Source organism: Schistocerca gregaria, chromosome 1, assembly GCF_023897955.1.
Source record: "Schistocerca gregaria isolate iqSchGreg1 chromosome 1, iqSchGreg1.2, whole genome shotgun sequence".
Classification (NCBI taxonomy): Eukaryota; Metazoa; Arthropoda; class Insecta; order Orthoptera; family Acrididae; genus Schistocerca; species Schistocerca gregaria.
In genome coordinates, this window is record NC_064920.1 from 374552440 (window position 1) to 374617575 (window position 65136).

Genomic DNA, 65136 nt, shown 5'->3' on the forward strand with positions numbered 1-65136 from the left:
CTAACTGTGCCTATCAGTAGTTAGTGCCTTCCGTAGTTTGAATCTTTTATTTAGCTGGCAGTAGTAGCGCTCGCTGTACTGCACTAGTTCGAGTAACAAAGATTTTTGGTGAGGTAAGTGATTTGTGAAAGGTATAGGTTAATGTTAGTCAGGGCCATTCTTTCGTAGGGATTTTTAAAAGTCAGATTGCGTTGCGCTAATAACTATTGTGTGTCAGTTTAAGCACAGTCGTGTATAAATTTTATAAAGGGGACGTTTCACAGTATCAATTTTATGCAAATCCTATAACTGTTTAATTAAATCATCGAGATGAGATTGCTAGAAATAACTGGCACAATGACAGATAACTATCTTGAAGTAAGTCGATATTGTGTTGGACACTTGCTAGAGGCTCGTGACAAACAACGGTCTCTTGACTCACCACTGTGAAGAGAGTAGGGCCCAGCTGCAGGATACAGTCCAGCACGTCATGGGGACGCTCTGCCAATACACTAACACTGCCATCGACGACCTGGTTCCAGATTTGTAACTCATGTACCCTGAAGCTCAAGAGAAATTGGTATACGCATGCGTATTAAAATGCAGAGATTTGTAAACAGGTAGAACACGGCGCTGGGTTCGGCAACGCCTATACAAAAAGGTACGGCCAAACTTTCAGGAAACATTCCTCACACACAAATAAAGAAAAGATGTAGGTGGACATGTGTCCCGAAACGCTTAATTTCCATGTTAGAGCTCATTTTAGTTTCGTCACTATGTACTGTACTTTCTCGATTCACCTCCAGTTGGCCCAATTGAAGGAAGGTAATGTTGACTTCGGTGCTTGTGTTGACTCATTGCTCCACAATACTAGCATCAAGCACATCAGTACGTAGCATCAACAGGTTAGTGTTCATCACGAACGTGGTTTTGCAGTCAGTGCAATGTTTACAATTGCGGAGTTGGCAGATGCCCATTTGATGTATTGATTAGCACTGGGCAATAGCCGTAGTGCGGTGCATTTATATCGAGACAGATTTCCAGAACGAAGGTGTCCCGACAGGAAGACGTTCGAAGCAATTGATCAGCGTCTCAGGGAGCACGGAACATTCCAGCCTATGACTAGCGACTGGGGAAGACCTAGAACGACGAGGACACCTGCAATGGACGATGCAATTCTGAGTGCAGTTGACGATAACCCTAATGTCAGCGTCAGAGAAGTTGCTGCTGTACAAGGTAACGTTGACCACGTCACTGTATGGAGAGTGCTACGGGAGAACCAGTTGTTTCCGTACCGTGTACAACGTGTGCAGGCACTATCAGCAGCTGATTAGCCTCCACGGGTATACTTCTGCGAATGGTTCATCCAACAATATGTCAAACCTCATTTCAGTGCAAATGTTCTCTTTACGGATGAGGCTTCATTCCAATGTGATCAAATTGTAAATTTTCACAATCAACATGTGTAGGCTGACGAGAATCCGCACGCAATTGTGCAATCACGTCATCAACACAGATTTTCTGAGAACGTTTGGGCAGGCATTGTTGGTGATGTCTTGATTGGGCACCATGTTCTTCCACCTACGCTCAATGGAGCACGTTATCATGATTTCATACAGGATACTCGACCTGTGCTGCTAGAACATGTGCCTTTACAAGTACGACACAACATGTGGTTCATGCACGATGGAGCTTCTGCACATTTCAGTCGAAGTGCTCGTACGCTTCTCAACAACAGATTCACTGACCAATGGATTGGTAGAGGCGGACCAATTCCATGGCCTCCACGCTCTCCTGACCTCAACCCTCTTGACTTTCATTTATGGGGGCATTTGAAAGCTCTTGTTTACGTAACCCCGCTACCAAATGTAGTGACTCTACGTGCTCGTATTCTGTACGGCTGTGATACAATACGCCATTCTCCAGGGCTGCATCAGCGCATCAGGGATTCCATGCGACAGAGGGTGGATGCATGTATCCTCGCTAACGGAGGACATTTTGAACATTTCCTGTAACAAAGTGTTTGAAGTCACGCTGGTACGTTCTGTTGCTGTGTGTTTCCATTCCATGATTAATGTGATTTGAAGAGAAGTAATAAAATTAGCTCTAACATGGAAAGTAAGCGTTTCCGGACACATGTCCACATAACATTTTCTTTCTTTGTGTGTGAGAAATGTTTCCTGAAAGTTTGGTCGTACCTTTTTGTAACACCCTGTATAAGACAAGTGTCTGGTGCAGTTTCAAATTTTCAGATCGGTTACTGTTGCTACATTGGCACGTTATCAAGATTTAAGTGAGTTCGAAAGTGGTATTATAGTCGCTGCACGAGTGATGGGACACAGCATCTCCGAGGTAGCGATGAAGTACGGATTATCCCATGTAAGGAGTGTGTTAGAACTCTCCTTTACATCGGAAACAATATAACCAATTAAACGTTGTTCCTTGTATTGTGTAAGATTGGAAATAAATAAGCATTCGATATCGATAGTAACAATCTGAGGGCGAAACATGGGAGCGTGATTAGAAGCATTGTTAGAAAGTGACGTAATTCCTCCAGCTGTATTAAGGTGTTGGTTTTGTTGGCCAAGAAAACCAACACCTTAATACAGTTGGAGGAATTACGTCATATATTATACCAGCTGAAGTCCCAAGTCATCCGTTTTAATTATGGATATGCGAAGATTAGAAGCATTGTTGTGAGACTAGTAACCATTTGAGGGCAAAACATGGGAGAGCGATTCTAAGAAGTGTCGGTCGACAGAAGACGTGTCGTGCTGCCCTCACGTCGGTGATGGCAGATCTTACCACACTCAAAGCCTGATTTCATTTATATAGCTAGGAAAGATTTAGATGACTTAACTATGCTTGAAGATGGGATTCAAGATAAAATCAATTGTAGGGTTAGGCTCGTGACTGTTAGTCCGAGTTTGCAATAACCCCATGTTTTGCTTGTCAGTTAAAGAAGCCTCCATATCCTCCAAACAATAATTATTATTCTCCTCGTCCCATTCATAAATATGCTGTGGTTGTTGTTGTTGTTGTTGTTGTTGTTGTTGTTGTTGTTGTGATCTTCAGTCCTGAGACTGGTTTGATGCAGCTCTCCATGCTACTCTATCCTGTGCAAGCTTCTTCATCTCCCAGTACCTACTACAGCCTACATCCTTCTGAATCTGCTTAGTGTATTCATCTCTTGGTCTCCCTCTACGATTTTTACCCTCCACGCTGCCCTCCAATACTAAATTGGTGATCCCTTGATGTCTCAAAACATGTCCTACCAACCGATCCCTTCTTCTCGTCAAGTTGTGCCACAAACTTCTCTTCTCCCCAATCCTATTCAATACTTCCTCATTAGTTATGTGATCTACCACCTAATCTTCAACATTCTTCTGTAGCACCACATTTCGAAAGCTCCTATTCTCTTATTGTCCAAACAATTTATCGTCCACGTTTCACTTCCATACATGGCGACACTCCATACAAATACTTTCAGAAATGACTTCCTGACACTTAAATCTATACTCGATGTTAACAAATTTCTCTTCTTCAGAAACGCTTTCCTTGCCATTGCCAGTCTACATTTTACATCCTCTCTACTTCAACCATCATCAGTTATTCTGCTCCCCAAATAGCAAACCTCCTTTACTACTTTAAGTGTCTCATTTCCTAATCTAATTCCAACAGCATCACCCGACGTAATTCGACTACATTCCATTATCCTCGTTTTGCTTTTGTTGATGTTCATCTTCTATCCTCCTTTCAAGACACTGTCCATTCCATTCAACTGCTCTTCTAAGTCCTTTGCTGTCTCAATGTCATCGGCGAACCTCAAAGTTATTTATTTCTTCTCCCTGGATTTTAATACCTACTCCAAATTTTTCTTTTGTTTCCTTTACTGCTTGCTCAACATACGGATTGAATAACATCGGGGAGAGACTGCAACCCTGTCTCACTCCCTTATAACTGCCATCTGGTTTCTGTGCAAATTGTAAATAGCCTTTCGCTCCCTGTATTTTGCCCCTGCCACCTTTAGAATTTGAAAGAGAGTATTCCAGTCAACATTGTCAAAAGCTTTCTCTATGTCTACAAATGCTAGAAACGTAGGTTTGTCCTTCCTTAATCTTTCTTCTAAGATAAGTCGTAAGGTCAGTATTGCCTCACGTGTTCCAGTATTTCTACGGAATCCAAACTGATCTTCCCCGAGATCGGCTTCTACTAGTTTTTCCGTTCGTCTGTAAAGAATTCGTGTTAGTATTTTGCAGCTGTGACTTATTAAACTGATTGTTCGTTAATTTTCACAGCTGTCAACACCTGCTTGGGATTAGAATTATTATATTCTTCTTGAAGTCTGAGGGTATTTCGCCTGTTTCATACATCTCGCTCTCCAGATGGTAGAGTTTTGTCAGGACTGGCTCTCCCAAGGCCGTCAGTAGTTCCAATGGAATGTTGTCTACTCTGGGGTCCTTGTTTCGGCTCAGGTCTTTCAGTGCTCTGTCAAACTCTTCACGCAGTGTCGTATCTCCCATTTCATCTTCATCCACATCCTCCTCCATTTCAATAATATTATCCTCAAGTACATCGCCCTTGTATAGACCCTCTATATACTCCTTCCACCTTTCTACTTTCCCTTCTTTGTTTAGAACTGGGTTTCCATCTGAGCTCTTGATGTTCATACAAGTGGTTCTCTTATCTCCAAAGGTCTCTTCAATTTTCCTGTAGGCAGTATCTATCTTACCCCTAGTGAGATAAGCCTCTACATCGTTACATTTGTCCTCTAGCCATCCCTGCTTAGTCATTTTGCACTTCCTGTCGATCTCATTTTTGAGACATTTGTATTCCTTTTTGCCTGCTTCATTTACTGCATTTTTATATTTTCTCCTTTCATTAATTAAATTTAATATTTCTTCTGTTACCCAAGAGTTTCTACTAGCCCTCGTTTTTTTTACCTATTTGATCCTCTGCTGCCTTCACTACTTCATCCCTCAAAGCTACCCATTCTTCTTCTACTCTATGTCTTTCCCCCATTCCAGTCAGTTGTTCCCTTATGCTCTTCCTGAAACACTGAACAACCTCTGGTTCTTTCAGTTTATCCAGGTCCCATCTCCTTAAATTCTCACCTTTTTGCAGTTTCTTCAGTTTTAATCTACAGTTCATAACCAAGAGATTGTGGCCAGAGGCCACATCTGCCCCTGGAAATGTCCTACAGTTTAAAACCTGGTTCCTAAATCTCTGTCTTACCATTATATAATCTATCTGATACCTTTTAGTATCTCCAGGGTTCTTCTATGTATACAAACTTCTTTCATGATTCTTAAACCTAGTGTTAGCTATGATTAGGTTGTGCTCTGTGCAAAATTCTACCAGGCGGCTTCCTCTTTCATTTCTCTCCCCCAATCCATATTCACCTACTACGTTTCCTTCTCTCCCTTTTCCCTCACTCGAATTCCAGTCACCCATCAATATTAAATTTTCGTTTCCCTTCACAATCTGAATAATTCCTTTTATTTCGTCATACATTTCTTCAATTTCTTCGTCATCTGCAGAGCTAGTTGGCATATAAACTTGTACTACTGTAGTAGGTGTAGGGATTCGTATCTATCTTGGATAGATAGATGCTGTGGTTATTAAATGTTAACGTAACTTTGAAATTGAAATCATTCTTTAATCTGACACTCAGCCAGGGAAAGCAAGTGCTCATCAACATGAAAGTAAAAGATAAATTAAATTCTTTAGAACGAAAAACTCTTAACGTGAAAATATACCAGCTCCTACTGGAGCGCAAACAGATTGTGAAATTACGCAACAGTCGGATTGCATCAGAGGTCTGTTACCCGTCGGCCATAAAGGCGACAATATTAGACAGCCTCATTCAGAACGCATTTGCACTAGTGTCCATCAACCTGAATATTGCGATAGGCAACAACCAGACCAATCGATGAGATACCATCCCCACAATTTTGAAGGAGGAAGGGGCGACAGGATCGATTACAAACACTTCCTTCAGGTACGAAAATGTAAAACATTTCGTATTGCTAGTAGAGAAATACACGCAAGGGCCTGGCTTGATCAGTTCCATTAGTCTTTGCCCCCTGAATAGCCGATTGCATACAAGTTGGAATTCATGTGCTCTTATTTGGAAAATGAGCCGGCTTGTAGAATGCGTACAATAGCGCAACAACGCCGATCATTTGCAGAATTTCAGTACGCCTTCTTGACTGCATACTGGTCGCTCACAAAGCAGGCGCGCGTAAAAAGCAACATATTAAACCAGAAACCGTGGAATGGTCGGAATTTACTACCCAAACATTGTACCTTGAGGACATGGTGCGTAGAAACCACTATTTAGACAATGTACACAGTCCAGCAAAACTTCTCTGTATTTGCATAACCAAAGTTCCCACTTACATGAAACATGTCACTGTAGCTACCAGATGCAAAGACGATATTGATGAGTTCATAGGTCTTTTGCAAATAACGGGAAGATAATGACGACAATCACCTCAATAGACAGGGATCTAATAATTACAAAAGTAGAAATAATGGGCAAATGCAAGCTTTTGTGAACCAGTACGGTAATAATGGCCACTCAAATGACCATTATAATTACGAAAATCATGCATACCAACGTGACTACTCGCAACACTTCGCAAAGAACCTACAGTTTGCACAGAACAATCAGCCTGTGCAAGGTTTTAACAGTAGCCCTAACAACTGCAACAATTACAACCAACAAAACCATCAGTAAACGCATTATGATTAAGGTAGTGTGCATAATCAACAATTCAATGGCAGCTCTGGTAATTTCCTAAGAAACAGAAACAATGGAAATTTAGAGAATGAACACTTTAATGGTAAGAAAAATTTTAAAAACAAGGATAACAGAAGAAACAATTATTATAAGAGTGACAGTTTACAGGGAAATAATACTCCCCAGAATATGCATTATAATATTGCAAATCAGTATATTTTTGACAATGGTGGTAACCATTCACCAGATAGCTACAACAATAAATGTGATTTGCCTTCAAATAGTCATAGCAATGCAAATCAAGGGTGAGCAATATCTACTCAGAGTAATAGTCATAATTCTCCTTCCAATTTTCGAAACAGACAACTGCAACCGTCAGCTTCTGACTGGCAACCCAAGATGATATAAAGTAGCAAAATTAGGGTGAATCTGTTGAAACAAGGTCACCAGATCTTCAAAACAATTTCCGTGAAACAGCACTGAGAGTAGCACAACCAGTAGCAAAAGCACTTTGTAGTAGAAGCGACAATGAGACTACAACACTAAATTTTGTACACTTAGAAGATCCAAGGGATTTTCTATTGGAGGAAAAGGAAGATGAGAGGAACACTATTGTTCAACCCTTTATATCAATTTCAATCCGAGATACCAAGTTTTCAGCAGTTTTAGTTGTCAATCCTCGAGGTTGGAATAAGCTTTTGAGAGACAGCGAAGCGAGAGTGAGGAATTTTATTTTATTTTACTTTTCCTTTTAGCTTGACGCAGCTGGCCACAAGGTAGGTCAAGGGTATTAGCGGGAGTTTGTTGCCCACCTTAGGACACTGTTTCTATTGCACTTTTTTGTGTAGCTCCTGTGGATGGGTCATGTAAATACATCACAGCCCTCGCTGAAGCGTTCCTTTTAAGAGAGAAACAGACTTACAATCTTGTGAAAGGAAGTGGTCGCCATTGCTCCCACAGAAACTCAAATAATTCCTCTGCCCTTCCTCTTTTGTATAATAAAAGATACCTATTGTTGTTTCATTAGCTTAATAAAAGAATACTGGGTTTACTAAGTGATGAAATTATTATTTCTCATAGATTACGACGAGACACGTTATGTATAGAAACTTCCACTTGCTAAAGTACAATGTTAGTTTTCAGAACACTCCAGAAGTTGATAATAACACTTATCAACTGTATGAGCTGCCCGTAAGAACAGATGCGGAAAGCATAATTGAAACAAGATGACAGCACTCCCAGAAAATGATTAGTGATAAATAATATAAGAGAATTCAAAGGAATTCTTCCAAATTAAAGTAAGTAAACGAAGGTAAGGTGCCTTGAGGATCCATTGTAGACGCCTCCAATACTAAATATTTTATAATAAGGTTATTAATAAATCGTCATTGTTACCATTATTCTAGGATAAGGAAACTTTTCTAAGGAGTCAAAGGAGTCTCACAGAAACACAGGTTAGGGCATAGCTTGAAAAAAAGAGGCAGAAGTACTAACAATGCAAATTATGGAGAAAGGTAAAACTAGAAACGTGGAACAAGGTGTCACTCAGGTACGTCTCGTATAGTTTTTCACTGTCACAAGTAAACATAGAGAAATACAGCGCTGTAGAATTTATTATGCATAAATGTAAGCCACTAATGAAATCTTTGTAGATTATCATGGAAATCAAATAAGGAAGGAAAGGACCAAAGATGGACATATATCATAATAAAATAGAAGCAAGCGAACCACAAAAGGTTAATTAAAAACATAAAAATATTTCCTGTACTAATAATCTTTTGCGGGTGTCAGAGGAAACTAAACTTGGCAGCCACTCCATAAAGAAGAAAACGTATTACTTGTTAGCTTAAACACTAACGAATTTCTTCGTTTAGAAACCAGAATGACGACAATGTGCGATAGTTATCGCACTTGTGAGCTCTTGCTATCTTCGGAACTGTGTGGATGATGTTTTTCTCAAAGTCTGGTGGTATATGACCAGTCTCATATATTCTACAATCCAACGAGAATTTTACTTTTGTTGCCACTTCACTTGATGATTTTAGAAATTGCAATGGAAACTTATCTATCCCTTTTGCCTTGTTTGATTTTAAATCTTCCAAAGCGCTATCACATTCTGATTCTAATACTTAGTCCCATATCTCTTTCCTATCGAGTCCCGTTCCTTCTTCTGTCACTTTATCAGACAGGTTCTCCCCCCTCAATGAGGTCTTCAGTGCTCTTTTTCCATCTATCTGCTCTCCCCTCCGCATTTAACAGTGGAATTGTCATCGCACTCTTTATGTTACCGCCCTTGCTCTTAATTTCACAGAAGTTTGCTTTGATTTGTCTAGAAGCTGAGTCAATCCTTCCGACAATCATTTCTTTTTCGATTTTTTCACGTATTGCATGGAACCATTTCACCTTAGCTTCCCTGTACTACCTATTTATTTAATAGCATTTATTCCTGTATTACTGAATCTTCCTATTTTTGTACTTCATTCTTTCATCGATCAACTGAATTATTTCTTCTGTTACCTTCCTTGTACCTAAGTTTTTCTTGGCAACTTTTGTGATGGTACTTTCTTGACATGTCTATTTCTTTTCAACTGGGCTGCGTACTGAGCTATTCTTTATCGCAGCAACTATAGCCTCAGAGAACTTTAAAAGTATCTCTTAATTCCTTAGTATTTCCCTATCCAACTTCTTTGCGAACTAATTCTGTCTGACTAGTCTCTTAAACTTCTGATTACTCCTCAACATTACTAAATTACGATCTGAGTTTAAATCTGCTCCTGAGTACGCCTTACAACCCACTATCTGATTTCTGAACTTCTGCCTGACCATGATGTAATCTAACTGAAGTATTCCCCGGCCTTTTCCAAGTATGTCTTTTCCTCTTGTGGTTTTTGAACAGATTATTCGCTACTCCTAACTGATATTTACTGCAGAACTCAGTCAGTCTTTCTCCACTCTCGTTCCTACTACCAAGGCCACATTTTCCTGTAGCCCTTTCTTCCAGCCCCTCAGTATAGCTGCGTTCCAGTACCTCATGACTATATTAAATTTTCATCTCCCTTTAGGTGCCGAATTACCTGTTCAATATCCTCACATAATTTCTCTATCTCTTCATCGTCTGATCGCGATGTTGCGCGGTTGTTTTGCTGTCGCCTCTGGTGAGAACAAACCTATCACTGACCTGTTCAGAGCAACATACTCTCTGCCCTACCTTCTTATTCATGTTATTGTTGTTGTGGTCTTCAGTCCTGAGACTGGTTTGTTGCAGCTCTCCATGCCACTCTATCCTGTGCAAACTTCTTCATCTCCCAGTACCTGCTGCAACCTACATCCTTCTGAATCTGCTTAGTGTTTTCATCTCTTGGTCTCCCTCTACGATTTTTACTCTCTACACTGCCCTCCAATACTAAATTGGTGATCCCTTGATGTCTCAAAACATGTCCTACCAACCGATCCCTTCTTCTCGTCAAGTTGTGCCACAAACTTCTCCCCAATTCTGTTCAATACCTCCTCGTTAGTTATGTGGTCTACCCATCTAATCTTCAGCATTCTTCTGTAGCACCACATTTCGAAAGCTTCTATTCTCTTCTTGATCAACTTATTGAAACGTCCCCTTAGAAAAATTATACAAGACTGTGCTTAAACTGACACACAATAGTTTTTAGCGCAACACAATCTGACTAACATTAACCTATATCTTTCACAAAGCACTTACCTCACAAAAATCTTCGTTACTTAAGCTACTGCAATACAGCGAGTGCCACTACTGCCAGCTAAATAAAAGATTCAAACTACTAGAGGCACTAACTACTGATAGGCATAGTTAGCAAATGAAAGATTTTAATACAGAACAAACAATGTATTTACCTTAATAGTCATTATATATATATATATATATATATATATATATATATATATATATATATATATATATATATATATCAGTTTGTGACACCAATTCTTACAAATTTCAAAACTCCGCCATCTCTCTCCCCACGTCCACCACTGCTGGCAGCTCACCTCCAACTGCCCAACGCTATGCGCTGTTAGCATCCAGCTGCCGCTGCCCAACACTACAATGGCAGACAACAATGCAAACCAGCCACAGACTGCACATAGCACAGCCAGTGATTTTCTTATAGAGCGCTATGTGGCGTTGGCGTTACCAATAAAAAAACCTAAACATCCTACTTACATAGCCCCCATGCTCCCCACAAAAAAAATTACAAATTGTTTTGGGCAGTGGCCAATACAGATTTGAAAATTTTTTTCATAATTACAATAACAAAGAAATGAAATGCACACACTTATCGATACAATGTTGGTCAAAAGCTAAAATTTTCTCACAGTCCATAAAGACAGTCCTGATCATTCATCAAAGTAAAATTGCAGTGTTTTTCTCAAAGTCTGAGTAGTAAAAGAAAATGCACACAGAAGTAGTGGATTTCCATGCAGTCTTGAAGAAGTATTGTTGTCCTTCCAGCGGAAAGACAGTGCTGACTCTTGACATGCAGACAGGTAATGGGCCACAACAGAGCAAACCCACAGCAGAGTCAGTCGAAGTTTTGAAGAATATTGGTAGGTAGGTCAACACAGAGTAGACCCCTTGTAGTCCTGGTAGAGATTACGGTATTGGTGGACCACCAGAGATGCAGACCCACTGTAGACCTTGTAGAAATAATGGTATTGGTGGGTCATCAAAGGTGTAGACCCATTGTAGTCCTTGTAGAGATGGCCAGCAGCCATCTGTTTGACTGTGCAGGCGCACAGTCACCATTGAAGAGTCTTGCGGATAATATAGCAAGTCCCTAACCACCACTTGTGCACTCACAAAAATTGTTTTTGAAATGTCCTTAGAACCAGCAATGCTGTTATCCAGTGCCTTGGTGAATTATTAACACACGTGCAAACACTATCAGTCCCTACTTCTCACATATTGCCCATATACTATGACCAACAGAAACGTGTGCAGTGAAATGTAATTTACAAGTTACTTAATTGGTGTCAATTACAATTTTATAACATAAGAATACAATAACAAAGGTACAAAATACATCTTTAAAGAACATAACAATACAGATAACATTTGCAGTAGTACAGGCTTTACAAAAGAATTGAAATAGCAAATACATCAGTGTTACAAAAATTACAAGTACATACATAAAAGATCAGAATAACTTTTGAAACATCAACTTCACACATGAGCATTAGAACAAAACAGAGTAAATAATGTGAAAACATCTTTATAAAATAAATAACATGTTATTAATGCAAATTATATATGAGGATAACAGTATTCCTCATCATAGTGAATGTACCTTAGTATTAGAAAAATTCTGCAATATAAGTCTTATCAGATAAACATATAAAGACCGGTAGAACATAAATACACAAGGGTACACAAACACATAGTGGGATAACAGAAGGAAAGGACAGAGTTTGTTTTCAGTGTCACATTTGGTACTTTAGTCCAACCCAAAACTTCATTCTGTAGATCTTTCATCATATCTCAACATTTGTTTCCACCAAAAATATCCTAACCAAGCATGCTTTCTGTATTTTGTTCACATCCTCTTTCAAAAGTAGTTTTTATCCACTGTACACTACTTTTTTTTGGCCAAACCATTTTCTTATAGCTTCTCAATGCTTTTCTTCCAATTCATCATAGTTAGTTTCTTATATAGTCTACCCCCTCTTAAGCTAACTTAAACCTACTGAGCTCAGATGCTAAACTAAGGGGCGACGCAATGCAGCAGCACAAAACAAATTAACACAAACAGGAATGACCCAAAAAAATGCAGATTTGCAAAGCAAGCAGCAGTAAATGAAATAACTTATATCTAAACATGACAAACTTACAAGCAGAAAAAATAGTATACTAAAGACAACAATGCAGATAAGGGAAAGTTATAATCACATCTTAATGTCTATGTAATTAAAGTGGTGCACCACAAAAACTTATTGTAAAAAAAATATTACCATGTACTTGAAAAGAAAATTATATATACAGTTACTGTTATTAGTCGCTTTTTATTGCTCTTTCCATTCCAAGAGCTCCTTTTTCGAAGAATGTGGATCATAAAATAATTATTTAATAGATCTGTTGACAGAAAGTGTTCACATTAGCAAATGCATTTACTTTTATTTTATAAAACCAATGTTGTAACACAGCTGGAAAACAGATATCAACTGAAATAAGCAATTATGCAAAGTAAAGAATAAAAACATCATTCAATAGCTATGTGGCATTTCATAAGTCAGAAGAAGTTCTCTCAACTCTCGTAGAAAGACACTTGTCATAATCAGGTGTGCAGATGTAAGAATGTTTGCAAGAAATGAGCGTGTCGTATTTGCGGTGCTTTCTACAAAGGAATGTCAATAGCGAGGATAATGGCCTCCCTTTTTTTTTCACCTTTGTCTCCGAAAGGCACACACTAATGGCTTGTTTCCCAGTGGCTGTCGCACAGCTGGGTGCCCACGACGCATTACGTGCAGGTGGTCACTTAACTGTCTTACCGAAATATTTACGACACCAGTTTCCGCTACAGTGGCAGTCTCATATAAAAAATTTCACACGTCAAGAACTTGCGTTACAAATCTGTAGAAGCAAAATCCTATTGATATAACAGTGTCCAAAAAATTTTCGTCGGCACTGTAATACATTCACGCATTTACATACATTTCATAACTCTTAAAGTACGATTCTTGGTTTCCAACCACCTTTTTCACAGTCAGAGTCCCTAACCACTACTCATTATTCCTTACCTTATTACCTATATACATATTCGTCGACACTTCTTCAATATTTCATCATAACAGATACATAGCATAACCAAATAACTCATATAGCATCACCTTATTGATCATAAACATACCGCAACAGCATAATACACATAGTCATCGTAATAATAACATCATAACACCTCAGTCAAATTCTCAAAATCGTCGTAGCTTCCTCCAATAATTTCAAAACCTAAAAAAAATTCTCTGCTCATGTCAATAGTGTCATCTACCTCACACGTACTTTAAAAATCCCATACCAAATACATCATTCAAAGCTCTCATGGTATCACAATGGTTCTGAAAAAATATGAAAAGTTCACAAAGTACAGACAAAATACAATTTCATATGTGTGAAGTTATCCAATGGTGTAATTACGTGAACATCTGTAACTGATGTAGTAAAATAAATGTTTGTCTCTCTCAGTTAAATGATCAGATAGCTGTGTAATTTATGTGTTAGAGAAATATGGTACCGAAGTGTAAAGTCGTATAAGCAAATACCATATTAGCTAGGGCTCCTTGTGCTTGCCAAACACATGGTACACAAAGTAAGCGTGTACCCCCCTGAGGATTAATGTAATTATATTTTCAGATGTTACAGATTACAGCAATGGAATGAAATGTATCATGGAAAACCTTTGTATCATAGTATTTCAAATATCTTGAAAAATAAATGTTTTAAGTACAAAATTAGCCACTCAAATACGCGTACTGTAGCGCTAAACGGTGCGTCGTGTTGTAAGATAATCTCTGTGGAAGTGTCGTAGTTATCGTCCTCCGAAAGCTAAGTTCTACAGAAGTCACTGTACTCACCTCATGATAAACAAGAGTGAAATGCTTTGCGTATAGATATCGTAGTTACTACGCTTATTACCGTGATGAAGTAAGTACTGTACTGTAACGTATTGTTGTGCTACAGAAAAGGCTGCCTCATTGTAGCTATACCACTAAGTTACTACTAAAACATGTTTTACTTTCCAGAATAATACAGAAAAACTGTGCAGATATAAAACAGATACAGTGCAAAAACGACATTGTAAATTGTCACTCATTAGTAGCGTCGTGATAAAATCGTGTAGCTGTCACATAAACAAACCACTGAGTCATCTGGTATCTCACAGAAAGTACTTAGTACTTTAAATCCAGAATTTATTTTCAAGTAAACCAAAATGTTGCATTAAAATCTCATTAGCAGTGCTGGTAACTGTTCTAAGTATGTCAGCCTTATAGTCGTTACGTAATCATGCAACTAACAAGCAAGAATGTATACGCACAATAACACTGTGAGGTCTGTTCACTATAACAATGCATTCGTAATTTCTGTTTAAATAAGTTCTCTTGTTTCTTGATTGGATATTTAACTTCAAATATTGTTGCATGTTAACAGATTATAAGTCTGACAAAGCATACTAGTAATGTGAAGTTAAATGTTTTATGGCAAAGACAAAGTTAAAAAGCAGATTATCTTTCAATAAACGGTTTTACATGTGAAATGTGGTGTAAACCTTTACTCTTCCTAGTACACAGACTGTCAACTGAAAAGCAATTATCATGTGGTTACGTCGGTAAGGAACACTGGAATTTTGCTCAAGGTTAGCTTACGTTATTTTTCTCTGAGCCCACCGGCGCACGCGGCTGCCTGCGGTGGGAGTCATTGTCTGTTTCTTTGTTGGCGCGCGCCGTTATTGGGATTAGGAGACCTAACTTCTACAAATTCACCTTACCGAGAGGGCCCTGCTCTGTTTGAATTCCACCAGTTCTGATGCAATTCATGTCTGTCGTTACTATCATATCGTCTGTCGTCGTGTCGGTAATTTCTGTAATTAATTTCTTGTCGGTCACGTGGTGGAGAATTTCTCCTTGAATCGTAACTGCGCGCTGGACCGTTGCGTCTGAAGTTATTCCGTCTCCCTTGATAATAATTATTTTGGTTCCCGTATTGTCTGTTTCTCTGATTGTGTCTGTGATATTCATTACTACGGAAATACGATCTTTCTCTGTAACTATTACTCTGCCAGTGGTTGTCATATGGGTGGTGTCTGTTTTGGTCACGATTTGTGTTGTGAGAATGGCCTTGTCGTGTCCAGTTACTGTTTCTTTCATCGCGGAATTGCGACGGATGTGACCAGTAGTGATTGTTGTGTTCCTGTTTTCGCGTTCCGCGATTGTCAGTGTCAATTTTTAATTCTTGTAAGAGCCCCTGAAAAGCTTCAATGTCGTCTTTGCAACGGCCTGCCAAAATAATATGCCGTAAATGTTCAGGCAATTTGATTAAGCAAATGCGGATGAGTTCTGACGGGCTGTATGGGATTGAAAGATACTGATTCTTATGTAACATGTCTTCAAAATATTTCACAAGACTTGAAAATTCAGATTGTTCGAAATTTTTCATCATTATGATGCCATGTTTTACTCGGTCTTGTGTGGCTTGAGACCAATATGCTGAGAGGAAGGCATGGTAAAATTTTCCTTCACTGTGACAATCGTGAATGACCGATTGCATTCTTATAGCTGGTTCATTCTCCAAGTAGCCACACAAAAATTCTAATCTGTGCTCTAATGACCAGTTGGGGGGGAAACAATGAGAGAATTGATGAAGCCACGCTTGTGGATGAATGTCGTTGCCAGAATTCTTAAATATTTTGAATTTACGTGTAGTAATAAACAGCTTATAGTCAAAATCATCGTGTCGGCGGGTCGCATGTCGATCATTGTTGCGTCGTTCCATCTCAAAATTCGGTGTCCTTTGCCAATTTCTTTCATAACCTCCAAAGTGCCCTGTGTTATTATTTTGTGGCAGTTCCATATTTTTATGTCCCTCTTCCCGTATTGGAGTGTGAGTGTCCTCTGAAATACTTAATTGTTGTATTACCTGTATCAGCTGATCTTGTACTTCCCGGATTTCTCTTTGGTGTTGCGTATTAATTTGATTCTGATTTTGTTTGAATTTCCTAATTTGATCGAACTCTTCTGTGTCATTAAAGACTACCGGTTTTGTGTCATTCAGATTATCATCTACCTTCGTAGATAAATTATTTAGCTGATCCGAAAGTTCAACTACTTTCACTGATAATGAACTAATGTCCTCCATGTGTCTTTCTGAACCAATTTTCAGAGTATCTACTGTGTCCTTTAAGTTTTCTTGAGTTTTTGCAAGTTGCGTAACCGAATCGGTAGATGCAACTGAGTCAATTTTAGCTTGCAAGGTCTCATGATTTTCATGAACAATAGTTTGCAGATCTTTTATGGCTGCTTCGTGATTCTGTAATGCATTTTCATGCCGCGAAAAAATAGGTTGGAAATGCTCACAAATTTGTGTTTTTACGTCATTACAGACTTTTTGACATTTCGATTCGATTTTATGTGATACAGTAGTTAAATCTTCACTTGTTTGTTCAAGCTAACTTTTGAAGCTTTTGTTCTATTGCGTCTAACTTTTGAAGATTTTGTTTCATTGTGTCTAACTTTTGAAGATTTTGTTCCATTGTGTCTAACTTTTGGAGCTTTTGCTGTGTTTGTCTCTGATTTTGTTCCACTGTGTCTAACTTTTGAAGATTTTGCCCCATTTGCTTCTGATTTTGTTCCATTTGTTGCACTAATTGCAATAATAATGAATTAGTGTCTGGCATCTGTTTTTCTATGCTTTTTGGCAGTGCATTTTCACCGGCAACGTTTACATTTTGACAGGCAGAAAATGTGTCTTGACTCATTTGAGAAAACGGTGAGGACCCATAACCTTAGTCTACAGTATTTGCAATATTGTGTTCTGTCATTTCGGATTCCTGAGGCGAGCTGTTGCCGACTGATCGATCGATAATTGTTCCCTGTTCACTACTTGTTTCATTGTCTACACCATTATTTGCAGCCCGCTCCATTTCCCTATGCACTATTACCAAATTTCTACTTTGAACATTAGTTAATTCATTACATGGTGGCGCTAACATACTGCTTTCGTCTTCACTGTCATTTCTCAGTTTACTTTGGAGCCTAGTATTACGTTTTTCACACGCCATTTTTGTCATAATATTTCACACGACAACACTGAAAACCACAATCTGAAGAGCAAAATAAGAGAACACATTAACGTATCACTGAAAATAATATCTAGTTAATTGCAAGTGTAGCTGCAAATATTTGGTGCAAATCTACATGCATGCCACAACTGTTTTACTGTACAACAATGAAAAACTACAACTAAGGGGAAATTCTCTCTACAATTACGCGCTAGGAATAGACAAAATCTACACTAATTACACAATCTACAAGAAAAAAATCAGAAGATTCCAGTGAGGTATCCCTGGCTAAAGGTCGACATATGGAACGTCCCCTTAGAACAATTTATACACGACTGTGCTTAAACTGACTTCCAAAAATCCCTATGAAAGAATGGCCCTGACTAACATTAACCTATACGTTTCACAAATCACTTACCTCACAAAAATCTTCGTTCCTCAAGCTACTGCAATACATCGAGCGTCACTACTGCCAGCTAAATAAAAGATTCAAACTACTGAAGGCATAGTTAGCAAATGAAAGATTTTAATACAGAACAAACAATGTATTTACCTTAATAGTCATAATATATATATCAGTTCGTGACACCAATTCTTACAAATTTCAAAACTCCGCCATCTCTCTCCCCACGTCCACCACTGCTGGCGGCTCACCACCAACTGCGCAACGCTACGCGCTGTTAGCATCCAGCTGACGCTGCCCTACACTACAATGGCAGACAACAATGCAAATCAGCCACAGACAGCACACAGCACAGCCAGTGATTTTCTTACAGAGCGCTACGTGGCGTTGACGTTACCAGTAAAAAAACCTAAACATCCTACTTACATGTTTCACTTCCATACATGGCTACACTCCATACAAATAATTTCAGAAATGACTTCCTGACACTTAAATCTATACTCGATGTTAACAAATTTCTCTTCTTCAAAAACGCTTTCCTTGCCATTGCCACTCTACATTTTATATCCTGTCTACTTCGACCATCATCAGTTATTTTGCTCCCCAAATAGCAAAATTCCTTTGCTACTTTAAGTGTCTCATTTCCTAATCTAATTCCCTCAGCATCACCCGACTTAATTTGAATACATTCCATTATCCTCGTTTTGGTTTTGTTGATGTTCATCTTATACCCTCCTTTCAAGACACTGTCCATTCCGTTCAACTGCTCTTCCAAGTCCTTTGCTGTCTCTGACACAATTACAATGTCATCAGCGAACCTCAAAGTTTTTATTTCTTCTCCCTGGATTTTAATACCTACTCCGAAGTTTTCTTTTGTTTCCTTTACTGCTTGCTCAGTATACAGATTGAATAACATCGGGGAGAGACTACAACCCAGTCTTACTCCCTTCCCAACCACTGCTTCCCTTTCATGTCCCTCGACTCTTATAACTGCTGCCATCTGGTTTTTGTGCAAATTGTAAATAGCCTTTCGCTCCCTGTATTTCACCCCTGCCACCTATAGAATTTACTGCATTTTTATATTTTCTCCTTTCATCAATTAAATTTAATATTTCTTCTGTTACCCAAGGATGTCTACTAGCCCTCGTCTTTTTACCTACTTGATCCTCCGCTGCCTTCACTACTTCATCCCTCAAAGCTACCCATTCTTCTTTACTGTATTTCTTTCCCCCATTACTGTCAATTTTTCCCTTATGCTCTCCCTGAAACTCTGTACAACCTCTTGTTCTTTCAGTTTATCCAGGTCCCATCTCCTTAAATTCTCACCTTTTTGCAGTTTCTTCAGTTTTAATCTACAGTTCATAACCAACAGATTGTGGTCAGAGTCCACATCTGCCCCTGGAAATGTCTTACAATTTAAAACCTGGTTCCTAAATCACTGTCTTACCATTATATAATCTATCTGATACCTTTTAGTATCTCCAGGGTTCTTCCATGTATACAACCTTATTTCATGATTCTTATACCAAGTGATTAAGTTGTGCTCTGTGCAAAATTCTACCAGGCGGCTTCCTCTTTCACTTCTCTCCCCCAATCCATATTCACCTACTACGTTTCCTTCTCTCCCTTTTCCCTCACTCGAATTCCAGTCACCCATCAATATTAAATTTTCGTTTCCCTTCACAATCTGAATAATTCCTTTTATTTCGTCATACATTTCTTCAATTTCTTCGTCATCTGCAGAGCTAGTTGGCATATAAACTTGTACTACTGTAGTAGGTGTGGGGATTCGTATCTATCTTGGCTACAATAATGCGTTCACTATGCTGTTTGTAGTAGCTTACCCGCATTCCTATTTTCCTATTCATTATTAAACTTACTCCTGCATTACCCCTATTTGATTTTGTGTTTATAACCCTGTAGTCACCTGACCAGAAGTCTTGTTCCTCCTGCCACCGAACTTCACTAATTCCCACTATATCTAACTTTAATCTATCCATTTCCCTTTTTAAATTTTCTAACCTACCTGCCCGATTGAGTGATCTGACATTCCACGCTCCGATCCGTAGAACGTCAGTTTTCTTTCTACTGATAACGACATCCTCTTGAGTAGTCCCCGCCCGGAGATCCGAATGGGGGACTATTCTACCTCGGGAATATTTTACCCAAGAGGACGCCATCATCATTTAATCATACAGTAAATCTGCATGCCCTCGCGAAAAATTACGGCCGTAGTTTCCCCTTGCTTTCAGCCGTTCGCAGTACCAGTACAGCAAGGCCGTTTTGGTTAATGTTACAAGGCCAGGTCAGTCAATCATCCAGACTGTTGCCCTTCCAACTACTGAAAAGGCTGCTGCCCCTCTTCAGGAACCACACGTTTGTCTGGCCCCTCAACAGATACCCCTCCGTTGTGGTTGCACCTATGGTACGGCTATCTGTACCGCTGAGGCACGCAAGCCTTCCCACCAACGGCAAGGTCCATGGTTCATGGGGGGAGGTTCTTATTCATAACGAATATTATTCCCGTTATAGCTTTCTCGGCGTCTGCTGATATTACTTCATAATCTTGTGGCCAGAGATCCTTGTCGTATTTCCATTTCACTTCACTGAACCCAACTAAATCTAGAAATAACTTCTGCACTTGCCTTTTCTGATTTTCTAGCTTCCCTGCCACATTCGTATTTTTTACATTCCACGTCCCGATCCGTAGAAAGTTGTTCTTTCGTTGATTCTTCAATCTTTTTCTCATGGTTACGTCCCCTTCGCGGCCCCCTCAAGGAGATCCGAATGGGGGACTATTTTGGAATCTTTTCAAATGATTCAAATGGCTTTAATTACTATGGGACTTACCATCTGAGGTCATCAGTCCCCTAGACTTAGAACTACTTAAACCTAACGAACCTCAAGACATCACACACACCCATTCCCGAGGCAGGGTTCGAACCTGCGACCGTAGCAGCAGCGCGGTTCCGGACTGAAGCGCCCAGAACCGCTCGACCACAGCGGTCGGTATGGAATCTTTTTCCGCTGGAGAGATTACCATGAGACTCTTTCAATTACAGGTTGCATACACTTTGGATGTGTCTATAATTCAGTGGTTTGCATTGCCTTCTGCACCCTTATGTGACTGACCGTTGCTGTTTCTTCCGCCTTTTGGGGACCGTTCCCCACTCCAAGGGCAAGAGAGTGCCCTGAACCTCTGTCCGCTCCTGCGGCCTCTTCGAGAAGGCCATTGGCAGAACGAGGCTGACTTCTTATGCCGCAAGTTTTTTGTCGCCATTGTTGATGACTTTTATTCAGAATTTAAGTAGTTGCGGGATTCTACCCCAGGACCGAGGACGTGTTGATTAATAGTCAAAGTGGCTGCAACTAGAACCCTAATAACTCTGCGGACAAGACAGGTCGCAGATCTTTAGTAGATGTACCTGCAAAATTATGTGATTGTGCCTTACATAGTTCAGGTGATACGACGTCGCAAACAATGAGATAACTAAAAATTAAAGTGCAGGTAAAATTCGGATGAGATACAGGTGAAATATGTATACAAATTCGTTTGAAGTATGTTAAATACTCGTGAAATGTATTTGACATGTGCGTACGCCGGCGAAGCCGCGCTAAGAAGCTCATTCTAAACCGCTGGAACGATTTAAACCATATCTGGTACATACATTAATTAGGATCTGGAAAGGAGTAAGAAACACCAGACTCCTACTGGGGTGGGGCTGATAGCGTGGAGAGGAAAAGGGGAGGAGGAGGTGGAAAAACAGAGAGATGGGCGGAGGGGGGGGGGGGGGGGGGAGAGAGAGAAGATGGAGGGAAGGAGGAGGTGGACAGAGAGAGGGGGAAGGTGGAGGCGGTCTAGTAGAAGATCGGAATAAACACATACCTGGGTACCTTTTTGTAACTATCTGTTTAACCGCGGGTAACACCGCGGAGCAAAGGTAGTGGTGAAATAAGATGTGAGTACAGTGTTTCTATATTATCTGTGAAACAAACCGTGCGTTTCACCGTGGAAGGTGTAGTACTGGAGGACTTGAGTTTACCGAGTGTGTGAGAATGACAGACCAAATTCATTGACCATATATCTGAATTCATGAAACGTGATAGTAACAGCTGCATCTTCAAATGCAATACCAGGCACCACAAGACAAGCTAAAAAAACAAATTCTACGATAACAATAGCAGCTCATCAAGCGAGAACATCATCCAACACCACCATTACAGTCATTTAATCCATAATACGAGGACTGTGGATCACTCTACAGACGTCTGGATCCCCACCTCTAGGAGAGTAATTTATTTATTTATTTACCCGTCATGTTCCGTAGGACGAAATTGAGGAGCAAATGTCCAAGCTCATGGAACATGTCAGTACATGAAGTTACAACATAAAGGTAATAACAGATAAAAATAAAATGTTTATGCACCCGAAAAAAGTCAATCCATAAGTTGTCCGTAGGAATTATCGGAGCATGAGCTTCGATAAGTGCCGATGTGATAAGGAATACCACTCAATCCATGATAAGAAGGTTGCAGCACTTCATTGATACCAATGGTCATCACTCCGAACATCTTCTGTAAATGTACGTTCATGCTACATTTTAACCTTTTCTGATCTTCGAAGATTTTACTGTTACACATCATTGGATTCGTCTCGATAGCCGCTATGAGAAAATAAGTTCCAAACTATAGCGTCCCATTTAAAAAACGAACTTGAGCTTCATATCTCTGAAGCGACATCATCTAGCAACAAAAAACAAACATCATATTTTGGACCCCGTTGTCCCATGCAACTCTTGTCCCACAAACTTTTCAGCTTCTATCATACTTTCGGAGTTATTCTTGGTAGCAAGAGTTAGTGACTCAGCCTGTATAATTCGAATGTCAAATATCACAGAAAAAGTGACAATAATCGCCTTGCAGAAATTTTTGCCTTTGAAGGTGCTCGAGTGGGTTTCCGGATTGTCGCTCTCGAAATGCCTAAACGACCTGAGGTCGGCACCGTTCCAAACAGGCAGAAATGGTGGAGCCGAGCGGTTCATCCATACTTATAACGGGCGGATGCAGAAGGGGCTATCCGGCGGACCTAAGGCTAAGGTTCTGAGCCAGTTTCTGACTGTTGGAGGACCACACCGATACAGGGACACGGAAATCCTCCTTGGTCGCCTACACGGGGCCCTCTGGAAACTTCTGAGGTCTACAACATGTATATGGCAACCCAACCATTGCCCCCACAACTGTCAGGGCACAGATACTTTCGGAGGGGGCCCAGGATAGACACCGTGCGTTATTAGAACCGCCGTGGGACGACAAATGTACTCGCTGGAACGATGCATCAAGCCCCTGCACCGACGCTTAGCACGCTTCTACCTCGAGACAACCACTAACATGACTCCCGGAACCTACTTTGTACAACTTCAGCTGCCTGGCAAATTCTAGCCCCAGGCACAGCAGCGTCGGACTTGGTCCCTTGTGGAAAGGGGCCCTTTTCCACCTCTAGCACCATTGACTTGTAGCACGGACCTAGAGGCACAACAGCAGCCCCATATTGTGGACGTGATATAATGGAAAGTAAGTAGATAGTGCTTGCTAACATACGAGTACAGGAGTAACATAAGTACGTAACGCTAAATCCATTTTCTTGGGAAGGTGTGGAGGAAGCTTTTATCCTGCAGTGTATGTCAAATAGCTAATGTTTGTGATGATTATGATTTACACATTTTCATTTTTATCTATGCAGCAATTGTTTCATAATTCACTACTGGCGATTGAAATTGTTACACTACGAAGATGACGTGCTACAGACGCGAAATTCAACCGACAGGAAGAAGATGCTGTGATATGCAAATGATTAGCTTTACAGAGCATTCACACAAGGTTGGCGCCGGTGGCGACACTTAACAACGTGCTGACATGAGGAAAGTTTCCAACCAATTTCTCACACACAAACAGCAGTTGGCCGGCGTTGCTTGGTGAAACGTTGTTGTGATGCCTCGTGTAAGGAGGAGAAATGCGTACCATCACGTTTCCGACTTTGATAAAGGTCGAATTGTAGCCTTTCGCGATTGCGGTTTATCGTATCGTCACATTGCTGCTCGCGTTGGACGAGATCCGATGACTGTTAGCAGAAAATGGAATCGGTGGGTTCAGGTGGGTAATACGGAACGCCGTGCTGGATCCCAACGGCCTCGTATCACTAGCAGTCGAGATGAGAGGCATCTTATCCGCATGGCTATAACGGATCGTGCAGCCACGTCTCGATCCCTGAGTCAACAGATGGGAACGTTTGCAACCATCTGCAGGAACAGTTCGACGACGTTTGCAGCAGCGTGGGCAATCAGCTCGGAGAACATGGCTGCGGTTACCCTTGACGCTGCATCACAGACAGGAGCGCCTGCGGTGGTGTACTCAACGACGAACCTGGGTGCACGAATGGCAAAACGTCATTTTTTCGGATGAATCCAGGTTCAGTTTGCAGCATCATGATAGTCGCATCCTTGTTTGGCGACGTCGCGGTGAACGCACATTGGAAGCGTGTATTCGTCATCGCCATACTTGCGTATCACCCGGCGTGATGGTATGGGATGCCATTGGTTACACGTCTCGGTCACCTCTTGTTCGCATTGACGGCACTTTGAGCAGTGGACGTTACATTTCAGATGTGTTACGGCCCGTTGTTCTACCCTTCATTCGATCCCTCCGATACCCTACATTTCAGCAGGATAATGCACGACCGCATGTTGCAGGTTCTGTACGGGCCTTTCTGGATACAGAAAATGTTCGACTGATACCCTGGCCAGCTCATTCTCTTACCAATTGAAAACGGCTGGTCAATGGTGGCCGAGCAACTGGCTCGTCACAATACGCCGGTCATTATTCTTGATGAAGTGTGGCATCAAGCTGCATGGGCAGCTGTACCTGTACACACCATCCAAGCTCTGTTTGAGTCAATGCTCCGGCGTATCAAGACCGTTATTGCAGCCAGAGGTGGTTGCTCTGGGTACTGATTTCTCAGGATCTAAGCACCCAAATTTCGTGAAAATGTAATCACACGTCAGTTCTAGTATAATATATTTCTCCAATGAATAGCCGTTTATCAGCTGCATTTCTTCTTGGTGTAGTAATTTTAATGACCAGTAGTGTACAAGTTGCATTAACATGCAAAGATATTATTAAGTGGCCTGTGACACGAGAAAATAAATAAATTCCACTACAAAGTTCTTTCACACTTAAATAACGAGCAGCCTATCCTCAGTATCGATTTCCAGCAATAAGCAGGGAAAAAATGACCAAGTCCACGGTGTATCTCGAGTAATTCTCGACCGGCAGCCATCTTCTGACGAGGCGCCATTCGTTGTTCAATCGCGCAAGCCGTAGGCGTTCGTGCTGCTTTCTGACAACATCCCGCCTCATTTACCGGACGGTGCCAACACACATGGGCCATTGGCTGTACAGTGGAAGGTGTCTGGCCTTTCACCGAAGCACGCACCTCTTCTGAGACGACGTGACGAGGGAGAACGCTGTGCCTGCATTTGGCACGTCGCGTCGGTTTTCTCAGTGTTTTGCTCTAAATATACACAGGAAACACGCAGCTGGCTGTTTACCGTGGCTGGTTAGCAACCAGCTACACTACGATATCAGCGTCCTCCTGTATTGTGTTACTTATGCCCTTGATGGTACGAGAATCACGTTTAACGTTAATGCGATTAAAACATGTGGCACTTCCGGCTAAGAAAGAAATTTAAAAAAAATTATCTGTGGCATTGTTACGAGTAACAGGCGTCAGAGTAACTCAGGAGGTGTAAATGTGCTGGCCGTCCGCTGTGGCCGAGCGGTTCTAGACGTTTCAGTTCTGCCACGGTCGCAGGTTCGAATCCTGCCTCGGTCCTTAGATTAGTTAGATTGAAGTAGTTTTAAGTCTAGGGGAATGATGAACTCAGATGTTAAGTCCCATAGTACTTACAGCCATTTGAACCATTTTTATACATGTGCTCTATTATTTACTCACATATTTCCATTTAACACAAAGATTTTCTGCGTGTAGAACCACGTTATGTTGTACACCGACTGTCAATGAAATGACAAAACCTACATTTCGGTCACGATTGCAATGCCCCTCCACTGAGTTTCCTTACGGATACTTCTCCATCAATAGATCCACACGAAAATTCAGAAAAATGGCTCTGAGCGCTATGGGACTTAATATCTGAGGTCATCATTACCCTAGAACTTAGAACTACTAAAACCTAACTAACCTAAGGACATCACACACATCCATGCCCGTGGCAGGATTCGAACCTGCGACCGTAGACTGTAGCGCCTAGAACCGCTAGGTCACTCCGACCGGCACGAAAATTCAGTTTCATGTATTTAGTGATAGCTACTTTACAACATGACGCGACTTACACCCAAAAAACCTGTATATTAACAGATTCTGACCGTGGAAGCGTACGCACCTGCATTATTCCCATTCATTATCACACAAAGACGTCCACGTCATACTCACCAAGATAAGCTGGTAACAGAACCAAAAATTTTATTTACTATCAGTTTCGTCGCACAGGTCATCATCAGATGTAATAAACATGTGGATCAAGTGTACTTAATTTAGTTAATACTGTGACCTCAATAGTAAGGTATGAGTGAAGACAAGGCTAAACGTTTGCTTGAGATAACATATTCTAATACGTGCAGTAGTTACAGTCATATTCTGCTGTATCGTGTAGTGCTGTCGTACTTTCTTCGCTGGTTCCCCAATAAAGTCATAACCAACAAAAGGCTATACAGCAAGGTATATGCGACAGCCTTATATGGTTTGCGTCGCAAAAAAATGAATAGTGGCCTTCCTTACTGTCGAAAATCACCAAATTCCATAGATGTAACGCACATAGATATTTCGAATATAGCGTGAAGGCCATAGTAACTCTCTGGACACTCATTCTATGTCCCGACTGGCCAGGACTAGTTTTTCTACTGGGCTTATACGCATGAAGCACACGTGGAAAGTCGATCCAGTTGAGGAATTTCATAACTTGAATGCGTCTCATCTGTTCCATTGCTCTGAAGAACGCGTACTCCGTAGTTCACAGATACTGAACACGCTCAGTAAGGACTTAACAACACGATTAGGAGAAATCACTAGCAGCTAAGATAGTCGTCATCCTGCACTCAAGGCAAATACCTCAGCTCGCACGACTAAAATCGAATAAAGATGATTTTCAAATACGCATGTGTGCCTGTTCTACCACTCACCAAAGTCATTTATCTGTAAAATTCGGAGCCGGTTTTAGGCGCTTCAGTCTGGAACCGCGCGACCGCTACGGTCGCAGGTTCGAATCCTGCCTCGGACATGGATGTGTGTGATGTCCTTAGGTTAGTTAGGTTTAAGTAGTTCTAAGTCTAGAGGACTGATGACCTCAGATGTTAAGTCCCATAGTGCTCAGAGCCATTTGCACCATTTGTAAAATTCGGCAATTGAGTACAGTCGATGTTTGAAGGCTGACAAATCTAAGGACTATAGAAGCACAAGTTACTGATTGAACAAACCGTCTAAAAGACAAGACTAAACGTTTTTCTTGAGATAACAAATTTTAATACGTGCAGTAGTTACAGTCATATTCTGCTGTGTCGTGCAGTGCTGTCGTACTTTCTTCACTTATTCGTTATCGAAGTGCAAATGTGATGTTACAGTGAAATTATTAAAACACGGCGGAATGGAAAAGCACGTGGCGAAGATCTGAACGATAGGATCTTGATACTAGACTTCTGCAGGGCAGTTACACCGGATGATGTAGCGTGGCAACATATTGCCCTTGTCAAGTGTGCACACTGTTCCATTTCCCTGTGTTTTAATCGCTTCGTTGAAACACTAAACGCACACTTCGATAGCGAGAAAGGCAAGAACGTACGACTGCTTTTGAACCGATACCTCAGGTTATCTGATTACTCGAACTGAGTTGTTTGGCTGGCTGACGGTCCCCGTAATCAGCACAACAATGTTATTGGTGGTTAGAAGAGAGCAGTGTTCACAACACGATTAGATAAGAAAATATGCAACCGATCCAGACATAACTTCTACTTATCTGGACCAGTCTAACCCAAATAGTGTACGACAGGTCCTTCATAGCCTACATTGTAACCACTGTTTCGTCTCTACAGCCATCTAACCTATACACGTGTACCACAATATAAGGTTCAGATGATTCTTACAAAGTTTTATCCCATTTTCACAACCCAGATGATCAAGACAAAATGCAGCCTTCTGCAAGACACATAATATTTCACCATCACAACTCACCGTCGCCGCTGATATGAGCACAGATTTTACGATATCGAAAGACTGGTGGCACTCAACAGTCCCCAATTCAGGAACCCGGGGAGCTGCATACCCATATTCAGTCAGGACCGATCCACCTTCCTGAAGTGTTTGTCATTTAGAACGAACCTAGGACACAAATGGCTCCATCGAAATACCATGCGCATGGAACCGCAATTACGGAGCGACGAAGTGCAGTGGCGACGATGTTGGACCTGTACTGTTGAGGGGCGGTGTACAGATACCAATTCCGCCTATTAATTTAGGCTTTCTGTTACGTCTCTAATTCGCTTGAAGCAAATAATGGAACAGATTCCTTAAACCGGATCTGAATGCAGAAGTATGGCAGGGCGTTAACTTATTTATGGATTGCCAAAGAACATACCTGTGAAAGAAACTATCAATTACTCGGCTATTATGTTAACAAACTATCCATACAGCAACTACTTGTAGTAGATGTCATTTAACGCTCCTCACTGTTCTCACGATAGTTTTTGCAAGAAATGCAACTACGGAATTGAGGCTTCAGAAACATCAAAACACACGGTGGGAAACAACAGCTGAATATGAATAAAAACAAATCAGAATTTACCACGAGGCGGAAGGGCTTGAAAATTTGTAACAATTCTTGTGCATACCGTGCGTAATGCTTAATGGTATAGCACTTGCACAGTTCCATCTGCTGTTGCTTAACAATGGTCTCACAATCCTTTAAAGTATGACTGCTCTTAGAGCAAAACCACATAGATTTCTCAATATATAACAGTAAAACTACTGTGCTAACATAACTGCACTGCGCTTTAATTCATCTTTTCACCACGACTCATGTGTCACATCATTCTCAACTCGGATGTACAAATTAGCGCACATCCTAAAAATATTAACACGAAAGTACGGAACCATGAAAGAGCATCTGTAGCTATATTTTAACGAAAGACGAAGTTGTTTGCCACCCAATGGGAGGCATTTAAGATGCAATTTCCATCTTCTTCACGACGCTCGCTTTCAACTGAAAGACGGCCTCTTCGAGGCGGGCGCCTTTCATACTTCGCTTTCACGCGGTCTGCGCGAAGTCTCATTGATTCGCAGACTTTCAGTCACCAGTCGTCGCTGTCCGTAGGAGTGGCGCGTGTTTGTGGAGCAGAAAGAGAAGGGAACTCTTACTGCCAAGCTTTGACAAGAGTAGGCCACCAGAGCACTAAGGGTGCATCGATTGCTTGGTTCCCTGAAGCAATCTGAAACACAAGACACTCTTTCGTCCCGGGAATCCGTTGGAGCGGAAGTATTGACACTTGACTTTGGTACGGACACATTCTATCAGCAACTTTCAGCATAACGGTGAGATAGCAGCAAGCAGCGCGCTTGCGGGTTGTATTCACATGACTGAAAAACCGAGCTAGTATTAAAATTAGCTACAATGGTGTCTTTTCCGCGCTTGTTTTTGTATGTGGACTTACTGTGCATCGAGCTGCATCCTCGTTTTCAGTTGCTTCAGAGCACGTGGCGGTCGGTATCCGTCTATAAGTTGGCCTAAATTGAAGTGGCTTACAAATCGCTTCTTTCAGTCGCAAGCCTGTTTTTACCCAGCTTGTAAAGCTATTTTTCACGTAATTTTTAGCGTCATGTCCGAAATGGACGATAAAGTTACGACTTCATTTCTGTTCGTAGCCAGAACGGCTATGTTGTACGTCAGTTCTGCCCACGTATTACACTGAATACTCCATACATCTTGACTTTATGAATTCATTAACTTCCTACTACTCTTAGTTAACGAATTCTACCAAGTGTACCATGCCTCAAAGTTTAGTAACTAATCGTCGTTCCATACGAAACAAGCTCAATTCACTTGCATTACATTTTTCTCAAGGCCTACGCCGCCCATGTTTACCACGCTGCTATTTCTCTATGGTAAGAAACTTTCAACAGTCCAGGTAATGCAACAATAATTCAGGTCTTTGAGTCGTACAGTGACGGAGACGACGTCCTCATCAGTTATTGTTTTCATCACTCAAGCTCACTGCTTTCAAATTGTTAGATAATATAGGCTACAGATAACAAAATATTCGTCTCTGCACAAATCGAGGCTGCAAGGCACCATTAATTGTACACACATCAACAAAATTTTTGCATTACCCCTTTGTTTCGAAATTCATGACACCAAAAAATGGGTCTGAGGCACGCGTATATATTCATGTGAAGTGTGTCCTGACCATCAAATTAAAAAAATGGCTTTCATATAACGACAGAATCATTTCTTTTCCATGGGGAGGGTTTTCGCAGCACTCCTGAGCAACTTCAGCACGTTGTGCAACGTCCCTCTGCTCGGATGCAGGCCTGAGTCCGTCGTGGCGAACCACTGATCAGTTCACCCTGCACGCCACAGTCCAAATTGTCCTACCCTTCAATGGCGATTCCGTACTAAGTCGCGCAGAGTGCGTGTTCGTTGTCGGCGTCCAAAAACAGCTCGTTTCAATCTATCCCATACACGTTCGTTTGGGTTCTTGTCCGGGAACAGGCAGTCAACGCCGTCCTGGTGTTCTTAGCATTCTGGAGGAACATCACGAAGAGCACGCGTGTTGTCATCCACCAAAATAAAATTATCACCAGAGTATTGGCGGTACGGTCCCATATTGACTGCGCAATGTTGTCCCTGAACTGTAGAACTGTGGAACTGCGGTTATCAGGGTGCAAACAGATCAGTGTTTTGTCCGTATACAACACCCGACGCCAATCTCATGGCATCCATTATATACAATCATATATCAGGGTGCAAACAAATCAGAGTTTTGTCCGTATACAACGCCCGACGCCAATCTTATGGCATCCATTATATACAATTTCTTGCTCGTCTGTAATAGAGACCATGGTGCCGTGTTGTACGATTCTGTGCTCGCCATACTCATTGGGAATGAAAATCGTCCCCTAAGAGTTTAATGCAGTGGAGAACCTCCTATAGTCTCTTCGAACGCCGAACTCAGTTCTGGAGCACTCAGCCTGCGTCTTCTTTGACTTAAAAGTCGTAGATATTGATCATCTTGTGCACCCGTCAAACGTCTATAGCGCGTGCGGTGTGAAATCCTCCGTTCTACCTGTCAACTGGAACCGATTCCCTTTCACTCCGGTGTTAACGTCGGGCAACTCCCCTGGTTGACAAGCCTTCTGCCCGTGAATTGATGATGGGTACCTGTGCATTGCTCGCGACTGTCGTTCGTGGCATGATAGATGTTCACTTTGCTGTTCCACATACGTCTCTAATGCGTCCATACTGTTACTTTACTTTCAATTGAAATTTTGCGGCGTTGTATCAATATACAGCGTTCATGGTAACTATGTGTACGTTTACAAACAACATCAGGTCTCTTCTTCTAATCGGTACAAGGATAGTCATAATACCAACACACCTGCACGTCGTTTCGGGGTGGTTCAAAACTTTTGTTGATTTATGCACTTTGGGGCTTTGTAGCGTGAGGTTTGTAGTTAATGTTCTAGTTGTGTCCGTTCTGAGTAACTTCCTCCCTCTCGTTGCTTTTTGCGTAAGCTTCCCTTTTCCCACATCAGTTCCAAAATCAGACAAGATTATAACAGCTTGGATGCAGTCTCTGTGGGCATATTTTAGGGTACAGACCGCCTCAGATGTAGTTTTCAAAAGAGTGGCAGCTTACAACGTGAACCAACTATTTAAAAGCTCTACACTGTGTTGTTTACATGGACGATGAACACGTCACAGTAGAACCGAATCCTTGATGTTTGTTATGACGACTATTGTGTTGTTTAACATTTACCTTTAATACGAATGGGGGTCCACATTCTTACTACGTGAACCCCATATCACAGTGGAACTGAATCCTAAGTGACTGTTATGACTTGTTATGCTATTCTGTTGTTTAGAAACGAGGGTTCACATTCTTTTGCAGAATATCTCTTCAACTAGTCCACTAGCAACTCCATTCTCTTTTTATGTGCAGTAAAACTCAGTTTTCAATCAGAAGTGACCTTTATGTCGAGACGGCGTTAAGTTGCATCATTCAATCCTTTCGGCTTTTATTTTCCATTAATTTACGAGAAATTGCGGTGTTTTATTAGAGAGGTGCTTCTTCAATTTAGAGGGAACAAATGTTTGAAGATCGACAGCTACACATTGTCTTCGTGCTTATTTAGTTGTTAAGAAGTTGGCCAAAAGTAACATGCTCGGATAAATACTTTAAGAACTGACGATGTGACACATGTTAATCGTGGTGTTAATAAGAATAACGGTGATTACCACTCTCGTACGTGGACCAGAACTGGGGGTTTACAGCCTACTAGGTTCATAATGTTCTCAACTGCGAACATAACGACTTTGCTTACAATATGTTTAGTACGTGCTTATCAGAGTCTTGGCACTCCATGTCCACTTGCACGTCCAGTGTTATCGGGGTAATGCAAGTGTGCCCGCTTCAGAAAAGCAGTTCAGTTTTGACTGCGGGCGCAGTTGGCATCCTGCGCCAACCATGGCACCGTCAATTCTGACCTCCGTTGCAGCTCTCTTAGTCGCGCTGTGTTGTCCCGCTGCGGCCAATCGTAAGTTCTACCACGGCTGTCCCTGTACACTCCTCACGGTGTATAAGTTATTACACACTTTCTGAGCTATTGCTACTGTTGAAATGCGACTCTAAATAAGTATTGCATATTTTGAGTAATGGGTTGCCCCTGCAAGGAAGCAATCTTGTGGTCAATGGGGCACGCTGGTCTTGTACTCTGTCTCTAATGATCTCGTCGTTGTTAGGACGCTAAACACTTGTCTCCCTCCCTTCTTCCCTGTATGAGACTTAAACTACGACACACTGGAATTTAATATGTAAATTTTATGAGTTTGTATTTGTTAGTTTTTTTATGGCGTTATTAAAAGCAATGTGGATTTGGCATTGTAAATAAAAAGGCAAGGACTTACGAAGAGACGATCAGCGCCGAGATGTGAAACAGACTGGGTACCGAGTCTTTCAGTTACAGCGTAGTTACTTAGCATATGTTGCACGGCAAGCGGCGAAAAAGACTCAGTCTTTTTCAGAGACGATCTCAAGACCTTGAACTTGCGTAGATTATAAGTAAATATACCTGTCGAGCGTGGTGGATTAGCGCTAACGCGTGTGCCTGGGACTCGAAAGGTCGCGGGATCGAATCGCGGTTGTCCACGGAATATTTCAGTCTGCCTTTATAAATTTGCAGGAGAACTATCTGAACCATTTGAAATGATAATTGGCATTGGACAAGAGGATGGTGTATCCCATTTACTGTTTAACTATGTTATAGAAAAAAATTAAGGATCTGGAATTTGGAGCTAACAAAAAATAACAAAATTATACCAGTATTTCTGGGAAGGTAAGCAAATGGGATTAAGTTAAACTGTTTGGCTTTTCTGGATCAATATCAATACTGACATAAGTTGTTGCACAAGAAAAACTTCTGTAAAGAATGTCCAATACAACTGGTCTCAAAATTTCGGGTGAAGAAACTAATTTCATGACGTATATAAAATACATAGCAACACAAATAGGTAAAAACGGAGCGATTTAATAATTCTAAACGTCAGAAGGCATTTAAAAAATTTGCAGCATATTTGAGAATTAATCAAATGGATGGAATATATGGTTAAACTAATCGTATGTACAAGGTATGCATATCCAGAAATACAAAACTGAAACACTATACCAAAACTATAAGACCAGAATGTATATATGCTTCTGAATGTTTAAGGAGGAACAGACTACTGAAAAATAATGTTTTTTTATTCCAGTCTTTGATCACAATATCAAGTCTTTTGACGATGACCGGTTTCAATCCGTAATGACCATCCTCATATCTTTTCTACACCATGTCCTAAAGTGATAAGGCCTTAATGGCAAAGTCAAAACACATAAATATAATTGACGTTGCCATTATGGCCTTATCACTTCAGGACATGGTGTAGAAAAGATCTGAGGATGGTCATTACGGACTTAAACCGGTCATGTTGAAAATGTTCCAATGTGTGTGAAATCTTATGGGACTTAACTACTAAGGTCATCAGTCCCTAAGCTTACATACTACTTACGTAAATTATCCTAAGGACAAACACACACACCCATGTCCGAGGGAGAACTCGAACCTCCGCAGGGACCAGCCGCACAGTCCATGACTGCAGCGCCCAGACCGCTCGGTTAATCCCGCGTGGCAAACCGGTCATCGTCAAAAGAATTGATATTGTGGTCAAAGATTATATTTATATGTTTTGACGTTGCCATTATAGCCTTATCACTTTAGGACATGGTGTAGAAAAGATCTGAGGATCGTCATTACGGACTGAAACCAGTCATCGTCAAAAGAATTGATATTGTGATCAAAGACTGGAATAAAAAACATTTGACAGTATTGGATCACTGTTCGTATACGTGACTATGTCGCAACTGGTGAAAGAAAAGTAATGGATACTGTTCAACATACGAATGGTTGTATATCAGGTAGAAAGAAATCAATGATACCAAGGGTTGAAGAAATAAGAAAAGAGCCAGAAGAAAACAACATCAAAGAATAGGAAGAATAGGAAACAACGAGAAACACGTTTTCTATGAAAAAAATTATAACTTTAGAGGGCTTTCAAGTTAGAGTATAAAAACAGGAATGAATAAAGAAAGAAAAGGAAGTGAAACTGTTGCATGACATCAATTGATCAACGCAAATATTTAAAAAATGTTATACGAACAACCAGCAAATGGGCCCATCAGACGACCGCCTATTCCGTCTCCTTATCGCCTCCCATGAAGGGCGTTCCAATCAGTATCTTTGACTTACTTTTCAATTACAACTGCCGATCAGATATGCTCTGGCCAAATTTACATTCCAACCAGATCCTCTAGCCAGCCTCGAATTTGCTTTTCTCTTCCTATGGTAGTTCCGGGTTTCCCTGTAACGCTCGTACTGGTGGGAAGCGCCAGCCACCAGGCTCTGTTGGCCACCCCTAGCGACGACTGTTGCAGACGCTGCTCCAGCGCATGCGCCGTGGCCGTCGTGCGACCTGCTGTACAACTGGTACTGGTGCCGGGGGCACGACAAAGGCGGCATCATCTGCGCCAGCAGCGTCAAGCGCGGCTCCATCGAGCCGGTCGCCGTACTCTGGACACGCTCCCTCGAGTCGAGCAACAAAAGCCACATCCCAGGTACGTACGAGTATTTTGCACTGAGCCTTTAAACAGTTCCAGAGAGATTAAGTGTCACTACTCTCAGACACTCCTTTTAGTAACTGAATCAGACCTTGACCAGAACTCGACACATAGCGTTCTTTTGCTTTACCCATTGCGTTGCTGGGCACTGGTGAGGCCATTTTCATTAACAAACGCTCGTCATCAACATTCGGTCTTTCATAGTTGAAAGTTGGTGACCCGCTACACAAAACCTGTAAGGGGGGGGGGGGGGGGGGGGGTAGGACGTCAAACGGGCCGACATGGAGCAGGAGAGGCATCACAGGACATTTTAATTTCCAGTGTCCATACTTTTTCAAATAAATTCATAAAACTTTGTCAGCATCACCAGGAAGGATTCAGGATTTACACCCATTGCAGTGGAAGTTCGAAAACATAACAAAATAATTTTTTTTACGTGCGAAATTTCATCATTTTTTCACTTACTAATGGCTGCATTTGTTGCTATAGGTACACTTTTCTTCATAAGTTAGAGAGATTCTTCGATGAATTTTCCACAGCATACATACCATACTCACAGGTGTACGAAACTCTAGAATTTATTTAATTCATGAAAAACGAATGAACTGTTATATTTTAAGCTTCATGTTTAGAAAAAAACACATGTTTTATAGTTAATTACCTCAATTTTTACCACAGTTGAAATAGATTTGGAAAATTCTTGAGTTTCATACACCTTTAAGTATGGTTTGTGTGCTGTGCAAAAGTCATCGAAGACTCTCTCTTACTTCTGAAGAAAAGTGTACCTATAGCTCAAATGCTGCCATGAGTAAGTGAAAAAAATGATGAAATTTCACACGTAAAAGAAATTACTTCGTTATGTTTTAGAACTTCCACTGCTATGAGTGTGAATTCTGAATCCTTCCTGGTCATGCTGACAAAGTTTTATGAATTTATTTGTAAAAGTATAGACGCTGGAAATTGAAATTTACTGTCGTGCCTCTCTTGCTCCAAGTCGGCCCGTTTGACGTCCTATACCTTTAACAGTCTCAATTTTTCACGGTCTTCTGCTTCTCGGAGTTCTCCCATGTTTGGTGCGTATTCTCCTTTAGCTGGTCTATTCATCATCTCGGTGGTCTTCACTTCGATCTTATTTTGCCTTGGATGATCATCTTTTCAAAATTATCTTCCTGTCGTGAATTATGAGATCTAAGAACTGTAGGGTTCGCTCGAAACAGATACTGGACAATCTCTGCTCCATGCCGAGTTGTTGAAAGATCGATTTGTTGGTCCGTTTTTTTCATCCAAGATCTCAGCTTTATCATGTGCCTTAAAAATTACATTTATACAGAATATTTAAATTACGTAAAATTTGCTCTTTGCCTTTTTATACGAAATACTTTTACTATCGATGGTGGTAGGAAACTAACTGCAATACTAAACACGTAACTGTTATTCGCTCTGCATGTCAACACGTGGTACTGTTAAATACAATGAAATCTTTGCACTACAGTACCTCGCAATTAGCGCTCGCAACAAATAAAATGTTGTGCCTGTTACATTCTTCCAAAAGTCTCGTCTCTCCATCGAGTCATCTCAAATGATCCTCTGTCTCCAATTACCCATCAGGGAGCATGGCAAATAAAATTGCATTCTCTGTGCTGTAGGTCCGACATCCAAGTTCCTCACTCTGCCACACACACTGTCTCTCTCTGGCCGACGAATGCTTCCCTCGCTGGGCCAGACTTCAGTCAATGATAATACAACTTCTGGTAGCCAAAGAATATGTTACTACTCATGTGTTCAGCCTTGTGAAGGTGCTCATCGTGGTAAACATTACAAATAAACTGTCAAATGTCCGAAACAAACTATTATTTCACATGATATGTATATCTTTCGTAAGAGTTCATGATTTGAGATCATTTCATAAAGAGACGACACTTTTGGAAGAAGGTAACAGCCACAAAGTTTTATTTGTTGCAAGCGCTAATCGCGAAGTATTGTATTGTAAAGATTTCATTGTATTTAACGATACCTACGTGTTGACATCCAGGACGAATTACCAGTTATGTGTTTAGTATTGTAGTCAGTTTCCTGCCACCGCCATATTTGTTACACAAAGGCAAAGAGGAAATTTTATTTAATTTAAATATTCTGTTTAAAAGTAATTTTATGGTATATGACAATGCTGAGGGAAAGTTATTGTTCATGCTAGTTCGAGTTAATTTTCTGTTTCATAGAAAGGACTCAGTATAATTGCAGAATTCTTTCTCTAATACAAACACCTTTCATGTTGGTTGTTTTCTTCTCATCATAAAGCAGTCACATGTAAGAAGGAGCTTTATTCAAACGGACCTCGGCCGCCTAGATCTACGCACAAAAGTGCTTTAGTTACTTATCATGCTGAATTGAAACCAAATACCTACAGATTTTCATAAGCTGTTAACAGTTGCTTACGTAATTTTTGTATTAACTTACTTCACGTTATTTAGTGTATTTTATTCCATTTGTGCACAATGACATTCCCAAACAGTCATAGAATACATCATGAATATAATAATTGAACACAGTGAGTAGTGATAACAATTACTAAAAGAGGGATGTGGAAGGTGTTGGAAATACACAATTGTTAGAAACCACGCTGACATTCCCTTTGAGCGAGACAAAAGATCTGAATGTGAATGGCTGTATCCAGCGAAATTCATGACTCTCCATTACGAGACAAGCTTTCCAAAATTCCATTCGGTTTCGCATGGTGCAATAACGGCACTCACACTTGAATAGGTGCTGGGTATTTCTGCAAAATCTAAAAGAATGTAGTCTTCTAACTTTGGATTAAGATACTTATGGTCATGAAACCTTCCTGCAGTTTGTTGAAGATGTATATGCCAGAGCAATTCGCACTTTCATTAATGATGACAGTATGTGCTCCGCACACGCAGATCGTTGTACTGTCTCATGTTAACTAACTGAATGCAACCGTTCCTTTCTTTTATTTTTTTTTTAAAGAAAGAAGTGTATTATCAACAATATAGCTTACGAAGTAGATGTTGTACGATATCGGTGACAGGACCTCTAACTTCATAAAAAGTATACTACACGAGATTTGTGAAATAACACTAAACACAAATTGAAAACCTTGTTTTTGGACCAAAAGCTCTTTTCGTGAAATGTCAGTTCGCCGGATATGACATTGCAGAATTCAAAAAGTGGTAATCAAACCTCCTTATATGATTGGAAAACTCTAGTCATGGTGCATATTCTGAAAGAAAAATTTAATATTGATTCGTATAACACTTAAATATATTCACTGGATCATAATATCCGGGCTCAGAGAGAGCACAAATGTCATATAAGCAACTAATCGTAATCTTTAGAGGTAGATACAGTCAGATCAACCAGTTTGATCATTACAGTAGTTAGCGTACATTTGTTTTCTCTGCCAGGAGGCAGCTGGTTCGAATCCTGACGGCAGATGAACTTTTCATCACCAGGATATCTGCACCAAATTCAGAAGAGATGTCGGCGTACAGTTTCTTATTATCAGGCTATACGCCAACGTCCTGAATTTAATACCTAACCAAGAAGTGGGAGTACGTGGAAAAATGGGTCGTTGAGCGGCACTCCAACCAAAAGCGTCTTTCCGATGCGTATGACTGGGCAGCACGCTTCGGGGTGCGCATAGAACATTCAGTGTGGATTTCCTTGCTAGTTTAAAGCACAGAGAGGGACTTAGCCACTGAAGTGATTATGGCTGTCAGAAAGAAAACACAACAATTATTACGTTATTAACAAAAAAAAATGGCTCTGAGCACTATGGGACTCAACTGCTGTGGTCATTAGTCCCCTAGAACTTAGAACTACTTAAACCTAACTAACCTAAGGACATCACACACATCCATGCCCGAGGCAGGATTCGAACCTGCGAGACCCGTTATTAACAGACAGGTCTAGTTCTTCGAGCATATAAATTCATACAGGGAGAGTCAGAAGCATTGATAACAATGTGGCGCTTAACCCAGAGCTGTAAGTTACAAAGATAGGCAACGGCTGGAGTGTATAGCGTGGAACAGAGGCGGGGAGTACAAACTACACTTGCGCGACGTTGCAAAGAGGGCTCAGTACCTCTCAGTGCAAAATGCATCACACACCTCCCATCTTACTTCCACATCACTAGTAACGGTTGGATAATCCACTGCCGCTGCTAGAGAAAACACTCACTCACACACACACACACACACACTCACACATGCACGTACTCCTACGCAAAGTGGAGAAGAGTGACCTGTCTCAGTACTTCTGCAAGCCCGACCAAAAATGATGTCAAAATACGAGTTACAGCTAATGACTATTTATTTCTGAAGTCATGAGTACTAAATCAAAGTATCGAATACTGAGCCTCCAAAAAATGTAAATGCAACGGTAAAGACATAAACCAAGAATAAATAACGTCCTGAATGCTCCCTGTTGTTCTGTGCGTTTTATTCCAAGTAGACACGCGAAACACCGATTGACATAAAACCGACAAACTGCACACATACTAGCATCTGAGAATTCAGGCGCTTGTCACTAGGCACATAAAAGTAGCGTAGGATGTCTACAGTAGCAGAGGAATAAATCACTTATCTACAGTGTCTGTTGATTCTTTCGTAGCTCATGTACTACTCGTAATCTGTTTGGCCGTTTTTTTCCTGGCAGTATTAGTTCTCAATATACTAATACAGATATTTCCGAATGTAGTTGATTATTCCTTGTAACATAGGAGTTTTCATCTATAGTAGAGCTAGGTGCACGAGAAACGTTCATACGTCAGCACGAAATATCTAAATCATGAATCGTCGAACATCATAGCTCCCTCATTTACATGAGATCATCTGTTATCAGGTACCTGCCCTCACAAAATTAGTCGTAGAGCTTGTTTTTATCCTATGATGACACTTGTTACAGCAATGAATGTGGTGTTTTATATGAGATATACATTTCTTTTTACAGGGCAGGATGAGTTTGGAATGATATACAATTTTATCAACTACGCAGGACAACTAAAATTTACGCTGAGATTTTGTTCTAAATCGGACACAACGAAGACAGAACCCATTGAATGGCATCACGAAGGTAATGATTTTTCTCTTTTTTTGTTAATACGCTGTAATGGACGTAGTACTGATATAAGAGTGACAGCAGCTTCATTGGATTTTAGAGTTTATGGATCAGAATACAAGAGACAATTTTGGATACTTCAAACGGTCACATCCAAGAAATTTATGCAACAATTTGAGTTCAAATGGGAGAGAGCTCCTGATCCCCTTTGTAACCCTGTGGGAAGTGTATTTGGTTTCGAAGTATGATCTCCGTATGGGAATGAGATGTAATTAAATCTCACATTTGACAGGATGTCAAATTGTTCGTGCTTGTGTGCAAGCTTGTGAAGAATATGAGTGCCTGAAGAATGTTTGGGAGTATGCGTGTTTCCGATATCTTATTTTTATTTGAGATATGTGTACTCGATATGGCGAAAGAAGAGCCCTAATAAATGGCGGCATTGGTGTCAGCTTTCGAACGCGAGATGCCAAAGGCGGCCGTCACTACCGCCTCAGAGCCGTAATCGTCTAACGCTGTGGCAACACAGGCTTTGCTGTAGACACGTAAACAAAACTGGGTTACGCAGTTGCTTGTGGTCGTACGAGAAACAGCCCTCGTCTTTAGTGCTGTGGAAGTTGTTTTATGCCTATTTTTTATTTGATTGAGCTAATATATTTATCAAGTAAAGAAGATGATTGTGAAACATCATAAATAGTACCGCTACCGAATTAAGATTTGAGACAAATAAGAGTATCAGCAAGCGTCAAATTTCTTCTCTATGATTAATAACAGTAACATTGTTATGAGCTAGCATACTTAAGAAATTATTAAATTCTGCACGAAACCATGCGCTAGTTAACTACGTTTGATAGCTCTTGGAAACATAAGTAAAAGGGTCAGCATTACGGAAATAAACAGATATTAAACTATCGAAAATCAGATTATATTGCAGAGGATAAATTCAAATGAAAGTTTTTATTAATGTGCGAGGCACACTGTTGGGATTGGGCGACGTTAACACTACGTTACTTCTTGAGTGTTATCGAAACTATCTCTTCGAACAATATATCAAAATATCCAATGTATACGAGTATCGTAACATAAACAACGGGGTACAAGAAGGTACCACATGTTTACCGTTTCAAAAAAGTTAGCTCCATTTGGTTGGTTCTTAATTACATGATGTGATTCGCGAATCCTATTCTCAGCAGGCTGAAAACTGTTGGAGGAACTCTACTCGCAAATGAGAACTGTATATATAACGTTATAGTCAGGTTTTGTTTGCCACTAATATTTAGTTTCAATCGGTGATACAGCTACAAGGAGCTTCAATAATAGCTTATGATTCTGGATTTTTCTACAGACTAACTGGATCATTATAGAGCGAAAGTAATCACGTTTTCTTCTTCCAGATTTTTTTAAAAGATAATCGTTATGTGGGAGACCTGCTCACTTAATTCGATTTGGGCTCAAACGCGCTGCTGCAAGTCAGGCACGATTTCTTCATCTGCGGTACGGTTTCTTATTCCGAGCTCATTCTATACAGTCCGCTGGATAGCGTACTGACTCTGATAAAATCCTGGAAGAAAACTAAAGAGCTGTCAATTGCTGCAAACAAATAATTCGTGCCCCACACGCTTCATCTATTGCCATCGAAATGAGCCATTGGAGAGGACTCTTTAACTTCGTTAGAATTGTGCGGCCGTGTTTCCTCTTGTTGGAAATTTCTGCGGCTTCCTGAGCCTCTCTATCGCTCTGTGGAGTTGAACTTTTTTCCAGCAATACAAGGCACACTAATCCACTGAAATGTCTTAAATTGCTTTCTGAAACACTTTTGACGAAGCAAGTTGAGCATCCAACCTCATCTGCTATGTCTTTCTGTCTCCCTAAATTTTCTAATTTTTTTATCTAATCTATGACGATGAGAATATGATAGTTCATCTAGTACCCAGCAAGGGCATAGTAATTTCATATTCATAAATAGGCTTAGTCCCATTGAGTTTCATTGCTCGTTACATACTACTTGCTAATATAGATGCAGTGATCTAATCAACACAGAAACTTTGTTAATTACGAAATATGGTTAACTGAAAACGTTAATACAGAACGCATTTACATATTTGGTGAGCGGTAGGAAACATATTTCAGTGTATTTGAAAGTGCATGTCTCCAACTTCTCCATAATGTATCTAAAATTGTCCGATACTAATTACCTTCCGAATTTACTACCAGTAAAGCTTTAGACCATAGCTAATTCCAGTTACAAATTATGTCAAAATTACTGTTAGATTCTGAACTTCGGCAGTACAATTTCCTTGATATACTTTTTTGTGTTTCATTTGACGTGCAGCACGTGTTAACTAAATCACTAACTAGAAAGTTCATTATTTTGAGAGTCATGAAACTGTTTTTCACTGAAAAAATACGGCAACCAGCCACTTTTTAATGCGTTTTTTTTGTTTACACCAATATGCATTTCGGGTTTGCACCCATCTTCAGCTGGCAAATTACATGGATCTTCAGTTACTACAGTAGTACAATCTCGACAGCAGTTTGGATGCTGCAGCAGGCATTCTCCTCTCCTTGTTTTTTCCTGGCTTTTCTTCTTTTTTGCAACGACACAAACACTTTTTATCACGTATTTTGCACAGGCGCACTGCGTTATCCGCCATGTTGTCGACAACGCAGTGCGCCTGTGCAAAATACGTGATAAAAAGTGTTTGTGTCGTTGCAAAAAAGAAGAAAAGCCAGGAAAAAACAAGGAGAGGAGAATGCCTGCTGCAGCATCCAAACTGCTGTCGAGATTGTACTACTGTAGTAACTGAAGATCCATGTAATTTGCCAGCTGAAGATGGGTGCAAACCCGAAATGCATATTGGCGTAAATAAAAAAAACGCATTAAAAAGTGGCTGGTTGCCGTATTTTTTCAGTGAAATATCATTATTCACGGCCACGGAGCCCAACAGTCCAAATAAAATGGACAAATTGTTAATGAAACTGTTTATTTAAGATGGCTGCCATCAGTTATGAGTAATGTAAAACATATTGTTCTTAGGTTAAACTATATGTGGACCTATATCACATCTGAAGTCAGTCTACGGCTGAGAGTAAAGGGGGAAACACCTATGTCTTGTGTAATGAGCAATGTGCCTTAGTCCGGTAACTAACATTCTAGAATATTCGCATATTGCGCGTACAGTTCGTTTTCTTCACTGGTGGTTTTAATTTATGACATCTGTGACAGTAATTACTGATTAATTCCGAGTGAGAACTTATTAGAGGAACACGCAGATTATTGACTCCTATGATCAATGTCTGGTTATCAGGCCAATGTTGGCGGACTTACTGATCACTTTTATTCACTATCTTAATTGTTTCGAGTTCCTTAAATTGTATGAGGACAGTGATAATGTGAATTGATGCGTTTAATTTTTGCCATATGTGAATTGTTTTGAACCACGGTACTGTGTTGTGCGATTAGTGCACTAGGACAATTTAACAGTTTATGAACCAGTATAGTAGGTAACAACCTGCTTTACTTTAATTCGAACTATATGTGAGACCGGAAACTGGCCATATCACTGAATAATTTACACCAAGGTTGTGATTAAAATGTTTTCTGTGTATCTCTGGTATTGCTTATAGACTATTAGCAGAACCGAGATCTTTCAGCCAGTTCTGGAATCAGCGGAGCTACCGAGAAGAACATGGTTTGAACTTCATTCAATGAGAGATCATTCGTAAAAAGTCCAGAGAAATGGTTGAGAAAAAGTTTCTTTGAGGAGAGGCTGCCAGGAGACGTACTATACCCTAGTGATGAAAATTCGACAACACCATAGAACAGTGATACATTAGGACAAGGACCACGTCTGAGAGTCAGTGTGTATGAAAACATACGTTGAAATGAGAATCTGTAACTTCGCAGATCCTCCGCCATGCAAAAAGAACTGGTACAACTGCGATCTGGTGGACGACAGGATCTCGTGCCAGCTGAGACTGTGTCCATGGTCTCACGAACCACTGCTGCCGGCGTCTGGGAAGGGTAAGTTCTGGGGGCTACAGCGAGACTCATTTGTAATTCTAAACACTATAGTTATGAACAAGGATGTTTTCTATTTTTAAATTATGTATTATTGTTTATATTTATTTGCAGTCAGCGATTGGTACGGCTGTACAAAACGTGACAACCAGGTTGATTGTTACCTCAGCAGTCTTGGTGGTAAGTCTACATCCCAATTCCTCAAAAGTTTCTAAACACAGGAATAACTTAAACAACTTTAATGTTAGAAGACACATATTCCAAAACCGAATGCTTGCGATACAGTTGACCTGACGTGCCTCTTGCAAAGTGATGGTTAATTGAATAATTTAAAATGAAAGTATTCTGTATATGAGCCTTTTGGTTGTACAGCAATGCCAAATGTAAGGATATGAGGTGTGAATATTGAGGAGCACAAGGCTTGTGTGTTAATACACGTTCTCCAATCAGAAAGCGCAGTTCTTTGAAAACATGGTTAAAAGTACTATCTGTTGCTTCTGTGTCGTCTGCAAAAATAGTGCCAACCTTGCCCTTTTATGTTCAGTAGGAGGCTAGTCAAATACGTAAGTAAGAGAAGTGGTCCCAAAAATTGAACCATGCCGAAAATACTTTGTGGTATCCTCTCAGTCATTAAAAAATATTTTCCCCTTCGAGAATTGATTTAATTATTCAGCATAACATATTGCATTCTTTTTATAATATATGATTATAACAAGTTGTTTCTAATCCCATCTGTTCGAGAAAACTCAAAACTTTTCTATGTGAAGTTCATGTATTGTGGTGTCAAGGAGAACGGAGGGGAGTTGTGGTTCACTGGAGTGTGTGGAGGAGTAGGCGATGATTTTAGCCATAAATAGGCATAGTGTAATGCACTTTCAGTAAGCAGACAACAGAAAAAGTGCGTTCAACCCCAGACCCACGTAGACTGGTGAAACCACGCCCCTGAAAGTGCTTCTCAAACAAGCAGCCCAGCAGTAAGCACTCTTGGCCGTTGCTGAGTCATGATGGCTTGACACTGTCCTAAGTCAGTTGATCAGGGAGCAGCAAGCTGGTGATAAGCCTGATGGGTGACGACGGTGACATCTGAATGTCGAACCCTGGACCGATGTCTGGAACGTTGTTCTGGTGATGTTGAACCCCATCAGCACTGAGCTTGGGGAACCTCATACCTCATCCTGTACGTTGGACTATGAAGCGGCGGCAAGATCACCATCTGGCAGTCTCATGGAGATGGCGGCTGAGAGAAAACGATCTGATTCTTAGCGTGTCAGGGAGCGCTCGTTGGCTTGCAGCCCAGCTGTTTTGATGATAGGTTGCTTCAGAAGGGAGTCAGTGATCCCATGGCAGAGACTGCCACACAATGGTCGTTGTCACGTAGGCACGCCACTCCTCGGCTGGCTGAGGGCTATGCATTCAACAAAAGGGGGCTTGTTACTGTGGAAGAGAGGCACGGCTGCATACTTCAGTGTCGAAGTAACTGCCTAAAGACTGGACATTGCCTGGGAAACTGGGTCGCTATTAGGAAGCTGCTGAAATGGTGAAATGTTATATTGGCTGGCTGCAACCCACATCGTGGATGTGGAATGGGCTTCTGCCTGGGGCCTTGTCATGACATTTCCTCCCTCCTAGGAATAATTTGCCCTACCAAATTCATACTCTGACAGAAGCACCAATATATTTACAAATGTTTACACTTCGCATTCTCCTACTCTAGTCTAAAGTAACGACTCATAATCATCCTACAACTTCTAGTGACTTTTTCCTTTTATATTTTAAAGAGGTTCAAATGGCTCTGAGCACTATGGCACTTAACATCAGAGGTCATCAGTCCCCTAGAACTTAGAACTACTTAAACCTAACTAACCTAAGGACATCACACACACCCATGCCCGAGGCAGGATTCGAACCTACGACTGTAGTGGTCGCGTGGTTCCAGACTGAAGCACCTATAACCGCTCGGCCACAGCGGACGGCCCTTTTATATTTACGCTGTGTTCATTGTCTCACTCCTATCAAACACGAACAATGAGTCTATAGGTCCAGGTTTGCACTACTTTACTGCTACTCTTCCTTTTTAGGCCGTTAGCAGCTGTGTCATTCCACATACAGGATGGAGATCAGAAAGGCATTCTATCACTGTAACCCCACTAATCTTACCCACATTTGTAGTATCTTCCTCGAAATCACTGATTATGAATAACTAGTAAGAAGACATGAACAACATTTAGGAAGGGAGGAAGGCTGATTAGGATTTAATGTCCTGTCGCCGTCGAGGTTAGTAGAGACAGAATAAGAGCTCAGAATGTTTCAACGATGGGGAAGGAAGCTGCCGGTGCTATTTCAAAGGAACCAACCTGGCATTTCCCTGAGCGATTTAGGAAAATCATAGAAAACTTGAATGAGGATGACCCTTCGCGAATTTCAACCATCATTTCCCTGACTGCAAGTCCAGTGTGTTAACCACCACACCACTTCGCTTTGTGTAGGTAAACATTATTATGCGCTCTTCCAGCGCTCAAGGCCAAACCACCACAGGCGGTTTCACTCCCTTCAACCTGTGTTCCTTAATACCACACAGTAATTATACTTCGTCATAACTCCCAATACCTAAGAAGTTCTCCCGTAATATTATTTCCTTAGCTTGGATAGATATCTTAGGCGGATTTTGTGGTATCGTGCACAATGTATCGCGAGGGACCTGGAGCAATAGAACTGATGATATCACAGCCAATAACTCACATCGAATCAGTGGTATTGCAGCCCCTTGTCGCTCTGAGCTAGTGATGCATAATGCGAAGAAAGGAAAGCCTAAACATAGAGTATTTGCTCCATGTTCTTCTTTTTCAGCGCTGTACCACTGTCTTATTAGAAGTAAATAGCATTCACTATCTGTTGATCTAGTACTCATCAAACTACCAAACAGCATGTTCTTCGCTACGATTGCACGTTCGAATCCTTCCGCAGGCATGGATGTGTGTGATGTCCTTAGGTTGGTTAGGTTTAAGTAGTTCTAAGTCTTAGGGAACTGATGACCTCAGAAGTTAAGTCCCATAGTGCTCAGAGCCATCTGAACCATTTTTTGTGTGTTCTTCGTCATCTAATGAGTCCATATTCTTCTTTGTCAGCACTGTACCACTGTTTACATGTACCTTATTAGAAGCAAATAGCATTCACTAGCTACTCATCTAGCGGTCTTCATACTATCAGACTGCATGTTCTTCATCATCTAATGATTATCTCATTTACTGCCATACACTTTAATGGTTTATAACTTTTATAACACTCACTCTGATTGGTACAGGCATGTCACATAAACTGGTACAGACTACTAAATTCCTTGTTCTTCATTTACAACAAGCCCATCTCGCATTTGCCTGTTATTTACATTGACCTTGATTGTCTTAGTATCCACAGCATTCCTTATTTAGCCAAGCATTTTCTCTGTACCGCCGGGCATATGTCAGTTTGCCAAGATAGCCATGCAATTTGGTCCATGGGGCTGTGTACCCGGGAAAATTACGTAGGGTACACTCAAGTGGTATCATCGTTTCATCGCTTAACCCCCTCCCAGATACTGTAACAGAGTGTAGACCCTGACATAGTAGGAACAGGACGAGAGGAAGAGAAAAAACCCAAGGATTCAAGGATGCTATAAGTGTTGTAAGTCATGCACTTCTTGCTGCTTACTTCGCTGCTGCTACACATCTTGAACCACTGTTGCAGCCCTTCGTTGTCCACCACTTCAGTCTCTAAGGGATCCCACTTCTGACAACAAAAGTAATGGTGTCAGAGACAACAGAGTAGGCGAGGGTTCTCTGCTGGAGGTGGATGTGGCCATAGACGATGCAGGCAGCCAAATGTTGTAAGAGTTACATATTGTCAATCATAAACAGATGTTATGCAATGCACCTGCAGTAAGCAGACGACAGGTAATGAGTGTTGGACCCTGCAGCCAGGCACACCAGTGAGACCAAGCTGCTGTAAGTGCCGTAGACAGGGCACTCCAGTAGTGAGTTACCTGGGCTGTTGCTGGGTTTGACAGCATCCCGTCTTGGGTGGCTAGAGTGCATTAGGCCAATGGCCACCCCGGTGAGAGACAGTGATGATGTACAGCTGTCGAACTCTGGACAGAGAACTAGACAACTGTGTTTGACAGCTTTGGGCCCAACAAGCACTTTGGAACTGGAAGGATCTCAGCTCATACACTAATGATGATACAGCAACAGGATCCCTGGTTGGCAGTCTAGTGGAGGTGGTGGCTGAGTGAGGACAACCTGATTGCTTGGCTATCAGGCTGTGGTCGTCGGTTCGTAGCTCAGCTACGTCAATGGGAGCTGTGCCAGTTTTTTTGGCAGTCCAGCGTCCGAGACTGACAGCAGCAGGTGTTGATACATAGCCTAGCCATGCAGATGACCTGCCTGGCAGACCCAGGAATATAAGTATATCCAAAGGGGTTTGATAATGTGGAAAACAAGCACTGCCACATACTTCCTGAAGACTGGTCATACCTGGAAATGGCGAAATCCTGCATTTCCTGGTTGCAACTCGTGCCCTAAGTAAGGCTCAGGGCACCAGCCTAGACTCATTCCATCACATATGATATATCAAATGTCTCGGAAATATAAAAAAATATTTTGTTATTTGGCGACTAATTATAAAATCCGGTCTAAGTGCCAAAAATAAAAAATTTCGTTTTATTGTCAAAATATGTCCTATGTGCCTAACCTTCGTCGGTAAAAACCAGGCCATCTAGTAATCAGTATGGAAGTGGTTTAAGAAATTGCCACCAGAATGCGCCAGGTGCTAAGTGTCACTTGTTCTGAAACAAAATCGGGGCCACATGCCCGTGCTGTTATTTTTAGTTTGAGATTCGATTTTGCTCAAGTTCCAGTGCTTTGTCCTGTCTTTTGTGTTTACTATTATGGTTTAAGTGATAGATGAAACAAGAAAACGTCGGAAAGGGGATGAAGGTAGTGTTTCCCAAATAAATAAGAAACTACAGGGTGTTTCAAAAATGACCGGTATATTTGAAACGGCAATACAAACTAAACAGGCAGCGATGGAAATACATCGTTTGTTGCAATATGCTTGGGACAACAGTACATTTTCAGGCAGACAAACTTTCGAAATTACAGTAGTTACAATTGTCAACAACAGATAGCGCTGCGGTCTGGGAAACTCTATAGTACGATATTTTCCACATATCCACCATGCGTAGCAATAATATGGCGTAGTCTCTGAATGAAATTACCCGAAACCTTTGCCAACGTGTCTGGTGGAATGGCTTCACATGCAGATGAGATGTACTGCTTCAGCTGTTCAATTGTTTCTGGATTCTGGCGGTACACCTGGTCTTTCAAGTGTCCCCACAGAAAGAAGTCACAGGGGTTCATGTCTGGCGAATAGGGAGGCCAATCCACGCCGCCTCCTGTATGTTTCGGATAGCCCAAAGCAATCACACAATCATCGAAATATTCATTCAGGACATTAAAGACGTCGGCCGTGCGATGTGGCCGGGCACCATCTTGCATAAACCACGAGGTGTTCGCAGTGTCATCTAAGGCAGTTTGTACTGCCACAAATTCACGAAGAATGTCCAGATAGCGTGATGCAGTAATCGTTTCGGATCTGAAAAATGGGCCAATGATTCCTTTGGAAGAAATGGCGGTCCAGACCAGTACTTTTTGAGGATGCAGGGACGATGGGACTGCAACATGGGGCTTTTTGGTTCCCCACCAGTTCTGTTTATTGACGAAGCCGTCCAGGTAAAAATAAGCTTTGTCAGTAAACCAAATGCTGCCCACATGCATATCGCCATCATCAATCCTGTGCACTATATCGTTAGCGAATGTCTCTCGTGCATCAATGGCAGCGGCGCTGAGTGGTTGCCGCGTTTGAATTTTGTATGGATAGAGGTGTAAACTCTGGCGCATGAGACGATACGTGGACGTTGGCGTCATTTGGACCGCAGCTGCAACAAGGCGAACGGAAACCCGAGGCTGCTGTTGGATCACCTGCTGCACTAGCTGCGCGTTGCCCTCTGTGGTTGCCGTACACGGTCGCCCTACCTCTCCAGCACGTTCATCCGTTAAGTTCCCAGTCCGTTGAAATTTTTCAAACAGATCCTTTATTGTATCGCTTTTCGGTCCTTTGGTTACATTAAACCTCCGTTGAAAACTTCGTCTTGTTGCAATAACACTGTGTTCTAGGCGGAGGAATTCCAACATCAGAAAAATCCTCTGTTCTAAGGAATAAACCATGTTGTCCACAGCACACTTGCACGTTGTGAACAGTACACGCTTACAGCAGAAAGACGACGTACAGAATGGCGCACCCACAGACTGCGTTGTCTTCTATATCTTTCATATCATTTGCAGCGCCATCTGTTGTTGAAAATTGTAACTACTGTAATTTCGATAGTTTGTCCGCCTGAAAATGTACTGTTGTCCCAAGCATATTGCAACAAACGGTGTATTTCTATCGCTGCTCGTTTAGTTTTTATTGCCGTTTCAAATATACCGGTCATTTTTGAAACACCCTGTAAGAGCCGTCAGAAAATCATATGAGAACAATACGAAAATTACTGTGCCTCAAAAACAACCTCGACCTGATGAGATAACTGTATATGATAACTTTAACGCCTTAGGGCTAAGGCTTTTTTGAAGAACTTCGTCTGATTATCATTCTTCTGCGGCATGTTAAGCTAACTTAGGTTTAGATTATGCAGACCCCGTTAAGTTATGTTTTACTTGGTTCCTGGACTATAGTAGACCTACTAACTGTGCAGATTAGCAAACAGGTTATTCGCAGCAGTAACAAATTATTTAATGCCTCTAATTCCCCTGTTTGTTTGTTGTACGACGTTGGGAACTTTAATAGTGGACACTATTTATTTACAGCTCGTACAAAATAAATTCGTGTTTAGAAGTTTCACTGACCTTCAAAGTAGCCACTAGTACTGTGTATAGCCCGTTGCCAGCCATGTGGAAGTCGTAGGATACTCTTCGCAGTGCCAGTTACGTTGGCAGTTCGAGCGGCCCGGTCTATTGCCCGACGAATTCGTAGCAGTTCTGAAGCGAATGCCGTGAACTGTTTCCTTCAGTTTAGAAATCGAGTTGAACTCACAAGGGCTTAAGTCAGGGGAGTGCAGCAGGTGGTATAGCACTTAGGAGCCCATCAGTCAAACAAATCAGTAACAGCTTGCACAGTACGTGCTTGAGCATTGTCCTGCTAAATTATGGCCAGGTCCTGCAGAAAGTGTCATCACTTCTGTCTCTAAGCTGGTCGTGGGTTGTGTTCCAAAAATGAATAGCATAGAGGTTATTATCCTTCCCAAACCCCTTTATTTACAGATATAAGTGGTAGGCTTAGCCCGGTTTTTATGTTAGAGAGGTTGGCACATAGCCCTGTTCTTGTTTTGCTCCATCAACAATTTTTTGTTGTTGTTGTTAAATGTTTTACAGTAACTTTACTCTAAAAATGTTTGTAGATTAACTGTCTTCGTTTGTTTAGGCTATAGAAAGAAGAATAATATCAAAAAGTAATTTTTTCTGGAAGTTTTTTGCGATTTCCTTAATACAGCAGTTGTGGCACTTACCACGGATTTTATGATTAGTCGATATTTAAGCTAGTAATATTCTGTGAGTAAATGAAAATGTTACATTCTTAGTAGAGAATTACTTCAATTTGCAACATTGTTTCTATTTAAGTGTGACACCACTCTTCATTACTTCCTCAAAATTTTGCAAAAATCATATAGGTGTCAGTAAGGAAATGTATATGATTATTTCTTACAAAGAGATTTCACAATGGCATGTTTCCAGCTGTCAGTAAAATAGCCTATGATACTAAAACCTTAGATATACTATTAAGAAAATGGATTACTTCAGGATTACTGTCTGAAATTTCGTCAACACCACATGAATTGCTGTTTTTGAGGTCGTCTTAGTAGTTGACAGTAGGGAAAACTAGGTCCTGGAAGAATATATAAATCGAGAGAATCCACCAGCGTGCTTATAAGGTAAGAGGTAATACCGGACACAGAAAAATTTTTCTTCAATGCTAAGTTAATAAATGGAAAGCTAAGTTAAGCACTTTAGGGACTTGGTTGCAGATGATTATGAAAAGTAGATTACGTAAGTATAAATTTCATGTATTTTTCTGATGTGATAATACTCTATTTTCTACGTCTGTCCGCATCATTTCAGAGCGCAAGAGTCGTCCTCACACCTGGAAGCACGTGCTGTACCCCGAATTCCACCACGAATTCCTGCCTCACCACGAACACCCTGGTATGCCGCCCGAGTTCCATGGCCCAATGATGGAACCGGTTCATGAGTTACCTCCTCCACCACCACCAGCCTGGAAGCACTGACTGAAACCGTAATGGCTGCGCTTCTTCTAGTACTTTGAAGCCGAAATGCTATCTCCGAAAAGCCAACGGAGATCTCGAAACCAAATATTCAGTACCGCAACGCTAGACTTTAAGTATAAATGGCAACATTTGAAATAAATATAAGTTAACGTCAAGCCAGTGTCTTTCTTCCTGTGATACTGTTAGATGCACATACATATCCGTCAACTGCCGAATAGTTGCAACATGACTAAGCTCAAGTCATGTTACTATCACAGACGAAACACCATAGGTAAGGCATGTCATGGAAGCTACCTCGCCTGACACTTACGTACAGGGTGGTCAGAAACATTCTGAAAAGCTTGTAAGGGTGTTACAGAGTAAGCTGCGTTGTGAAACAATTATTCAGAAAAAATACCATACGTTGCTCCGTTCCCGAAATAATCAGAATTGAAGTTAACCGGTCAGGCTGTTGCGGCGCCCAAATTCAAATATTGTCAGTTGTTCTCATAGCGTATACGATAGCACACGAGACTGCTCAGCGTTTCATTTGGATTCGATCCTTATTGCCGTCCGATGTTCAGTTTTAGTATGGCTCTCTTGGTCGGCTTTAGGAAGCCAAACGAAAAACGTCTTTGGCAATACAGTGCTCACAATGGGCTGAGTGGCTTATTCACTGCTAACCAATCCGTCAACCGGCGCAGCGTATCGAATTTTTTTCTTAACATTTATTTCTCAGCAGAACCTACCGTGCGACACCTTAACAAGTTTTGCAGACTGTTTCTGACCATCCTGTATTGCTACTGCATCAGTTTCGTTTGAAATTTTTGCAATAAAACAAACATTTTACTTATTGAACTTTTAAAATATTTTTGTATCCACGTATACGTCTCTTAAGTTTATTTAGTACAGTAACTGAATTATCTGAAGCATTAATGTGACTGTAATAGAATTAAGATATTTGAAAATATCTACGTGTCATTGATTGAACACTTAGCAGGAATTGTAACTGCTGATGACAGCTGAATATAAAGAATGAAGAAATGTTACTCAAAAAATTCATGAATCTATAAAAGACTAGTTTTGTAGTTTTTGTTAGCTTACTACAATAACTTGGAAATATTTTAATACTCTAAAAAAACTATTCGATACTTCAGTAAGTCAAAGTACTCAGGGAACGAGTGTAGAGGAACAGAGGCAGGAAATCTGCACTGCCATTCCAGCCAGTGTCCTAGTGAATGTGGTTTGCCGTTGCCTTCATCCGGCCTGTATGAAGTGTCGAGTGTGTATCTGTGTCTTGTAGATGAGTGTTATGAGTGCTTGTACAGAGTGCGAGACGACAACTCGAGCTAACCAACCATTCGATCTTTCAATAATCTTTTTTGGTTTGACCAACTGAGTGACATATTGCTCCCCATGAACTGATATACAGACAGGAATCTGCTGGGCAATGGATCGATTAACAGAGAAATTGAACCGTTGGAAATGAGTCACTGGTGTCAGTTCTCACAAAATCTTTAAGGATCAATAATTGGAGAGGGTCAACTACCTACTGAAATGAAGGTTTTGGTCAAGAGTAACACCAATTTTATTTACTCTTTGCGAGCACAAATATGAAACAATGGAAAGCTGCACATTGATATGAATAACAATTACGGAAAAAACCAAAATGGATGGCAGTTATTGAACAGAAAAACAGTTAAACTGAAAATTAGTTCGGCTGAACAAGGCCCACAAGGGACAGGTAAGTTGTGAGTAAACATCATACCGACAGGTCGTTTCTAAAATTCATAACCTTTGCAGGATGCACAATGATTGGTGTTCATTCCACATGCAAATGGCCAAACCCGCTTCGTAATGGATGTGTCCTTGATTACAAGACTAGACTGACTGCGCTGCATAACTGTACTCATTGCGAAACGAATAGGGTAGAAGCCTGCCTCTGCTGCAGCCTGCCGGCAGCAGCAGCTCGTCTGTAATGATGCAATGAGCTGATTCTTGAGACAGGAGGATTCGGCTCTTGCCATGGCTACAAGCCAAGTCTGCCCACTTCCATGTCTACACCCAGAGTGTCCCAAAATTTTAGCTGTCCTCTCTGCTCCGCACAAAGTTCACATATATGAACTTTCGCTAATGAGAATTGCTCGGCCAATGATTAACTAATAAGATTTTTATAAACTGTAGTCGAACACACCACCTAGTAGCATTTCTTAACTGCCCAATGAGCTGCCTTTTAATGTATGAAATGATGTGAACCATGCACTGTGGCAGCGTACAAGGTGCGTTCCGTAAGTAATGCGACCAAATTTTTAAAATACCATTTATTGAATGTATTCGTACAAATAACCAAAAATTTTCAAAATAGCACACTCTTACGTCGATACACGTCTGGAGGCGGTGTTTCCATGCCTGGAAGGCATCTTGGAATGCCTTTTCCGGAATGTCCTTTAGAGCTGATGTAACATGCGCCTGGATGCTTCCAATCGTGTCCCAATGTTTTCCTTTCATGACTCATTTTAACCGAGGAAACAAAAAAAGGCAGGGGGAGCCAGGTCAGAACTGTAGGGAGGCCGGGGAACCAATGGGGTCTTGGTGCTGGCCAGAAAGTCGTTGACAATGAAGGCGCTGTGACTCAGCACGTTATCGTGGTGAACTTTCTACGTGTCCTTGATCTCGCTTCGGCAGTACGAGGCCCTTCTTTTCAGTCTTTTGAGCACTTCCAAGTAGAAAGCTGAGTTCACTGTACACCCAGTAGGTACGAATTCGTGGTGGACAATGCCTCTGACGTCAAAGAAGACAGTGAGCATGGTTTTGATCCTGGACTTACCCATGCATGCCTTCTTGGGGGAGGTGACGATGGGGTGTGCCAATCTGAACTCTGCCTTTTTGCCGCAGGATCGTACTCAGAAAACCAAGACTCATCACCAGTGATAACTGACTTTAAAAAATGAGGATCATTTTCACACATTTCTCGGCACCGAAGCACTCGCATGTGCTTGTGTTCGTGAGTCATTGCTTTTGGGACGAGTTTGGCATACACCTTTCTCATGTTCAAATCTTCGGTCACAATGCAGAAAACGGTTGTTTTTGACATGTTTAGAGTTTGGGCTATCAATTGAAGGCTCAGCGATCTGTCAGAGTTCAAACAATCGCGCACACGCGTCACATTTTTGTCGACTCTTGCGGTTGATGGCCATCCACTGCGAGGTTCGTTGGTGATCTCCTCTCGGCCCTCCATGATCGACTTGTGTCATCGGAAAACTTGTGATTCGGACAATCAGTCCCAAAGGCATGCTGAAGTAATGGAAACATTTCGGTGGCGGACTTCCCACGTTTAAAGCAAAATCTGATAGCTTACCGCTGCTCTACAGAATGATCCATCGTGCCATGTTACATAAACTCAAAACGGGAATGACAGAAACACACGTCCTGACTCTCCGGCAGCTCGCAGCTGAATGAGACAAAGAGCGTTTTGAAGTTAACACCCCGCTCCACTTAGCCCAGCCGGTTACAACACACTGTGGTGTACCGTTGCGTCAGAAAAAAATTGGTCGCATTACTTATGGAACGCACTCTTTATTAAGTCGAATACTCTTTACTTTTGGATAGCAAAGACAGTAAGTCACTGTGCTAACGTCACAATGCTTTCTATTTGACTTCCTGCTGCGCCAACACCCGAGTACACTTGCTGTCCAGCAAATCAGAAATGATTAAACGTGCAGTGTTTATATTGGAGTGCATGTTATTTACTCATAACGCGAAAGTTCCAGGGGTATTTTGTGACTAATTGTTATTCAAAGTCCAATGAGTGGAATAAAACATGACACCAACTTACACAACGACACATATATTTTTTACTTAAATTCAGAAGCACTGAGGCTAAGAACCGTTTCCGTGCAGTATACTAGAAGAACTAGATTTTCAGAATCTCAATAACTTAACATCACTCAGTGAGACACTTAATGCCTCCTGTTGGAATCTCAGCTGACATAAAAATCCTCCTCAAGTGGCTCTGAGCACTATGGTACTTAACATCTGGGGTCATCAGTCCCCTAGACTTAGAACTACTTAAACCTAACTAACCTAAGGACATCACATACATCCATGCCGGAGGCAGGATTCGAACCTGCGACCGTAGTGAAAATCCTACTCGAAATGAATATGAGTCCTGAGAAATACTAATTAAGTCGTAAAAATTTAAACTTGCATTGGCTTAGTTGGATGTTAACTCAAAAACGACGCCATTAAGAATTCATGGTAATGTCCAAGGACGCTTGCAAGCGATGTAAATCGAACGTGCAACTTGCGGAGGGACATATCGAATTTTCTTACAGCAACCGGAACTACTATGACAAGAGACGAACGATGTGGATTTCGGTTATAGCCAGATCGGTGAGTATTTCGTCGTTCTGCGCATGACGTCAGCATAGGAGCACGTTGGGTCGAGGCGCCAAAAGAGCTTTTTTTTCGTAGTGTTGGTTTGCTTTAGTTTGTGGTGTTTTGTAAAAGTTTGCTTTAAAATGCCTGGGTGTGCTGTAACAGTGTGTCTGTCGTACAGCAGAAAGACAAAAGGCACGGATGTAATATACCATTCGTTCCCAAAAGACGTTAAAGTGCTGAAGGTCGGAATAACGAAGGGCCACCGAAAAGATCGCTTCAATGTTGCGACGTCAGATGATTATCTCCGTTACTTGCAAGCAGAACTTCTTAATCTACCGCCCAAGAAAACTCTTAAACCAGACGCAGTGCCAAGCGTAAATATACCAGGAAGTGTGTTCGCAGAGTTAGTGCAAACCTCAGTTGTAGTGAGAAGTGCTTGAAACTCAAAGTGGAAACTTGTGGTGAGGGAATAAAATATCAACAGTAGTGTCAAAAGAAGCAAGGGCAGGAGAAAATGACTCAAATATTAGGCAAATTTTTTCAAAAACACAGATAAATTGTTCGTTGAATGGAAAGAAACGAGCAAAGTGGCAAAGGGAAGATATTTGTAAATCGGTTACACTTCGTGCTGTGTCTAGGAAGTATTATTTGTTTTTAAGGAATCAGGTCGGTTTCCCGCTTCCAGGGCTGTCAACACTTAAGAGATGGATGTCATGCTCTTTCAGATGCTTTCCTGGTGTGCTGACAGATGTTTTGCAACTAATGGAAGCCCACTCATCTGTATTGACAAAAATCGAACGTGTGTGTGTGTGTGTGTCATCATTCGACGAAATGAATGTAGATAGCAATATTACTTATGATCCTGTTGAAGATCGTGTTGTAGGGCCACACACTAACGTGCTATTTGTTATGGTACGTGGTTTGTCTTCTGGATGAAAACAACCTATTTACTACACTCCTGGAAATGGAAAAAAGAACACATTGACACCGGTGTGTCAGACCCACCATACTTGCTCCGGACACTGCGAGAGTGCTATACAAGCAATGATCACACGCACGGCACAGCGGACACACCAGGAACCGCGGTGTTGGCCGTCGAATGGCGCTAGCTGCGCAGCATTTGTGCACCGCAGCCGTCAGTGTCAGCCAGTTTGCCGTGGCATACGGAGCTCCATCGCAGTCTTTAACACTGGTAGCATGCCGCGACAGCGTGGACGTGAACCGTATGTGCAGTTGACGGACTTTGAGCGAGGGCGTATAGTGGGCATGCGGGAGGCCGGGTGGACGTACCGCCGAATTGCTCAACACGTGGGGAGTGAGGTCTCCACAGTACATCGATGTTGTCGCCAGTGGTCGGCGGAAGGTGCACGTGCCCGTCGACGTGGGACCGGACCGCAGCGACGCACGGATGCACGCCAAGACCGTGGGATCCTACGCAGTGCCGTAGGGGACCGCACCGCCACTTCCCAGCAAATTAGGGACACTGTTGCTCCTGGGGTATCGGCGAGGACCATTCGCAACCGTCTCCATGAAGCTGGACTACGGTCCCGCACACGGTTAGGCCGACTTCCGCTCACGCCCCAACATCGTGCAGCCCGCCTCCAGTGGTGTCGCGACAGGCGTGAATGGAGGGACGAATGGAGACGTCTCGTCTTCAGCGATGACAGTCGCTTCTGCCTTGGTGCCAATGATGGTCGTATGCGTGTTTGGCGCCGTGCAGGTGAGCGCCACAATCAGGACTGCATACGACCGAGGCACACAGGGCCAACACCCGGCATCATGGTGTGGGGAGCGATCTCCTACACTGGCCGTACACCTCTGGTGATCGTCGAGGGGACACTGAATAGTGCACGGTACATCCAAACCATCATCGAACCCATCGTTCTACCATTCCTAGACCGGCAAGGGAACTTGCTGTTCCAACAGGACAATGCACGTCCGCATGTATCCCGTGCCACCCAACGTGCTCTAGAAGGTGTAAGTCAACTACCCTGGCCAGCAAGATCTCCGGATCTGTCTCCCATTGAGCATGTTTGGGACTGGATGAAGCGTCGTCTCACGCGGTCTGCACGTCCAGCACGAACGCTGGTCCAATTGATGCGCCAGGTGGAAATGGCATGGCAAGCCGTTCCACAGGACTACATCCAGCATCTCTACGATCGTCTCCATGGGAGAATAGCAGCCTGCATTGCTGCGAAAGGTGGATATACACTGTACTAGTGCCGACATTGTGCATGCTCTGTTGCCTGTGTCTATGTACCTGTGGTTCTGTCAGTGTGATCATGTGATGTATCTGACCCCAGGAATGTGTCAATAAAGTTTCCCCTTCCTGGGACAATGAATTCACGGTGTTCTTATTTCAATTTCCAGGAGTGTATGAATTTGACACACAAATAACAGCTAATCGGTTAAACAGTATTATCTGCTCTGTACAATATGTTGGTTACGATGTTCTTGCGGTAGTGTGCGATCATGGAACAAAAAATCGATCTGTGTGGAAAGATTTCAATGTGACATAAACAAATTCCTGCTTTTCCAATCCTCAGTATGAAGCTTCCAAGTGGGAAAATTGTTAATGAATCTATTATTGAAAGACTGCTCGCATTAGATAGGAGTGAAATTAAGTTATGTCCTAAATTGTCACAGCTTCGCCTCAGTGTTAAGGGGAGAGAGCGTCAAAGGCTTTGTTTGGCAATGCAACTTCTTTCGAGTACCACAGCTAAAGCCATAAAGTACCTAATGCCTGAAGAAGAGGAAGCAGCAAACTTTAAAGTTAGCAAACGACACATTTGACGTCCTGAATGCTCGCAGGTGCAAATAGAATTCGTTACGGTATCATGTGGTTATGGGATATATAAGGCTGTTCAAGAAAGAATATTGGGAGAACTGTATACGTGTGCCAAAAGAAGGGCGTAGGCAATACAAATCACTTGCTCCCTTTTCAGAAAGGCATAATGACAACTGTTCGGACTGTTTTCAGACCTTCATCCACTACAAATGACATATATTTTAACTCCAAGACTGAACCAGGACGCAATGGAAAATTTTTTCTCACGGATCAGAGGAATCGGTCATATCCATTTAAACCCTCCTCCAACAGAAGTAAAATATCGATTACGGCTGTTACTGATGGGACACAATGCTCATGATAATCCTCTGTCAAGTGGCACATCAGTAGAGGCAGATGAGTGTGACGGATTTTTGACGTCACATCTGTTCACAGGAATTTTGCCCGACATTAGCGAAGCAATGCAAATAATAGGTGGTGAAAAAGAGCTACAAGATATTAACTTTCCTCTTTAACCTACACCGGAAGAATCTGCTGTCAAAGAGGGATGTGACTGCTCTGCGGAATGATTCCGTTACCTGGCTGGCTGCATTGCATATCGTGCAAAGAACTGGGACGACACACTGGGAACGCCGTTTGGTGATAATTTAAGTCCTCCAACAAAGGAAAATTATCGCTGGGTTGAAGCACTATCTCATGGTGGGCTTACAGTTCCAACAGATGATGGTTCAAATGGCTCTGAGCACTATGGGACTTAACTGTTGTGGTCATCAGTCCCCTAGAACTTAGAACTATTTAAACCTAACTAACCTAAGAACATCACACACATCCATGCCCGAGGCAGGATTCGAACCTGCGACCGTAGCGGTCACGCGGTTCCAGACTGTAGCGCCTTTAACAGCACGGCCACTCCGGCCGGCTCCAACAGATGAGTGGCTACATAAGATATCTCAATTTGAACTAATTTTTAATGAATTTAATGGATTGGATAGTATTTTCAAGAAAAAACTATAGTGAAAGCAATATGCACTGCTGACCAAACTAAATATCCGGAGTTCTCTTCATAAGTCATAAAACTGTATGAAAGAACACGACTTTTCATTCGTATGCGGTTCCTCAATATGAAGCATAAAATGCAGCACCAGCACAGAAGCGGCAATCAAGACAGTGGCATTCTTCTTCCACTAAAAACATCTAAGCAGGTAAATCAACTGTTTTAATAATCTCCTGAGAACTTATTGCTGTTATATGTAGTTGCTTATCTTTAATAAGAGTCGCTAGACGCTGCCTCGCTTTACTCCTACAGTGACGTCACTGCGCCAGCCATTCACAGCCGATTTGCTTCGGGCCCAGCCTCCCTTTTAAATAACCTTGGGTTATAGCAGTAGCAACGACAAAAACAATTCATCAATGACTACATTGAATGTAATTTCACTTGCCTTAGTTGTAATCGATAGTTTCGTTTGTGTGCATTACTAAGGGACCAAACTGCTGCGGTCATCGGTCGCTAGACGTACACATTACTTAAACTGACTTTAACTTACGCTAAGAACAACACACACACACACACACACACACACACACACGCCCGAGGGAGGACTCGATCCTCCGGCGGGAGGTGCCGCACAATCCGTGACACGGCGCCTCAAACAGCACGGCGATATTTTCGTTTCTGGACAATTCCATGTGATGTGTACGATGCCGGTAGAAGACCCTTTTTACCACATCAAACTAGCAAATTCTCACGGGGAAGTTTTATACCACGTAAACGTAAATTTTGGAAGTAGATGAACTGAAAAATATGCAGTTCATCTCGGTCTCCTGGCCATCGTTCTCTTTTGATGGATGACTTCAGGGATTTCCATAATGCTCAGTGTTCCGTGTGTGCACAAATGGATCATAAAAAGACACGAATTCGACAGAATGGTTCAAACGCGTGATGAAATACCTCTTCCTTCTAAGTGGTTGTACGATTTCCATCCATCTGTAATGACTTCGGTGATGGGAAAGATGAAGTTCTTTATAAGATGCAGTAAAGTTTGTTTAGCCCTTGAATACGCTTTTACAACGAAACATATTCTTGAGTCTCTTTCTATGCCTCCGAATACCCGAATATGCTCAGTTTCGTCCTTACCCGTATGTGACTATGTGTCAATAAATCGTTTTCTTCGACGTACTTCATAATGTTCGAATACAGTATATGTTACAAAACCCTACTGCAAATCGACATTAGTGATATAGGGCTGTAATTCAGCGGATTGCTCCTACTTCCCTTTTTGGGTATTGGTGTGACTTGAGCAATTTTCCAGTTTTTAGGTACAGATATTTCTGTGAGCGAGTGGTTGCATATAATTACTAAATATGGAGCTAATTTATCAGCATACTCTGAGAGAACCTGACTGGTATACAATCTGGACCGGAGGCCTTGCCTTTATTAAGTGATTTAAGCTGCTTCGTTACTCTGATGATGTTTCTCATCTTGGCAGTTGTTTTTGATGGGAATTCAGGAGTATATACTTCGACTTTTTTGGTGGAGGAGTTCAGGAAAACCGTGTTTAATAACTCTGCTTTAGTGGCACTGTCATCAGTGACTTCACCGTTGTTATCGAGCAGTGAAGGTATTGATTTCATCTTGCCACTGGTATGCTTTATGTATGACCAGAATCTCTTTGGGTTTTCTGCCAGGTTTCAAGACAGAATTTCGTTGTGGAAATTATTAAAAGCATCTCGCATTGAAGTAGGCGCCATATTTAGAACTTCTGTAAAACTTTTTCAATCTTGGGGATTTTGCGTTCTTTTAAATTTGGCAACCTTTTTTCGTTACTTCTGCAACAACAATCTGACCTGTTTTGTGTACCATGGGGTATAAGTACCATCACTTATTAATTTATGTGGTATATATCTCTTTCAATTGCTGTCGATACTATCTCTGTGAAAACATGCCACCACTTTTCTACACTTACCTGATAAGATCGGAAGGAGTGAAGACTGTCTCTTAAACAGGCGTTAAGAGCATTTCTATCAGATTTGTCTCTTGAACAGGCGTTAAGAGCATTTCTATCAGATTTTTTTGAATAGATATACTTTGCGTTTCTGTTTGACCGTTGTAGGTGTTACGGTATTCAGTCTAGCAGCAACTGCCTTGTGGTCGCTAATCCTTGTATTCGTCACAATACTCACTATTTGTCCAGGATTATTTGTTGCTAAAAGGTCAAGTATGCTTTAGAACAATTTACGCTTCGAGTGGGCTCATGAACTAATTGTTCATAATAATTTTCTGAGAAAGCATTCAGTACAATTTCGGATGACTTTTTATGCCTGCCGCCGGCTTTAAACGTATAATTTTTCCAGCATATCGAGGGTAGATTAAAGTCATCACCGACTATAATTGTATGAGCGGGGTACTTATTTGAAATGAGTCTCAAGTTTTCTTTGAACTGTTCAGCAATTATATCTTCTGAGTCGGAGGTCGGTAAAACGATCCAATTAATAGTTTAGTCCGATTGTCAGGTATAACCTCTACCCATACTATTTCACACGAACTACCTACTTCAATTTCGCAACAAGGCAAACTACCTCTGACAGCAATAAATACGCCTCCACCAAATGTATTTAATCTATTCTTTCTGAATACTGTTAGATCGTTTGAAAAAATTTCGGCTGAACTTATTTCCGGCTTTAGCTATTGAGCTTCAGTGCTTTCTGGTTCTTTCTCAACACAGCTACGACAATTTACAGTTACAACACCAATCGTTTCTACAACTACCTTACTGTATTTTACCTGCCCACTTTTAGACAGACGTCCCTTCTGTGGTTCACTGAGACCCTCTAACCTAAAAAATCGCCCAGTCCCTTCCACACAGCCCCCAATACCCGTGTAGCCACCTCCTGTGTGTAGTGGACTCCTGACCTATTAAGCGGAACCCGGAAACCCACCACCTGATGGCGCAAGTCAAGGAATCTGCAGCCTACACGGTCACAGAACCGCCTGAGTCTCTGATACAGACCCTCCACTCGGCTCTGCTCCAAAGGACCACAGTCGGTTCTATCGACGATGCTGCAGATAGTGAGCTCTGCCTTAATCTCGGAAGCAAGACTGGCAGTGTTTACCATATCTGCTAGCGGCTAGGATCTGCTCCGATCCAAAGCGACACACGTCATTGGTACCGACGAGCCACCACCTGCAGTTGGATGCACCCTGTACTCTTCATGGAATCCGGAAGCACCCTTTCCACATCTGGAATGACTCCCGCCGGAATGCACACGGAGTGCACACTGGCTTCTTTCCCATCCTTGTCAGCCATGTTCCTAAGAGGCCCCATTACGAGCCTAACGTTAGAGCTTCCAACTACCAGCAAACCCACCCTCTGTGAATGCCCAGACCTTGCGGGCCAAGAAGCTTCCTCTGGAACAGGGTGGACGACTGCATGCAGCTCAGAGACATCGTCAGCCACAGATAACACCCGAAACCTGTTTGTCAAATGAACCGGGGAAGCCCTACGATCGACCATTCGGAAAGTTTTTCGCTGCCTGCCAGACTTTGGAATGATCTCCCACTCGACCACTGGTGAGGGGTCGAACTCAGTGCAGGCAGTACCCAAGGCGGCCACAGCAGTGGACCGATCGAAGGACACATGGGATGTGCTCGTGCTCGACGTCACTCGCATCCCCACATTCAATCCCCCACAGTGACACAGCAGCCTCAAGCTGTGTGACGGAAGCCAAAGCTATCTGGAGCTGTGAGCGAAGGGTCGCCAATTCAACTCGCATCTATACACAACACTTAGGGATTACAATTACAAATAACCTAAACTGGAACGATCACATAGATAATATTGTGGGTAGAGCAAACCAAAGACTGCAATTCATTGGCAGAACACTTAGAATGTGCAACAGGTCTACTAAAGAGATTGCTTACACTTGTCCACCCTATTTTGGAGTATTGCTGTGCGGTGTGGGATCCGCATAAGGTGAGATTGACGGATGACATCGAAAAAGTACAAAAAAGAGCAGTTCATTTTGTATTATCGCGAAAAAGGGGAGATAGTGTCACAGACATGATATGTGAAATGGCAATCATTAAAACAAAGGCGTTTATCGTTGCG

General features: G+C 41.6%; 1 protein-coding gene across 1 annotated transcript; it reads left to right on the top strand.

Annotated features, from left to right (window-relative positions):
• Positions 1 to 32645: 32645 nt before the first annotated feature.
• Positions 32646 to 54004, top strand: LOC126347151 (uncharacterized). Its single transcript, XM_050002246.1, has 6 exons — positions 32646 to 32795; positions 35228 to 35407; positions 40382 to 40504; positions 44397 to 44513; positions 44625 to 44690; positions 52718 to 54004. The coding sequence occupies exons 1-6, from the start codon at positions 32726 to 32728 to the stop codon at positions 52882 to 52884; spliced, it is 723 nt and encodes a 240-aa protein (XP_049858203.1). The 5' UTR covers positions 32646 to 32725; the 3' UTR covers positions 52885 to 54004.
• Positions 54005 to 65136: the final 11132 nt, after the last annotated feature.

Bases quoted from the DNA above. Each gene is read 5' to 3' on its own strand.
- LOC126347151 (XM_050002246.1), top strand. From the start codon at position 32,726: ATGGCACCGTCAATTCTGACCTCCGTTGCAGCTCTCTTAGTCGCGCTG. The intron at 32,796-35,227 runs GTAAGTTCTACC...CGACTGTTGCAG, and splicing joins TTGTCCCGCTGCGGCCAATC to ACGCTGCTCCAGCGCATGCG. The intron at 35,408-40,381 runs GTACGTACGAGT...TTCTTTTTACAG, and splicing joins CAACAAAAGCCACATCCCAG to GGCAGGATGAGTTTGGAATG.